The sequence below is a fragment of the Thalia democratica genome, chromosome 8 (genome assembly GCF_965202585.1).
Source record: "Thalia democratica chromosome 8, ktThaDemo2.hap1.1, whole genome shotgun sequence".
In the NCBI taxonomy this organism is placed as follows: Eukaryota; Metazoa; Chordata; class Thaliacea; order Salpida; family Salpidae; genus Thalia; species Thalia democratica.
In genome coordinates this window covers 10,798,614-10,870,702 of record NC_139172.1, presented here as the reverse complement: position 1 = coordinate 10,870,702, position 72,089 = coordinate 10,798,614, and the positions used below count along the sequence as shown (strand labels likewise).

At 25.6% G+C, this 72,089-nt stretch overlaps 3 protein-coding genes across 6 annotated transcripts in view; 2 read left to right on the top strand and 1 right to left on the bottom strand.

Moving 5' to 3' along the window:
• Positions 1-4,986: 4,986 nt before the first annotated feature.
• Positions 4,987-20,962, top strand: LOC145842407 (uncharacterized). 2 transcript variants are annotated; one of them, XM_082949842.1, is made up of 20 exons: positions 4,987-5,095; positions 6,683-6,857; positions 7,162-7,368; positions 9,165-9,338; positions 10,277-10,485; positions 11,926-12,042; positions 12,648-12,807; positions 13,106-13,306; positions 13,691-13,771; positions 14,215-14,321; positions 15,014-15,172; positions 15,277-15,393; positions 15,756-15,942; positions 16,023-16,189; positions 16,853-16,981; positions 17,915-18,063; positions 18,525-18,682; positions 18,764-18,855; positions 19,979-20,123; positions 20,703-20,962. In XM_082949842.1, exons 1-20 carry the CDS (start codon positions 5,006-5,008, stop codon positions 20,849-20,851), a joined length of 2,973 nt encoding a protein of 990 aa, XP_082805968.1. In that variant the 5' UTR covers positions 4,987-5,005; the 3' UTR covers positions 20,852-20,962. The 2 variants fall into 2 exon arrangements, with proteins under 2 accessions (XP_082805968.1, XP_082805967.1); XM_082949841.1 differs by having other exon boundaries at positions 6,683-6,863.
• Positions 20,963-25,649: 4,687 nt separating this feature from the next.
• Positions 25,650-55,844, top strand: LOC145842010 (C2 domain-containing protein 3-like). Of its 2 annotated transcripts, none has more exons than XM_082949355.1 (30): positions 25,650-25,707; positions 26,046-26,223; positions 27,487-27,646; positions 28,709-28,875; positions 29,386-29,454; positions 29,827-29,945; positions 30,104-30,211; positions 32,352-32,398; positions 32,550-32,606; positions 32,743-32,924; positions 33,205-33,349; positions 34,024-34,083; positions 35,612-35,745; positions 36,475-36,542; positions 37,376-37,503; positions 37,890-38,024; positions 38,879-39,042; positions 40,496-40,632; positions 40,797-40,924; positions 41,629-41,801; positions 43,135-43,258; positions 45,959-46,126; positions 46,357-46,417; positions 48,154-48,725; positions 49,431-49,600; positions 49,749-49,846; positions 50,055-52,328; positions 53,886-54,053; positions 55,002-55,159; positions 55,586-55,844. In XM_082949355.1, exons 1-30 carry the CDS (start codon positions 25,692-25,694, stop codon positions 55,763-55,765), a joined length of 6,348 nt encoding a protein of 2,115 aa, XP_082805481.1. In that variant the 5' UTR covers positions 25,650-25,691; the 3' UTR covers positions 55,766-55,844. The 2 variants fall into 2 exon arrangements, with proteins under 2 accessions (XP_082805481.1, XP_082805480.1); XM_082949354.1 differs by having other exon boundaries at positions 36,472-36,542.
• A 7,438-nt stretch (positions 55,845-63,282) lies between these two features.
• Positions 63,283-72,089, bottom strand: part of LOC145842001 (uncharacterized) — a 9,136-nt gene continuing 329 nt past the window's right edge. Inside the window, exons 2-13 of one of the 2 annotated variants that reach the window (XM_082949340.1) lie at positions 72,041-72,089; positions 71,479-71,603; positions 69,339-69,602; positions 68,815-69,060; positions 68,490-68,575; positions 67,354-67,496; positions 67,231-67,280; positions 66,140-66,275; positions 64,601-64,771; positions 64,065-64,325; positions 63,723-63,980; positions 63,283-63,513 (exon numbers count right to left, since the gene is read on the bottom strand). The exon at positions 72,041-72,089 is cut by the window's right edge and continues 84 nt beyond it. In XM_082949340.1, coding sequence (XP_082805466.1) covers positions 63,370-63,513; positions 63,723-63,980; positions 64,065-64,325; positions 64,601-64,771; positions 66,140-66,275; positions 67,231-67,280; positions 67,354-67,496; positions 68,490-68,575; positions 68,815-69,060; positions 69,339-69,602; positions 71,479-71,603; positions 72,041-72,089 — 1,933 coding nt within the window. In that variant the 3' untranslated portion in view covers positions 63,283-63,369. The remainder of the gene's footprint in view (positions 63,514-63,722; positions 63,981-64,064; positions 64,326-64,600; positions 64,772-66,139; positions 66,276-67,230; positions 67,281-67,353; positions 67,497-68,489; positions 68,576-68,814; positions 69,061-69,338; positions 69,603-71,478; positions 71,604-72,040) is intronic. The other variant, XM_082949341.1, reaches the window with a different exon arrangement.

Genomic DNA, 72,089 nt, shown 5'->3' with positions numbered 1-72,089 from the left:
AGTTTTTAAACAGTGCATGGTGGATTTTTAAATTGAAGCCTGAAAATACCTAGCAAAACCTACAATTTGAAAGTTTGATTAAAAGTAACCTGGAAAATCCTGTAAATTGATATACACAGAGTTGCCACTTTACCTGGAATCCTTAAAAAAACCTGGAATTTGACAATTTAGGCAAAAAAAAGCTTGGAATTTTGGAAATTTTGAAAAAAAAACCTGGAAACCCTGGAATTTTAAACAATAATCACTTAAAAAACCTGGGATTTTAACAATTTTCACATGTTCAGTTGTAAAATTTCAATTTGACTCAAAAATTCTATCATATAAATAATATTTTTTTATCATCATTAAATTTTTGTTTTATTAAAAAACATATTTAATGTAATTTTACAGTACCTTTTCAATGTTTTTATACTACTTAACACAGTTTCTTACCTTGAACTTAGCTTAAAACTAAAATTAGACCCAAAAATGTGTACTTTTAAAAACCTGAAAGAAATTTGGAAAGACTGCAAAAAATTTTGAAAAAACAAGTCCATACAGTTCATACGTTTGAATAGGAAACTTTTTATAAAAACTACAATATCTAAAAAGTTGAATAAGGTTTTTTAATTCTATAAAAACTGGCTTGTAGTTTGTACTTCAAGCTTTCATATAGAATCTAATGTTAGTTTCAGCAAAAAAAGTGTCAAACCCCTCCTCCTATACCCTTTAAGTATATTTTCAGTAACTTTATATTGTTAATTTTTTTTTACCCTATTTAACTTTTTTCTAGAAATAAAAAAAAAATTTTAGAAAAAATTAACATTGGCTCTTATTTAAAAGAGAGTGTATATTATAAAATACTTTTAATAGAACAAAATAAATTCAATTAACCATTTAAGATATAACATGTTTTGTAAAAAAAACTGCAATACATCCTTATAGAATCAAAATTTTTCAAAGTAAATTTTTTTGAAATTTAAAAAAATTGACTGAAAATCTATCTTCTTTTTCATTTTTAAAGCATTTTAATTCAATTTTATAGGAAATGTACTTATTAATATTACAAACACCTTGTAAAAGCGGGTTTGTAATAAAAACCATTAAAAAAAAAGTTATGACAAAAATATAAAAATCTGTTTCCTACAATATGCAGGGTTGCCACACACTCAGGGAACTCAGGGAACTCAGGGAATCTCAGGGAATTTTCAAACTGTAGAAAATCTCAGGGAAACTCAGGGAATCTCAGGGAAAATCAGGGAATTTTGGCATTTTTCTTTTAACTCAGGGAAACTCAGGGAAGTTTTGATTTTTTCTCTAAATTTCAGGGAAGTTTTTCCAAATCTCAGGGAAATTTTTTTCTAGATCTAGAATGAGGTTTAGTTAATCCAGTTTCAATATTTTGTTCAAAAGTAGTAATTTTTATTATTTAAGTGATTATTTAGAATTTTTTTAGCCTTGCGACTAGTTCTTCAATATTCTTTGTAGTAACATTGTAGTTTTTTTAAGTTTTAAATTTATATTTACTTAAGTAAAATCAAACAGTTTAGAGAAATGAAAGTTGTTGTTAACTTTTTTACAATAATGTTAAGCTTTTAAGTTTTATTTACTGCATTCAGAACAATTGCTAGGAAAGACATACAAGTCATAATGAAGTTATTATGTATGCATTTAAGTGAGTTCTTCATGTGAAATTATTATTATTATAGTATAATTAAATTTTGTCAATTAAAATGTCAAACAAATTAAACTTTATTCTTTTATGTAGAAAGTTAAGGGCATTGGGAGGCAAACACCCTTTTTTGGTTTTTGATCTTATTTTATATAGTTTTTGCTAAGCTAAAAAATGCTTTTTACAGATTTAAAAATTTCAAAATAGTTTTTGAGATATAGCTGGTCAAAGTCGGAGCCAACAATAGGTTCCTTATGGAAGGCAGAAACTAAAACGGCAAAATTAGACTATTTCACTAAAAATCTATCTTCTCCTACGTTTTTTGAGATAAATACCTCAAATTTTCAGTAAATGTTCCTAAATAAATTTAGAAAATTCTGTCGGAACAGAATTTAAAAAAAACAAAAATTATATAAAAAATAAACAAAAAAAACAGTTTTTTTTTGTTTTTTTTGTTATAAAATTTTTATTTTTTTAAAATTCTGTTCCGACAGAAATTTCTAAATATATTCAGGAACATTTCCTAAAATTTGAGGTAGTTATCTCAAAAAACCTAGGAGAAGATAGATTTTTAGTAATTTCTAGTTATTTGCCGTTTTAGTTTGCGCCTCCTATAAGGAACCTTTTGTTGCCTCCGACTTTGACCGGCTATATCTCAAAAATTATTTTGAATATTTTAAATTGGTAAAAACCATCTTGTAGCTTAGTAAAAGCAATATAAAATAAGATCAAAAACCAAAAAAGAGTGTTTACCCCCTTATGCCCATAACTAACAAGTTTACACAAAGTTGTGCAAAAATTTAATTTTTAATTGGTTTAAACCTTTTAAGATTGAGTTTTTGAAAACAGTTTTTTTCATAAATTTAAATGCAGAAGCATACACATACAACCTTCCTTTTATTATTAAAGAAGAAAAATGAGAATGAGGTATTAATAATTTGTGTTAGAAGAGAATTTTTTTTTTTTAAGATTTGAAAAATACTCAGGGAAACTCAGGGAAATTTAAGGTTACTCAGGGAAATTTTTGGTCACTCAGGGAAGATTTTTTAGCTCAAAGAGTGGCAACCCTGAATATGTTTTAAATTTATTAAAGATTACTCTGAAAAAGTTTTAAAACAATTGCTCAAAAACTGAAAGAGGAAAGAAATTATTTTAAATGTTTATTGCCCTTTTAGTTTGTGCCTGCTATAAAGAACCTATTGAAGGCTGTAACTTTGATGGATTATATCTAAAAAGTTACTTTGAATTTTAACAAGCTGTAAAAAAAAACAAGTTGCTTATCTTATTATGTAAAAAATTTTGAAAAAGTGCCAACCCCCCTATGCCCTCAGAAAATGACATTAAAATGACGCTTAAAAAAAAAGCACATTTTTTCACAATTTTTTTTGGCAAATACAGTTAAATTCAATAATCAAAATACTATCTGTAAAAGCTAGATATGTAATTGTAAATATTTTAATAAAACTTGGTTTTAGTAGATTAAATTTATAAAAGTCCATATTTAGAGGATTATGCGTTAAGTATTTAGTTATTTTTAATTGATTAAAGGCATGGAGATAAATCACTTTTTTCACAATTTGATCTTATTTTGTAGAAATTTTACTAAGCTAAAAGTTGCCTTTTACAGATTTTAGGATGGAAAGTAATTTTGAGATAAAGTTATTTAAAGTTAGATAGTACAATAGGTTCCTTATAATAGGAGAAAAAACTAAAACAGCAAATAATAGAAATCACTAAAAATCTATCTCCTACATTTTTTGACATAAACACCTCAAATTTATAGGAAGTATACCTTACAATATTTGAAAAATATGTTGTAACAAAATTGTAAAAAAAAAAATTAATAGAACTTTATGACAAAAAAGAAACGAAAAAATATTTCAATTTTTCATGTTATACCATTTTTTAGCTTTAGTAGCCATTAAACCTTGAAAATTATGGTATAAACTCTGAAACAACTTTTTAATTCTTAAGATATATTAAAATTACATAATAAAGTAAATTAAGGTATGTTTATTAAGTTTTTTTGTTGTTTAAACCTATGTCTAGTTTAGCCCACTGTGAACCTATTAGATTCTGGCCCACTGTGAACCTATCAGGGTTGCCAAAAATCTGGAATCCTGGAAAAACTTGGATTTTGATATTTAGGTAAAAAAACCTGAAATTTGAAAAATTAAAAAAACCCTACAACTTCAAACAATGATCACTCTAAAACCTGGAATTTTAAACAATTTTTACATGTTAAGTAAAGAAATTTAGATTTGACACAAAAAATTTCCATATAGATATTTTCTTTTGTTATACATTTAAAGTATCTTTTCAATGTTGTTATCTATTTAAAACAGTTTATTACCTTGAACTATTTAGAATATTAGAATATTTTTTACTAAAATAGACCAAACACTTGTACTTTTGAAAACCCGAAAGAAATTTAGACATATGGGGAGTAATCTCTCAAAAACCTTTGGTAATCCTGTTTTATTAAATTGATATCTTCATGTTCTTGTATATCTTAATGTGAACATTGTTTTGTAAATTGACTTGGGAAAATTATTTTCTAAAACCAGGTACTTTGAAATTAGTGGATGTTAAACTTAGTGTTGAAAAAGACTTTAAATATTTCTTAAAATATAACTGGAAATATGAAAAGCAGCTATTAGCTTAAAAATACTTGACAATGTGTTGTATAGCATATTTGCTATATATGTTTTGAGCATATAGTCACAAATTTACTCAGTCATAGTATTTTAAGTTAATACAAACAAAAATTTATGTACTATGTTATGATGGTTATACATATGAGAACTCTTAAATTATATTAACCCTGGTGACTGTAAAATACATAGTACACCAGCTCACTGTTATATTAAATGGGTAACACACATTTTTAACAAGTTGATCTTATTTTGAATATTTTAATTTAGCTAGCAGTTGCTTTTTACAATTTTTTTGAACTAATTTTTTTTTGAGATACATGGATGAAATGTTTAAGGACCCTAAAAATTAAGCATACAAAGGACTAATTCATCAAAGTTATATGTTTTGAAGGTTGAAGAAATTATTAAAATTTTAGAAGCCTAATCTAATAATAGTAAACAATTTTATGCTATGAATTAAAAAAAAGACTAAAATATTTTTTTTAATCGATTATTATTTTTTTGATAGTTTTTCATTTTTATATTCAAATTTTACTTTATAATACAAAGAATATTTTCCTAATCTTCAAGTTTTATTAATTATGAAATAAAAGAGAGGTTAGATTATTTAAAAGTTAAAAACTATAATTTTATATGTATGTTTAATCTTAACATATTTATAAGTTATGCTTTTATTAGATTTTTAAGATAATATCAAATGGATAATATACAACCTATAGAAGATCAACTCATAGAAACTAGTGAGGTTGTAGAATCATCAGCTATGATGCAAGATGAAATTATTCAAGTTAGTATTTAGATTTTAAAGTTAACTGTTGTAATTAGCATAAGTTGTTAATTAAAAATTGTTAATTTGATTTTTGAACTTAGTATGCAGCGTTGCCACTCGGTCAGGAAAAGTCAGGAAATCACAAAAAGTCAGGAAAAATTTAAAAAAATGACAAAAGCCAGGAAAAGTTGGGAAAAAATAGGGGGTTTTGAAAAAAAGTCAGGAAATTTAATTAAATTAAAAAAAAAGTCAGATTTTGTCAGTTTAAATTTACAATATTCCTTGTTTTCCAGAGCCTTCAAATGGTAAAAATTAATTAAAAGTCCTTTAAAGTCAAAAAAAATTCCAAAATTTTCCTATAAATTTACAAAAATATTTAATTTTATTTTCAATGCCTTCACCTGGTATAAATTAGTAAAATATCCTTTATAAAACTGCAAAAAAATTCTATTAACATATTGAACAAATACCCTACTTGAACAAGCAGATTTTTTAAGCTTTTAGTATTGATGATCTGTAGCAAAGACACTTCCATAGTGAAACTGTGATATATACACAAAAGTTTATCTAGCATAATTTTAGAATCAAAGTGATTTTTGTTTAAATAATTGAGTTCTTTATAACTAAGCAGTTAGTTTAGTATTTTATGTAACAAGTTAATGTGTATACTTTACTTCTTTATAATCTTTTCAAAGTTGTTTAAATTTGTAAAATAAGTTATAAGAGAGATACATGCCATGATTAAGTTTACTTATTATTTGTATTTTTTGTAGACTAGAGTAACTTTAGTCTTTAAAATATAAGGGAGATTTATTTGTCACAAATTTTATACTAAATGATAAGAGGAAATATTTTATACAACAGATATATAGTTTACATTTTTATGTTTTTTTTTACAGTTACTTAAGTATATTCTTTTTTAATTGATTTTTAATTTAAGGATTTTATATTGAATACATAGTTTAAGTAGTATTTTTTTAAACTAAGTGAACAATTTATATAAGTAAAACTGATTTAGAAAAGTCAGGAAAATTTTGGTAAAAAGTCAGGAAAAAGTCAGGAAAAGTCAGGAAATTTTTTTCAGCTTGATCAGTGGAAACCATGAGTATGAGACATAAAAATAAGCATTATATACCTGAGTTCTCACAACACTTGAAAATTGTACCTACACAAAAAAAACATGAAAACTTTTTATAAAGTATAAAAATTAAAAATACTGAATTTTACTTTATTTGCTTTGAGTTAAACTGTTTTTCAATGATATGTGCTTTGTATTAGATGTTTTATAGCTAAAAAACAACTTAAACATGACAAAAAATATTATTTTTAAATTTAAAATGACTACAGTTTTGCACTTTTTTGCTTGTGGGTATACTGTGCTGCTTATTTTATGTATCTTGTATACAAATTTACTCTAACAGTAGTATTTTTTATTTTGTTATAAAGTTTTCAATAGTAATATGACCTATAATTTTTTTTTTTAATATTGCTTGCAAAGAAAAAGTATTTTGAGTGTCATTTATTTTATATCTTCTATTAGTACATATGAATTTAAATTTATTTGATATGCGATATGATTGTAATTAATTTTAATAAAAATTTCAGCAGACAGAACTGACTGCTGAAGAACAACAGATTGTGACTGCTTCAACAATAGAAACAGAAACTGAAGAAGTCAATTATGAGCAAGATGAGCAAATTTATGCAAATCAAGGCACAGAACTCCATCATGAAGAGGGACAGTTGATTATACAAGATGAGGACAACAACGATGTCAAAAGTATAGGTTTCGCATGCTTTACTAACATATTTGGTTAAAAAAAAATTCTTTGTATAATTTATTAAAATATTCTAATTATTTTTAAATGATTAAGAATTGAAAAAGTTAAGAAACTTTAATTCAACATCTATTTTCAATTTCCAAAAAAAGTATCTACTTATGTATATAAAATTATTAATAATACCTTTTTAAAGCTAGTTTATAGTATTTCGTTACCAAGTTCATTAAAATATACTTAATTGCAACTATTAAAAAACAAAAAATACAATAAAACTTTTTTTTCATATAAATGTCTTTATTGTAGTCAACCAAGTTGTATTGGACGATCAGCAAGAAGGAGAATTGATAAGACTACCGAGTGTTACGTCACAAGAGCAACTGATACAGCCAAGAACTGCATCAGAGGCCTTATTAGGCTCTCAGATGTTACGTGCACAGATGGGCCATCATCAACAGCAAACCATGCACACAGTTGAAGTTCATACACCAAGTCTTAACCTGTCTGAGCATGGTTTGAGTTTTATAGTTTGCACATAAATAAGTACATTTATAAATAAGTTGGAGCTATTATAGAAAAAAGTATGTAAAACATAAGTTTAATTTGTTGTTACTAACAAAACTACAGTTATAATACTTAGTTATTGAATTATTCAGGGTTGCCAAAAACCTTAAAACCTAGAAAAACCTGGAATTTGAAATTAAAAAAAAAATCCCTGGAAAAACTTGGAATTTTTAACAATTTTAACATGTCCAGTAGTAAAATTTCCATTTGACTTAAAAATTCTATCATATAGATAAAAAATTTTTTGTCATCATCAAAAGTTTTTTTATTAAAAAACACATTTAAAGTAGCTTTTGAGTATATTTTCAATGTTTTTATACTATTTAATACAGTTTTTACCTTAAACTTAACTCTAAATTAAATAGACCCAAAAATGTGTCTTTTAAAAACCTGGAAAAAAATTTGAAAACCTGGAGAAACTTTTCCAAAAGAATTTGGCAACCCTAATTAGTCATTACCAGTGGTTTTAGTTTAAACCTATAATAAATTTGCTTTACTTAATTCATGATTTAATTGAAAAATTATAATATGTATATGTATTAGTAATACAAAAAACAACTCATGTTTGTATTGTTTATTAAAATTTCTACGCGTTTCATCACAACAGTATAAATCACAACAGTATTTTAATAAAATATGTTTGTAGGAGTCTTATAAAAACTTAAATTAAACTTGTAAAAGCAAACCTTTATATAAAGTGAAAAACTTTGCATATTCCAGGGTTGCCACTTTACCTGGAATCCTGGAAAAACCTGGAATTTTAACAATTTTTACATGTTCAGTAGTAAAATTTCATTTTGACAGAAAAATCTTTCATACAAATAAAAAAAATTTTTGTCATCATCAAATTTTTTTTAATAAAAAACATATTTAAAAAGCTTTACAGTATCTTTACAATTTATATATACTATTTAACACAATTTCTTACCTTAAACTTACCTCTAAACTAAAAATAGACCCAAAAATGTATACTTTTAAAAACCTGATATAAATTTGGAAAGTCTGCAAAATTTTTGGAAAAACTAGTGGCAACCCTGGTATTCTTTTATAGTTTTTAAAATTAAAATAACTGATAAAAAATACTTGAGGGTCTCTGATAAAAAATTCAGCAATTCAGTGTGAAAGTGTCTCCGTTTAAAAGTATCGTCATGCAATTTTGTCTGCACGTACAATTTTGTCCGCTTATTAATGTCTGCTTTGTTTGACATCTTCCCGGTTTTTGGAATTTATTTTTGAAAACTGTTTTAATTTGTAAACATTATCTACAAATAAAGTTTAATTTGAACAAATATAAGCTAAAACCAGTACTTTATATGAAAATATTAAAATTTCTCACAAATTATGCTGTGCACTGAATAAAGTTCAAGCAAGTCACTGTTAATATTTTGAAGAACACTGATTTGACTGTGAAATTTATATAATACATAATTATTTTTTATCAATTTTATAATAGAAGTAATTTAATATATAAGTATTTTTAAAATCATCATCATTAAAAATTATTTTGAATTTTTAATATTATTATGCAATTTTAAATACTCTTTTTTGTGTTTTAGAAATAATAGTAACAATTTTGAATTTTCTATTATGAGTACTACAAACAGTATTATTTGTTATTTGAATAAATAGTTTCACAGTTTATTCTGAATATTATGAATTTATTGCTTGGTATTACTATTTAATAAAGTACTTTTCAAGGTTAATTTAAGATAATTTTCTAAATTTACTAAGAATTTTTTTTAAAGGTTTTGCAGCAGACATGCTAGACCCGCAACATCACATATACAATCAAAAGCCTATAGTTGGTCAAACTGATGAACATATGTTACAGCAGCAAAATATAAATATAGTTGATTGTAACGAGTCCACTGACTATTTTACTAACATTTATCAGACGAAGTTAAACTCCGGACAATCAGGTTTTAGTAGTTATGATCTTGATTAACTAATATTATAATTTAACCTTTTATCAGTTCTTTTTATTTTCTATTCAAGTATTTCGTTGTCAAGTAATAAATAGAAAAATATTACATTCATTATAATTTTTCTAATTTCTATGTAAATTTATAAGTAAAACATGTTTACTTTAATGATTAATAAATAATGTTTATTACTTTTTTTTTTTTCAATGTATTTTTGTTGTTCTCGATAGTTAAATATTTTGTTGAGATAAGTTTTTAATACTTTCTATGTTTTAAATATTAAAGTTCGAAAAAAGTTTCAAACTAAGCTTCTATTACTTTTTACTGATAAATTTTTTTTTTTGCATGATTTTTTAATAGAAAGACTTAATGAGAGTGGCTACTTGTTTTTTATAAATTTCTTCAAGGTTTTGTGATTTTTTTCTTAGATATGAAAATACAAGCTTTCTTGTTTCTTTTGAGTAGAAACTATGTGGTACTAGATGATAATATACCAAATATAATCAACAGTTTTTTTCTGATCAGTTATCTTAATTTATTTATGCTTTTATTTTTAATTAATGTTTGTTAAAGTATTATAATTTTAGTATAAACTAAAAAAAAATTTAATCAGTGGTTATTAATTTTTTAAAAGTCTTTTTTAAGTACTATGTTTATGTTTTTATAATTAAATGTCAGAGTATATAACTAGCTAATGTTCATAACTATATAGTATAAAGCTAGTTAGTCAAAAATAAGCATAGTAAATGCGAGTAAATAAATGCCGTATAGTGTAAAATAATACCAGAAAAATATTAGTGCTTTCTGTTTGATCTAAAGTGCACTATAAGCATTAATCTTCTAAATAGTACCATTTAAGTAAAGCAGAATTAAGTTAATGCTTAACTATTTATACACTAATAAAATGCACTAAATATAAAAAAAAAATTATCAAGGTGAACAGCAGTACCATATGCAACATCACAGTCAAAATAAGGAAAAAAAAGGTCAGTTTCGTAAACCTCCGCCGGAAAAGTTCATACACGAAGGTTGCATGTACAACTTTATTTCTTTTAGTAAGAACAAGAGATACAAGTTTTGGAGATGTGATAAGCGCTCTCAAGGGTGCAAAGTCAGGATTCATACGGATGTGCACACTAACAGGGTTTCTTTTTTTTAAATTTTATAATTAGCATATTACCAACTTAGTTTATTAGTATTAACAATAGTAAAGAAAATATTAAATGCTTTGATTAACAAATGAGTACAATAGTTTAAATTGTAATTTATCTGAAATAAAACAAAACCATTAAGTTATACATTTGTATAAAAGTATACGTAGCTTAACAAAATAAAATACGGTCATTTATATTCATATATGAAGCAAACTAATTTTTATGGTGTAATTTATAATTCTAAAATTTATCTAGATTGAAGGTCTGGGAAAAATCTAAACCGTTGCATAAATATAGAACACTTAAAATTAATTTTTACAAAATATGTTTATGCTTTAATCACCAACTTAATACATATACATAGCAAAAAATATTTTTTTAAATTTATTTAGTAGATAATAGCTAACTAAGAAAAGTTTTAATACATTGGAATTCTTAGACTAATTTAAGATTTTTTCAAGAGATTATTTTTGTTTTTACATATTTTATCCTAGTTTCTAACACTAATTAAAATGAAACATAGTTATTGTTTAAAAAAGATTCTTATTAACTTTTGTTCTTGAAAATATTAACTTTAATAATGTTATTAAACGTTCTCATATAAGTTCAACATTTATTCTTAACTCCGAGTTGTATATAGGTAAGAATTTTTTTTTTAAATTAAGGAACTCCTCTATATATTTCTTATATTGATTATCCATCAAAGGATTTTTTTAGATAAATTTTACAATTTTTTTTGCATGTTAAAGTTTATAGTACTTTGAGGTGTTACTTTCATATTCAATAAACTTGAAGTAAAAACCAAGTAAATTTTCAAAACTAATTTTGCAATTAGACTAAAATAAGGGAAACATTTTTGACGTTGTTATTCAAATTTTGCATATATAAGTAGAAAATGTTAGTAAAGCATAATGTTTATTTCGTAATTTAACTGTAAACTTAAATTAAATAAAAATAAAACCTTTTCCAAAATAAACTTTAAAACCAAAACTGTCTTGTTGAAAACTATTTGATATAAGTTATTGGTATTATATAAATACAATTATCGATGAAATAAAGATAAGTTTTTTTCTTTGATAATAATACTATTTTTAAGATCAATAATTTGCATCAAGTATATCTTTACTAAGATGGTTATTGTTTCAATGTTTGCTACGTAAAAGTTTTTCTTTCATTAATAAATGAACAAAGCATTAATTTTAGGTTTTTATTTTTTGAACTTTTTATCTTAAAAGTTTCAAACAATTTAATTTTCTATTAATTAATCAATTAAGATATATTCTCATAAAAGAATTAAAACTGAATTTCTTCTTTTGTTTGTTTGATTTTTAATTTAGTAATACTATAAATTTCTATAAAAAATAGTTGTACGTCTCTTAAGCTACCAAAAATAAAGTGATTTAGTTTGTGATTGAATTTTTTTTACACAGATTGTTAAAATGAGAAATATTCATAACCATGACAATGATCCTAAAGATGTTGAATTAAAAAGACTTAAAGCTATTGTCAAAGTTAGAGCTTTACAATGCAACGATAATCCAGCTCAGGTTTTAAATTGTTAAGTTTAAGTTGTTAATTAAAATAATTATTTACTTTAATTTTTATTTAAAATTAAGTATTTTCGTAAATATAAATACATAAAATCAAGTTTAATATTTTTTCAATTACAATATACTTAAAACGTAATGGTATTTTGGAAAAATTATTTTTGAAGTTATTGTTGTATTGTAATAAAAATGTTTTAGACCATTGTCGGCAAAACCAAGATGTTTTCCGACATTTAACTGATACTTCAGTGCGAAAGAAGTTAAGTTAGAAAGTAGTTAGTTTGCTTACAACAACGGTTAATCGTGACTATGTCTGCCTAATAAGTCCCAATAAGGGCTAAACAAGGTTGCAAAATGTCACGTGGATTGTTGTTGATGGTCAAACAATTATAATATTTATATAATATAATATTTTAATATTTAAAAATTATAGGAAATTAAATTTCACAAAAAGATTTGTTAGTATTTTAGTTATTTTACATTACGTTTTACTTACTGTTTTAAAATTTATACTTTTAAACTTAAAAAATAACATAAACTAAAATGAAAATTAATGTGCACTTGATAATGTTTTTTTTTGATATTTCTAAGTTTTATTTATACAGGTTATCAAGTCAAGTTTATTGGAGCTTCCTAACTTAAACTTTGAACTAAACGCAATCCAAAAACGCAATTTGGCCAAAGTTATTAACAGGGAAAGATCATTAGTTGATACAACAGTTCCAATTCTTACACCATCTATTGTAGAAGAGGGGAATATAAGTGGTTGGTTTCCATAATATTAGTTTTTGTTAGAAAATTTAAAGTAACACAAATGACAGTTGAATTATTATTTAAATCAATTTAATATAGACTTAAACTACAACATTCTGGCTTGGTTTAAACATAATTGCTAATGATTTTCTATTACTTGAAACAGTATATTACAGAAACGTAGAAATGTGTTAGTTTTTTGTAATGTAAAAATACTATTATAAATTAATATTGTGCATGGCTAGTAAGAAGTATATAATTTACAAATAACTTTTTACACAAGTTAATATATGACAATGTATTACAAAAGGAGACGAAATAGAAGAAATGGAGCAGGAGTCTCATCATTTTTCATCTTACCGACAATCTTCAGTTTACCAGCATCACGATGATGATTTCAAATTCACCAGCTCTCGTCATTCGAGTAACGATCACCATTGCAGTTATGATGGGCTGCAACCGACAGTGGACAACCCTCACGTCGTGCAGCAAGTACTCGTAGAGTTTACAGGCTAGTTGATGTTTTTAATGGTTACAAAAGTATATATATAGAACTAATGCAATGAATGAAAAGTTTTGTAAGTGTTAAATGAAAAAGAGTATAGTTTTGTTATCAGATTTTTGAGTTGTAATAAAATCATGGTTACTCTTTAGTTAGGAATGTTTTCTTGACTACTTTGCATAAAATAAAAACTTTTCTGATTTTTTTCCCACATATGTAGTAAAAAATATGTATGTCGTATTATTGCTACTTAGTCAGAAAAAAAGTTGTGCAAAATGGTCAGAAAAACATTGTGACTAATTGGCAACCATGTAAAGATACATAAATAAATGACAACAAAATGTAAGTCCAAGTACAGTACATAATTTATATTTTAAATTATTTTTTTTGTAGGAGATTTGTCAGATGAAGACATGCTATCGCTTGAACAAAGTTCAGATACGTTGGCCGACTATGAGCCACTTCACAGTAGCGGTTTGTAAAGTTGTTATTGCTTACATTTTAGTATTAAAAATTAAATCATAACTAGCTATATTTTTAAAGCTTTATTTAAAAAAAGACTTGAAAATTAACACCTATCTTATTCATATTGTGATCTTTTAAGAATTTTATTAAAATTTAATCTTATTTTACTAAAATTGCACTTGTATTGTAAGTTTTTATTTATAACTTCTATTCAAGTAAAAAAAAATATGGTTATGTTTTAGTCATACATGGTTTACAGTTTAGCAAATATAAAAGTTAATTATTTTTTTGATAATTACCTTTAGTTATAGAGATAATATTGAGCAATTTAACACCCAGTTTAAAATTCTCGAAATCAATGTTCTGTTAGAATTTAAAATCAAGTTCTACATACTTAAACTGTGTCGTATAATTTTTATTGTCCTAGAAATGAAAAAAAAAAATAATTTCAGATGGTTTAATCAACATAAACATAGTTCAAGACGATCCACTCATGATGCCAGCCAAAAATGAACCTGAAGATTATTATTTTCAAGAGTCGCTGTTTGTACCTCCCAGGGTATGAGTTTTGTTTTATTTTTTCCTATTTTAACCTTGATAATCATTCTACAAAATGGGGTGGGTGTCACTTTTGCACGAGCGTCACTTTAGCACAAGAGGGCACTTTTGCACGGAAAGTCACTTTTGCACGAAGACACTTGTGCATAAGTTTAAAAAATTTAAATTATTTTTTTATAAACTTAAATTTTTTTTTATGCTGTCACTATTACCGCTAACCCTTACCGTCGGTCGGTAAATTTTTTATTTTTGTTTTTACAATTTATTTTTCCCATTATTTTTTTTGATTAATAATTTTTATTTGGTATTTATTTTTTATCACTGTTATCCCTATCCCTTACCTTCGATTAGTAACTTTTTTAAAAATTAGTTTGCAGGTTTGCCACAATGTCAGGAAAAGTCGGAAAAAAAAAGACAACAGTCAGGAAATTTGACAAAACTTGAAGAATGTCAGATTTTGTCTGTAGAAATTTACAAAATTCCTTATTTTTCAAAGCCTTCAAATAGTAAAAAATTAACAAAAAATCCTTTAAAGTCATACTAAAATTGCAAAATTTTTCTAGAAATTAACAAAATTGCTTATGTTCCAATGCCTTCACCTGGTAAAAATCAGAGAAATATATTTTATAAAACTGCACATTTTTTCTAATAATGTATTGACCAAATACATGAACAAATTACAATCTCTTGCAGACTCAAGTGGAGAAAAAGCCAAAAGAAAAATTAATAGAAGGCGGTTGCATGTATGCATTCGACAGGCACTCAACAGACGGAAGAGTGAAGTTCTGGAGGTGCGACCATCGAGCTCACGGATGCCAAGTCAGACTTCACACGGATGCCACGACCAATGAGGTTTTAAAATACTAAAGTAGTAAAGTATTTTTGAGATAATATATTCATTTTCTGTTAAGAACTCGAGTGAAGACTATATAAAGATCACTGTTTTTTTTTGTCAGATTGTGAAACAAGTCAATATGCATAATCACGAAATTGATTCAAGAGATGTAGAAATAAAGAAATTAAAACAAATATTAAAAAGACAAGCTTTAGAAACTGACGATGACCCTAGAACTGTAAGTAATTCCGTTTTTGTAACTAGATTTTTAAATAGTTTTTAAAATAAAAATTTTCTTTATAAAAAAAAATCTTTTTTTTTATTCATTTTTACAAAAGTAATATAAATTCTGTTTGGAATTAGTTCTTTAGGCTTTGTAAAAAGACAAAAATTTAAGAAATTCTAAAATAACACAGTACACATAAAACAAAATTTAAGATAAAAAAAGCTTGCTCTATGTAAAATATTTTTAAATGCTGTTAAAATGTAAATGACATAATATATTCCGTTAAAGTTAATTTTTCTTAATGTCAAAGCTTATATACATTTTTAGTTCCATGCAAAATTAGTCATTTATTATATTTTTATTTTTAATTTTAGATGATAAGGGAAGGAGTAAAAATTTTGTCCGATCCGGCTAGAGCTCTCGTTGATGAAAACCACCTTGAGATTTTTATAAACAGACACCGAAGGACTTCAATAGCAAGAGATCCAAGTAGAATTGAAAACATGGCAATCAGCAACAGATACACAGTGTACACTTCTGAGCCTAAAAGCAATATAACCGGTTAGTTTTCTTTTCTCACTTATTCATTCTTTATTAGAAGTTTGCATAGCTAGTAATAAAATTTAAAAAATAATTTTTAGAGAATTTTCTGTTACACGATTGTGGTCAAGAGGCAGGTAGAAACCGAATTTTGGTATTCGGAAGGGAGTCCAATGTAAGAGATGCGGGAAGCGAAGAGAATAATATTAAGCATGTTATTTTCGATGGCACATTTTCATTGACTCCTAAAGTGTACCATGACGGAAAAGTTAGTTCGAAGTATTTTTATTTTTACAGTTTTTCTACCGAATAAATAGTTTTTTTTAATCGTAAACTATTTAAATAACTAAGGCTTAAATAACATAACTGTTTTAATCAACTAAGGTGTTCAATATATTTACTGAAAAATTTTCATAAAGAAGAATAGATTTATGTAGCTTAAACATTGTGCCTTTAAATACGCAGTACTAAGGTAATTCTGTTGTATTTTCAAATCTAGTACATTTCAAAAAGTATATTATTGTTTACACATTATTTGTGGCAACTCATTTTCTGCAGTCTAATTAATAAATTCAAATAAAATTTATGATATACATAAACTGAAAAGTTTTTGATGACATTTGATTAGTTGGAAACTAAGTATAGTCTTCTAAATTTTTGTTTAAGTTGCTTTAGATTCATAATCTCAATACTTGTGTTATAGGGTAATTAAATAAATGTTTACTTCTTAAGGAGCAAATTTATTATAAAAATACACTGCTTAAGGTAGTTTCCTGTAAAAAAGCTATCTCTTTAAGGTAGTCATACGTCGAACAATGTAGATTCTAATATTTTTTAAAGATTATATTAAATTTTACTAGTTGTAATTTTATTTTGTGGTATAATGCTTTATTAGTTGTATTTTAGAGTTTTAAATTAATTTTTTTTATAGCTCTATATAGTGATGATTCGCCAAGATGAGTGGATTTTTCCTTTTCTATATGTTCTTTTACCCTGCAAAACTCCTCAAATATACTTGAAGTTTTTCGACATATTAAAGCAATTACTTCCACATCTTAAGGTGATAAAATAAAGTATTTTTTGTTAAATCTTATAACACAGCTTCTAAGCTTAAAATTTTTTAACTTTAGATATAACTAAATAAACATAGTTTCAAGTTGGATATATATATTTTGGTATTATGCTAGTAAAAGTGATATTCTTGGTTATGCTTTTTTTGGTAAGATTCCGGAATTAGCTAGATCTTTATTTAAAACAATACTAGATGTGGTTTTAGCCAGATCTCGATCCAGTTAGTTGTCATTCGTTTGATTTTTAGAAACAAAATTACTGTTATTAAAAAAACTATCATTCTAAATTACTAACAAACGTCCCCTTAAAAGGCACTCCAAGCAAACTATCCAGCACAAACAAATTTACAATAATAAATAATTTTACAAATATTTATTGCATATATTGTTAAAATTTACAAACATGTATAAATACTTATTGTTCTATAGAAGTTTCAAAAATGTTTAATGAAAAATTCAAAAATACAATTCAAATTTAGTCTTTTGGCATATTTTTTTCCTTAATTTGATCAATAAAATATTTATTTATTGTCATTTTCTTTCTTCTTTTTATTGCACAACAATACTTTTTGTTGTACTTTTTTATATTTTGATATATTTTTATTACTCCAAAGTAAACCAGTAGTTATTCATTTAGTTTCATTTAATTATAGCTAGAACATAATAATAGGTAATAAACAAAAAAAGTTTTATTTGAAGTTTAATTTATCATTAATATTCTAAAAAATTGTAAGTTATCCCGATCCTGCCAAATTATAACTTGTGCATCCAGTAGATCACAATTTTCAATAAGCAGTTTACTGAAGAAAATGATTGTTTATTAATAGGAATTTTTGATTTTATGACCTTATTTTCACAGATGTATCACTTTAAAAGTTGATTAAAATCTGCTTGTTGAATATCAAAAAAATATTTACTTTCAGCCTACCACAGTTTCAATTGACTTCGAGCCAGATGCGTACGTAGCTCTTAAAAGGGCATTCCCAACCGCGTCATGCTCTGGCCACTTTTTCCACTTCGCCCAAGCAGTCAAACGACAGTGGATTACAATGAGTCCCGAACAACACAGAAGGTTAGTTATTTTATTAGTGAGGTTAACTTTTTTACCACTTGAAAGTTTATATGCTCTAACCAAGGGTTCACCACACATTTTTTCTATTTTCATTTTTAAATCCAAGAGTTGTTTTTTCTTGAAAATATATTAATTTAACTTGTATTATACAATTAAGTATTTTTTTAACCTAGGTTAATAATATTCTAGGAAAATAATAAAGTTGAATGTTTTATATTTTAAAATTTGAAAACTTGTTTAAAAGAACAAACAAATAAATCGTTGTTCAATATTTTAAGTAAAACAAAAAACTGTTTAAAAAACCATAAAATTCTTTAATTAGATTTAAATCAATTAAATATTTTCTCCTGTTTGTTTATGTTTTAGTTTACTCTGTAAATTAACAGTAAAACTTGCGTTACAAAGCTCCTTGAAAAAGTCCATAAACTGTGAAACTAAATCACACTAAATTGATTTTTAAGGTATTGTGAAGATGCAGAGTTTGCTGTTTTGTGCAAAGCAGTCAGCTCTATTGCCCTCGTTCCGCCCCAAAGAATTCAACGGGCGCTGTGTGACTTGAGACACAACCTACCTAAAGAGCTTAGCTTTCTAGTGCATTGGCTAGAAGACTACTTCACAGGTTTGATGCTGGTTAAAAAATTTAAGTGACACTAATCAAAATGCTACGGTTTTAGTCATTGTATCTTAATTTATGTTTTAGGTAAACCGGTAGGAGATCACACTCAAAATCCAGTGTTTCCAGTGAGTATGTGGAATGCCTATCCAAGATTTTTAAATGATTCTGATTCTACCGTTAGTATTTTAAATATTTACAGTACTTTTATTTATTCTAAATTAAAGTTTTATAAGTTACTGGGATGTAGTTTGAAACAATATTTTACGATCTTATAAAAATTAAACTCACAACCAAATTATTTAAAAATTGTACAAGGTTTCTACGCGTCAGACTAAAGCAGTTTTTTTAGAAATACTGACAAAGTGTCAATTTTTGTCGGTTCAAATTCTTTAAAACTTCTGAATTTCTAAAAATATTTTAAACACCTTTTTCACAACTTGATCTTAAATTATATAGTTTTTACTAAGTTACAAGATGCTTTTTACAGATTTTAAAAGTTCAAAATAGTTTTTTGAGATATAGCCAGTCAATGTCAGAGGCAACAATAGGTTCCTTATGGGAGGCGCAAACTAAAACGGCAAAAGTATACTATTTCACTAAAAATATATCTTTTCCTACGTTTTATGAGATAACTAACTAGAACTTATAAGAAATGTTCCTTGCAGTATTTAGAAAATTCTGTTGCAAGGAATTTAAGAAAAATAATTTTCCAACATAATTTTTGTAAGTATTGCGAGGAACATTTTCTAAAAATTTGAGGTTGTTATTTCAAAAAATGTAGTGGAAGATAGATTTTTAGTGATTTCTAGTTATTCGCCGTTTTAGTTTTCACCTCCTAAAAGGAACCTATTGTTGTCTCCGACTTTGACCGGCTAAATCTCAAAAAAATTTAAGAGTTTTTAATATCTGTAAAAAGCATCTTGTAACTTAGTAACAATTATATAAATTAAGATCAAGTTGTGAAAAAACTGTTTTACATGTTTTTAGAAATTCAGAAGTTTTTAAGTGTCTTAATACCCCTCATGCCCTTAAAAATTATTTTTTTTAGATGGAAATGCTTTAATAAACTAAAATTTACATTGAAACACAAATTATGAAACTAAAAGAAAATATTATTTATATTTTATAAATTAATTGATAAATACAAAATAATTTTTAAGAAGTTCTAAAAAATCAATATATTGATGGTACTGCAGATAAAATTAAAATAACTGCTTTGTATACTTTTTATCTTTTAACCTTTATTACAAATATTTGGCTATTGTAAGTTAAAATTTAAGTTTGTTTTTAAATAATTAGGAACTTGCGGATACGAACGCCGAAGCTGCTCATCGTCGCATTCAAACAGAACTAGGAATGAATCATTCAACTGTGTGGAAACTCATTGACTGTTTTAGAAAAGTTCAACGCACTCACGATGCTGAATTTGATCAAATGATAAGTGGTGAGTTGTGTTTTAAATCCAGTTTTGATCATACAATGATTCATATTAGTCTTAATGTTGATAATATCCTTGATATATTTTTATATAATATAAACTTCAAAAACTAGTTCGAAGCATTCTTCTAAGGTCATTACTAAAAAAAATTTTAGTGTACAGAGGAGTTTTAGTATTTTGTTTTGTTTATAAATTGATCTACTTTAAAAAATACTATTAAAACAAAATAACGGACAAGTTATGTGTAGTTAGGTGTCTATCATGCACTAGTTTTTTAAATAGAAGATGTAAACGTTTTAATGAAGTATGAATATTTATTCAAAAGTTGAATTAAGTTAAAATTGCAATTTTATGTTATTTTAAATTGAAGAATACTAAAAATTTATCATGAGAGGTGTTTAATTAAATAAAGCTAATGTTAAGTCGAAGTCAATTTTTATGAAAAAAATTAAGGTCTGAGCTTACAGTTGCTTACTTATTGTTATAATTACCTAAAAAACTATATTCTAGTACTTAAAATAGTACTTTTATGATAATCTTTCGTATCAAAATAGACTTATTGTATTTTTATTAATAATATTTTAGGTAATCGACCTCCAACTCAGCCGAAGAAATTTCGATCATCATACGCTCAAATGCACAAGATAGTGAGGGCTGAGACAGATGTAGACACGGATGCCGATGTCTGGCCGTACATGAGAGATTTGTCAAGAATTTTCGAAGTTCTTCCTTAAATATTTCCAATATTGAAAAATTTATTTAAAAATTTTGAAGTTAGCCCAGATTTTTAAATGTCTTAAGTTTTTAAAGATTTATAATAAAATATACATTGTGAGTGTAACTATCAAAAAATAAGTTTTTTATAATACACACAAAATTATGATTTTGATTTTTTACTCTGAATGATTAGTTTTAATAAAAATACAGTTTTTTAAAGTTAGATAATAAATATTTTTTATGTTTAAATCTAATTAGTGTTTAGTTTTTTTTTGAAATGGTTTAGGTTTTGATGTGTACCTTTTGTTTTATTATTAAACTTAGAAATAGAAATTTGTGTGTATAATAAATGTGATTTATTTAGAATACAAAGAGAATTTAGGATTCAAATTGTATACTTTACAAGTTTATTTGCTAATTTACACATATCAATTTCCGAAGTTCTCTTTTTAGTAATATCCGAAATAAATTTTCTACTGAATTTAATTAGCCAATTTATATTCTAGATTATTATTTATAAAATCTAACTCAGTTTTTTATGTTGTTATTATATTTTGATATATAAACTTTCTTAGTTTTGTATTGTTTTTAAATAAATTCATAGTTTTTAACTCCAACAATGTTCTGTCTTTGGCTTTTCAAAAGCTTTAAGTACTGCATTCATTTTTTTAGCAGTTTTAACCTTCAATACTAAAAATATATTCTTGTTGATGATAAGGAAGCAAAGCAATTAAATTTTTTAGTATATTCTGAATAAATGTTTAAACTTTTGTCCTTACTACATTATAGAAACAGACAAAAAGTCTACCGGCCTAACAACAACAACAACAACAACAGTAATAATTTAATATATCAAAGTTGTTTAGTACTGTAAAAACTTATGCAACCCTTGCTATTTAAAAAACTCTGTGCACACTTGACTAAAAGTATAAATTTGTTGATTGATTTTGTTAAGTTGAAACTGACATTTTTAGAACTGTCGATTTGTGTTATAACTAGCTTTTTATAAAAAAAGACACACCAAATGTAAAAAAGAAAAAAATATTTCATTTACTAAACATTTTTAATCAAGTTAATAATATTCCATGCACATCGAGAAGACCACTGCATAATTTAAATGCATAATATTTAAAATCCTTACCTTGATGAATTTTATGTTAACATTACAAAAATAAGTGAAAAAAAACGTTAATGTTTTTAAGTGCAAAGTACGAAAGTTTTAACTATTATAAATACAAAGAGATAATATTTAATTTTCTATTTAAGAGTTTACTTTAATACCAAGCTTTACCGAAAAGGTACTTAAACTATATAACCTTATATTTATTTATAAGTATTCAATTAATGTTATACCAAACTTTAAGCTATCTTTCTTTAAAATGTTATCAGACGTGCAAACAAAATATTTGATTTCAAAAAAATAAATTTACAACATTTTAATAAAAGATTGACAAACGATTTTGTAAAAAGCTATATTGCATTAAACCAAATAATAAAAGAACAAATTTCCCTGTATCTGCTGTTAAAATAAGCGAATGCGTGACGAAATAACATGCTTTTGTAAAAGGCAGGTAAATTGAATAGTTATAACAATGTCAAAACACTAAAATAACGAATAAATAATGAAAATTAAATAAAATGGTAGCTTTTACATTTTAAATGTAGATTTACTTATCATAAATATAAGTAAGCTTTTATACTAAATGTAAAAATTAAATTTTATTAAAGCTTTTTTTAGCGATTGCTTGTGTGCTTAACAGCGTATTTTTTTCTATGGTTAGCAACTCTTACAAAAACTTTATGCGTTGTCTCTCCTGTGTAGAAGATGATGTAGTCTATAGATCATGTATAGTTGTATTTGAATTAATTACTTCTAAAGCTTGATTTACATATTAAAGCATTAAGACACTTTTTTTTGTAGAAATCTAATATAGTTAGTATTAAAATGATCTTTTAAAAACCAAATCAATGATTGCTTTTGCGAAAATAAAACTACTTCATTTAAAATATACTGTTGAAATTACAACATTTACTTGATTAAATAAAAGTTTTTATAATTAATTTTAACTTTTAACAGCCAGGGTTGTTACGGACCTTTATGAGTTTATAAAGTCAATTGGCTAAACAAATATTGAAACAAAAAAGCATCTAAAACTTATATTTGTTACTTACCTGATTTAGTTTAGTCATTATATTTTTTTTTTTAAACATATTTAAAACAAGAACTTTTAATTTCTTTAGACACAAAAAAAAACATAGTCATTTAAATCATTTTAAAATTATTAAAATACAGGTAGCATGTGATTTTTTCTTAATTAATACTGAAAATTTTTAAGCTAGAAAGTACTGTCCTTTAGTAAAATTTTTTCGACGTATTTATAGCCTGAAAAAAATTGTGCAAAGAAAAAAAATTAAACTTCTAAACGATAATGTTTAAAAATGGTCTTTTGTTTTCATATAAAGTGTACAGTGATATTAGTACTTAATAAATAACCAGTTCATTACATTTTTAGTTTCAAAGTAAATATTGAAAACGAAAATTAAACGCTTAAAAAAGTGTTCGTTCTACTTTAAAGATCTATAAAGAGTAACTTTTCAATAATATTAATAAAAAGTCCAGCCCGAAAAAGATATTTATTAGTAAACCTTAATAACCCACTACAATGGTTGCCGAATGCTAGTTTAAAACATTAATGCAATAATTTTAATGTAAACAAAATGAACTAACTGTTAATTTAGTGAGTTTTAAATACTTATAAGCACCGTAAATCAATTATAAAGAGGAAAAAAGGCGTACTAATGTTTTTATGTGTAGTTAAAAAAATTAGGATGTCAACAAATTAATTTACCACTATAAAAAGTACCTAAGAGAATACTACACTTGAACGTTATAGGTGGCGCCAAAGATATTCAAAAATAAAACAAACTGTAATAATTAACTGAAGTTACCTCTGTTTTGAAAAATTCTAAGTCAAAGCATTAAAAAAACCTACATATATAATGCTGAATGAAGCTTAGCTATTAGTTAAAGGGTCGAAAAACTACTGTCCTCAAAGCCAAAGTATTCAACCTGCAAAATACTTTTAAACTTAAAACATACCCTTTTAAAAACACTAATAAGAAAAGTTTTTGTGTTAAAAGCTTACAAATAGACTCTTAGTAATTGTTTTAGGCATTGCTGGTTTTTTACTGTTGCTTATTTTATTACATTTTTAATTAAAGATAATTTTTTTTTTGTGATTACAATAATTAAAAACAGAAAACTGTAGTCTGGGAATACTTTATTTATTCAGAGTGGCCACAAGCAAGTTTTTCTAGATAAATTGGCCTGTGACCCACAAAAGGCTACCGACCCCTGTATTAGTGCATTAGCAATTTGTATGTGTTTAAAAAGTGTTTATTTGATTTTTTTTGATGTCTATTATTTAGTAGAGTTATAGAATTGTTTGAGGTGTCTTGAACATAAAAATGTGAGTTAAAGTACTTAACAAAAGAAATAAAAAAATCATTGATTCTGTATCTAAAACAGAGAGTTTAATATAAATTTAAAAAGTAGGTTTTTTATTTGATTCTCATTAACATTTTTTATTCACTATTAAAAACGCTTTAAAATTTCAATTGATACTTGTCCAATAAGGTATTACCACCTTAAACAATAAAAAAACAAATTTTGATCTCTATTTAGTAATCAATAAATATTTTTCAAACCATTTAAAAAATGATTTATATTAAATTTTCTTTAATTCCTTAAATTTTGTTTTTAATTCATTGTTTAAGGAAACTTTTTTTGAAAAACTTGTAAACTTTTAACTAGAGTTAAGCTTTAATTTAATTTTCATTAATAAAACAGTTTTTAAAGACTTATAAATTTTTCTTTGTTTTTTCTTTGCCCTGAATAAATGTTCATTTAACTGATATAAACAATAAACTTTAATTTTTTTTGTTTATTTTTGTTGCTTAATAACGGTATATAAACAAGTTAAGGATTTAATGCTACTTTAAGAAATAAACTTTATAGTTTTTTTTCGAAAAAATAAAAAAATAAACTTATTTTTTTATTTGAAAATTTCTCTTTATTTGAATAAAAATATTTTGTTACGTTTATTAAAAATTTAAAACTTATTCCAAAGATTAAAACGTGTTTTGCAAGTGAGAAAAGTCTTTTAAGGTCATTATAAAAGAAATATAAAATAAAATAGTTTATTAAGGTCTACAAATTGTGTAATAAGTTAATTAAACTTCATCTTTATTGCTTACTGTGTTGACGAACATAGATCTTTAAACAGTCTATCATTTGCTGCCACCACAAATCTAGTTGTTTTTAATTTAATTATATATTATAATTGTTTTTGGATATTTACATTTATTGTTTTAAGTTTTTGTTTATTAACATTTCTAAAATCTATAGATTTATTTTCTTTATTTTTAGATAGTTTTACTACACAATGTTTATACAAAAGTTTAGGTCAAGAAATTAAAATTTTTATGATCAATAATTACCATTTTGACAATAAAAGATTAATTAAGAAAAAAAAAATTAACAAAACAATGTTATACATGCTTGAACTAAATCAAACGAGATCATCAGTTGAATAAAATCTGTAAAAATTCAAAGTTATTTAAAGAAGTTCCCCATCTTTAAATAAAAGAAACAAATTAATATATTCATGTGTACTTTTTAATAAGTTTTATTTTAAAACTTCAGAACATTTAATAAATACATCCCTATTTCAAATTGTACAAGTTTTATATCGTCATTATTTTAAGTAACTAATAATTATTTGTTTTAATTATTATAACTTTTAGGTATTATGATATAGGTGTGATCAATTGAGTATTTATTGTGGAATAGTTACAATGAAAAAACATATAGGTTTTTGCTTATTTTACGTTTTAACTAAAGTATTTTGCTTAAAATACTAACTTTCTTGTTAAAAGCTTATACTTACAAATTTTTCTTTGTAAAACATGTTGATGTGTCAGTTTGTTTTTGTAAATTAAAACTTTATTGAATACTAAAAGCAATATTTTTATAGTAATAAAATTACATTATCTACTAATACTTTGTTATTTTAATTAGTTTCTTTTATAAAAAATTCTTTCAAGTTACTTAATTTTGAGTTAGAATATTTAATCTCTTTTAAGTTTACCAGTAAATAAATGTTGTAATCTATATAATTTCATGTTTATGATTTATGCCTTTTTTTGCAGTTAAGACTGAGGATGTTGTGCCATCAACTGATTTACCTCCTCTTGTGCAAGGGGAACTTCAATGTTTTTTGCATGTGGTAGTTGCGCCTATCAATTGGTTATTAAACAAACAATTAAGCCCTTCTATTATTCGGCTTTGTTGGTGGGGAGAAGATTCTTCTAATGGAACTTTGTTTAGGTATTCAAGAATTGTTTCTTTTGGATAAGGGTATGTACATACAAAAAGTCTAATTCACGTAGAGAGATATTTTAAGTTTTTTATTTACTAATTATAGTTATGTTGCTACATGGTCCATATTCCGCCTACCAATCAAAAATACCTTATTGTGAATAATGTAAGCTTTTCTGTAATATATACTTACTTAAACATTTAACTCAGTTTTAAGTAAATATTAGTGATTATTTACCGACTATTTCATTAAAAGTTCACTTTTAAAGATAGTTTATTATAATTTTTTGATTTTAATTTCAAAACTTTTTGTCCCACAAAGGACATTTTAGAGTAACTTTGTAAATTACTAGTAGAATGATACCAACCCATATCTAAAGTATTTGAAAAATATTGTTAAAAAGTTTTAAGTTTTAAACTTATAAACAAAGTTTTATTTGGTTAGAATCTCATTTCTGTTGAATACAACTGTTCATATAAGGAAAATTGACATACCAAAAACTAAAATATGACAAACTGAGTTTTTACTACTTAGTTGTTGTAACCTTTGTTTGCGAGTTTATTTAAAAAAACTAAAATAGCAGACTTGGACTTACAACAGTATATACAAGTTTAATTGTAAAATTATTTAAACCAACACTAAATTGAACTGCACAACCATCATAACAATCTACAAGATATTCTGCGACTTGGTTCTGTCCAATTTGTTTGTTATAACATTAACTAGTTTTTTGCTATAAAATTTCTAATCCATTACCACCCACCCTTAGTCTATTGTTTTCAATCTAATATCAATAACAAATAAGTTTTTGTCTTAACCCTACACACTTAATAATACCATAAACTTTGTCATTTAAATGTAATTTATTAAGACACCATCTGCAAAAGAGTCATAAGTGAAAAATAGTTATTCAAGTTAATATAGATTTCATTAAATTTTTAAAGTTAATCAGGAAAAATTATGAATAGTTTGACTAGTTTAAAGTTACTTAATAATTTTTACACTGTATAGTATTTATACATCACTTTTTTATGTTACATATCAAATACATATCAAAATACATACATGATTTTTTGATAATTAGTATTTAAACTTATACTAATAATTTTCATTATAAAATTTTTAAAATTAGACTAGTTTTTTTACATACATTATATTTTTGTTTTAAGTTTAGATGTAAGAAAACATATGTTAGTGTTTCTGATTTACTTTGCAGTAAAAATATTTATGTTTAGCATTTTGTTTCTTAACTGTTTTAAAATATATTTTAGACCAGAATTATGTTCGGAAAAAAATGTTTCAATTCAATCTCGAGCAAAGTTTTCAATACGTTCAGGTTTTCAACAAACATCTTCATATTTCAATGATGTTGAAAATATAAATTTTGAAGTATTGAATGGTCATAATTCTTCTCATGTGGCTTTTGTAAATGTTAGTTCATTTAAGAAAAGTATAAGTCTTTAAGCGTTAAAAAAGGATATTATTTATTTCTTTATGTAAATACGTTTTTATATAAATAAATTGATAAAATTAGTAGTATACTAAATATTTTACCCAATTCATATAGTTTGTAAATACTGAAATTCGAAACTATAAAAAACCATTTTCATTTAAAATCACTATATTTTTATTTTAAAGAATTTATGTAATACTTAGAGTTTCTCAACTTAAACTCAATTCTTTGTATAACTAAAATATTTTTTATAGTGTTGGGGTGGTTGGTATAGCAGATTTTTTGTTCATGTTGTCAACTTTGCATGTGTGTGTTCAGGGTTTTGGCTCTATTTTAAAGTATCTCAAAAAAAATCACAACATGTACCCAAAAATACTGACTTGACTCCACAAATATTACTTACATTTTCTATAAAAAAATCTTATGTACCTTAATGTTTTACCAGTAAACTTTATCGTTTTCACATCAAATTATGGCTAATATCTACTTATTTTTAGAAAAACACATTCTGCTCTAGTTTATTTTAGAGTTAAAACTTAAAAAAAAAATTAAATTATGTTTATTTGCATTAACTATATTAAGATCAAGTTTTTTTTTCCATTTATATTCTTTTATTCGATAAAATTTCATGAATATTTTTTATTAAAGTATAAATTTCAATTCAAGTTTCAATAAAACTGTATAAGAAATAAATTGTGTCTAGGACATGAATAGTGTTTTACTACTATCATAGTCAAAAAAGGAAAGTATGAAGTTTTTTGTGATCAAATCTTTTATTTTTGGGTGTTGAAATCGAAATTTAACCTTTTTTTCTGATTCTTATTAGTAAAGCCAAAACACATTGGATTCCAACACATACAGCAAGTATGACCAAAGTATTGCTTACCCATATGTTTATGATATAAGAAATATTTAAAAATTGCGTGTCATCTTAACATTTTTAATAAAATACTTTCTTTAGTTTGCAAAGTTTGGACTTGATTAATTTTTATTTAATTCTTAATAAGTCTGATAAGTATAATAGTTTATTGTAATTTCAGGTTCCTAATATTCGAAATCTAACTTTAGAAAATCCTGTTTATGGAAATTACGATGTTTGTACCCAAACAGGGAAAATTCTAGGAAATGTTTATATTTCGTTCAAATATGTAAGTATTAAGGAAATTTGTAGTCAAAAAACTAAAGAGAAAACAAAGGTAGAAAAAAAGTAGGTTTCAGCATTGTTACTTATTGTTCTCAAAGTTAATTTGGAAGTTTGTGTTTCTTAAAAAAAACTAAATTTTAAATTTTGTTTAAATTATTAGTAATAAATGTTATAACTTTTTGTTTTTTAAAGTATACATTTAGTATTTAAAAAAACTTATTTGCAACTGAATTTTTCTGGAAGTGTATTCCTAGTTCCTAACCCGAATATGTACTGTTTATGTTTGAAAACCATAAAAAGTCTTATCATTTAATCACTTAAAAGAGATTTTTCGTTTATTTAAAACATTTAATATCAAGCTGAAAAATATTTGTAGAGAGATTTATCATGTACTTATCTAAATCAATCATTTTTATAAACGTATACTACTATTATACTTGTAGCAAGCTTTTTTATAACATATGAAATGTGTATAAAATCAAAGTTAATAGTATAGAATAGTAAGTGAAATATATAAATTGCACATAGAAATTTATTTGATTAGTTTTAATTTATTTTAAATTATTTATCAAGGAAAAAACAACCAAGTTCTTTAAAGAGTACCAGAAAAACATCCAGATCCAGAAGCTCAAGCAAAAATAGGTTAGTTGTCTAGACTTTCCGGCCGAATTTTTGAATTCAAGTAAAACTTGGTGTGTTGTTAGTTTTATATGATTTTAATTTAAAGTTTATATTAGTTCAAGACATTTCAACTTTTTTACAACAGCTTATAGTAACCTTATTAGGGTAGTTTTTGAAAAAGTAAATTATGTTTTTTAAATGGAAACTAACTTAGAAACTACATTAATTTTTTATAAAAACTTAATTTTCTTTTTAACTAAAATAAAAACATTTTTGAAAAATAAATAATTTAACTACACTTTCTTGCAAAAGTTTAAAAACTGTTCATCTTTCTAAATTCTTAAAAACTTTTTATCTTTTTCATACTTTTAAAATACGAAAGCAAAACTTTAGAGGTAAGCAGAGAACTTCGAGTACAACAAGTTCAGTCGAAAACAGAAAGAATAAGTCCTTAAGAAAAAGAAGTCGGTCGAATGATTCTAAGTTTTCTTTGCAAAGCTCATTTCAAAAAAGTAAGCTATTAAAAGGGTCGCGTGTCTAAGCTTTCAAAAACAATTTTTGTTGTTTTGTGTCTAGAATAAAGTTTAGGAAACTTAAGATACTATCGAAATTTTTGTTTAGTGCCTACTTCAATAAGTTCTACAGTAAATCTTCGATATATTATTTTAAGGTACTTCATCGAAAAGAGCAGATGATAAACACATTTCAACCCCTAGAGGGGTTGACAAGCAATTGGAGCTTGAGGGTCATGACTTATATAACATAGAACATAATTTCGGTTAGTTAGCTCTATAGCAATTTTATATGGTATTTAAATTACACTGGATTGTGGCGAATGACTACTAACAACAGCCCCTACAACAAACTACGACCCTGATTTCGTTTATACAAGTACTCACGAAATAGGTAAATAACAAAGAACACTTTATATTATCAAACCAAACGATTTAGCCTTGATGAATCTGTTTGTTTGTACAATCAGCAACAAAGAAACGCAACTTAACGAACACAAACCAATAAAATAGTAATCATAAATTTCAGTCGAATGTATAGCTGTTATTATTTTCCCGACCATGCAATTAGCATCAGACTCTATAGCCATTCATAGCCATTCTAGTTACGTATGAATGTGTCTTAAGTTTGTAGATTAGATCTTTTGAAAGTTATTGTCCTAGATCGTTTTTAAACCTAACTTAAAAATCAAACAATTTTAGTTATATTTAAAGTTAGTTCGTTCATCTTTTTAGCGGTTCACATCTTTTATCATTTGCGATAATTTTATACTCGATCATATTACACTTGATCCTTTTTTATATTTTGCTTTATATGCAACAAATCACTTACTATGTAAATTCAAGATATAGTTTTCTAACTGTATAAAAAAATAATTATGTTTACTACAATTTTTTACAACTGAGAGATGTACATAAGCTTCATAAAATGATGGATTATTATTTGTTTAAAATTTTTGTATTTTGTAATCTCCTAATAATCAATGTAAAACTTCGAATAAAAAAAAGCAGAATAAGTCGAATTGTTATATAGTTTTGTCATAAATAAAATTATTAAGTCAGCAAAATAAATATACTATACCAGTGTAGTATCATAAGACTACAAATTATTTTGTAAATTGAAATAAATAAAATACAAAAGAATGTATAAATAAAATATTTATCTAAATTTAAACTAGTATTTTATATTCGAAAGTATGTTTACGTGTCTTAACTCAAAAAATATTTTTATACAACTTTTATGGACAACTAATATTATATTTAACAAGTGTAATGCATTACCAACTGATTATTTTTGTGCTTTAAATTTTTACAACGTTAACATTTTTCAAATTTTAATACTGTTGTTAGTTATATACTATAATTTATTATATATTATTTATTATTGTGACTATGGTTTATAGATCAGTGTTTTAATCAATGTGCAATTCTTAGGTACTAGTTGTTAAACATTCTAACCTAAATACGTACACAAGTAGTTTTGATACATAACTAAGTAAGTTAATTTATGTTCTATTGTTCTTCAACATATGATAGTTTACAAGTAATTTATAGATTTTACGAACTTTTTAAAATTCTCATTTATAAGCAGTCTTTCGTTGATGATGTTTATTGTAATCATAAGTTAGCTTTTACTTCTCATGAATATCGACAACTAACTTCTCCAAGTTGCGCTTGATAACATGCAGAAATAGCATAAAAAGTGCTTGATTCTTAACAATGCAAAAGTCATTAATGCGTAGGAAAAAATTAAACAAAATACACTTAATAATTTACTAATATTTATAATTTATCATGGTATATCTATTTTGTGTTATATGTATTTTTGATGGCACGCTAGTCATGACAGGTTTAGGATAATAGCGGTTTCTTATTAGTATCATTTATGTGTGTAAAGTTTTTACATTTGAATTAAAGGCAATCATAGTAACATTATCGCTGACCTAAGTATCACAAATAAGCTATAATGTTTAAATTTCTAGCTTTGCGTAAGTTAACTTTGAATATATTTATTACTTTTTTGGTTCATTTATAGTAACTTTATAAAAATAGTTCTTAAAAAGGCCATATGGATTTTTGTTTAATGATGTATGCTAAGCCCTCAAGAACAATTTAACAGTAAGGATGTTGCAATGTCTTTAATTATCCTAGTCATGCTAAACTTTTAGTTTTGTATTTTTTACCTGTATCTGGCACTAGGATAATGTAAAGATTATTTCATAAACATCCGCCTAATAAGAAACTAAGTAAATACACTTATATAATACACAAAAAAGTTGTTTTACTATTTTTCCTACTAGGTTGTTTAGGAAATTCTTAATGTAATTTTTTTGTAATCTGGTATAAATTTTAATTACCAATAATCAGTTCAGTAAAGTTCAACTAAAGTTAGTATGTAATTTTCAGGTGATACTGAAGATAAAGAAAAAATCAAATCATCCCCACCCATCGAGGTAAGTAAAATTGTTTGTTGTAGCAATTCAAAACTCTTTATTTTACTCAATATATTGTGCCAAAATTTTTTAAAATTAAAACTTTTTAAATTCAAATGTTACTATTTTAAAACGCATAAAATGGCTTATACATTTTTGTTTCTTTTAATAGAAATCACCACCAAGTTCAAAATCGAAACTTGAAGAAGAGTCACATATGGTAAGAGAGGTAAGTAAAGTTTTTTGTCATATCAATTCAAAATTATTAATTTTTTTAAAACTACAATTTTTTGCAATAAAATTTCTTTAACTTAGATGTTACTATTTTAAACGCATACAATAGCTTACACTGATTGTTTTACTAGAAATCTCCACTAAGTTTCGAAAAAAAAATTGAAAAAGATTCACAAATGAAACAGCAGAGAGAAAATTGCCAACTGAAACATCATATTCCTATGCAAGCTCCATTAATTTCTCCCCATCATTTAAACATACAAAATCTTAAATCGTTTCAGGACACCAGAAAGATTTCAAAACCACAAGCAAAGTTAGTGTTTTAAATTTGTATTGTTGTATGTCTTTTAGTTGCCTTGTTATATGTACTACTTTAAATATAATATTTTTCTTATGATTTTTAAAACATAATTGTTAGCTAGACTTAATTTTAAGTAGTATTTGATTTATTTTTCCTTATATAAATTTTTCTAATTACTTACTAACAAAAAAAAACTATTAGTTCTTTAATATATGTATGATTTAATCAATGTTAAATATCCTATTATAACACTATAGCCGTAAAAATTTTTGGTAATTTTTTCATTTCACAGTTTAACAAATGATCTGCACATAGTAGACCTAATGTTTGGCGATACACAAGTAATTGAATCGCCTCTCTGTACTTTTCTTTCTTCTGAATTTGATGACCCACTACATGATCCTGATCTTATTGAAGAAGTATTTTACAATCAAACAGTCAGTTGTAGTTTGTGTAATTGTTGAAAAGTTGTATTCAAAATAAATGAATAGCTTTTTATCTAGTTGAATTTTTAAAAGATATTACAGAAGTTAATTTGTTATATTTTTGTGATTTAAAAAAAAAGTACATTTAACGTTATCTTTTTGATTACGAAGATAAAGATATTTAAAAGTTGTATATAAAAAACTGTACTAAACAAAAATTTGATAAATTTTATAAACCATGAAAGCAGTGTAAGGGCGAAAGATAAAAAATGTCCTAAACTAGTTTATAAACATTTATTCAATGCTAACGATAGTTACAAATAGTTTTTTATAAACGACATTCATATATGAAAAACATAGTTTTTATTTAAGGCGTTAGATCTGATAATATATTCAAAAATTTTTTATATCTAGTTACATAAATTTATAAAATTCAAAAACAAACATGTTTTTTAAATGTAAACTAATTAAATCTATTTTGATTTTTACAAACTTACTAAATAATAAAGATATGAGGTATAAAAAAGTAAACTTGTAGAAAGAATTTAAACTGTAGACTTCGTCCTTTTACTCTAGCATTTAAAGTTATTTGTGAACAATAGTAGTTAGTGTGCTGATTCAAATTTTTGTGCTTTTAAAACTTTAAATTTTCTAATAAAATTTATAAAACTAAAATTAATTATCAGAACTTCTACCATGATGAAGTAGTGAAAATTTCTGAAAATCTTCCAGTTTTCGATGATGAGGTGACTCTAAAATTATTTTCATCAAATATTTTTGTAATTGCTAAGGCAACGAGAAAACAGGAATAAGTAGTTGTAAACCTACAATATACATCAATTACAATTCGTAAAAATACTTATACTGTGACCTTTTTATGCTCGATAGTTAAAGGCCATGGGGGGGGGGTCCGACATTTTTTTTACAAAAATTAACTATGGCTTTTATATGAAAGCTTTAAATACAAACTACAAGCCTGTTTTTATAGAATTCAAAAATATAATTTAACTTTTGAGATATTTTATTTTTTGTAAAAAGTTTCCAATACAAACATATGGACCACAAATTTTTCGGGGTCAATTTTCTTGGAAATTAAAAAATTCACTAAAAATCTATCTCATCCTTCATTTTCCAAGCAATCTTCTTCAAATTTTCAGGAAATGTTTCTTATATTAAAAGGAAAAAACGTTACTTTAGAATTTAAATAACGTAAAAAAAAAAAAAATTATCACAAAAATTTAAAAAAAAAATGTTTATTTTTCTAAAAAAAATGTTTACTATTTATTTTTTAATTCCAAAGTAACGTTTTTTTGTTATTGTATAAAGATTAGACTGTGAAAATTTGAAGAAGATTGCTTGAAAAATGTAGGAGGAGATAGATTTTAAATAAAATAGTCTTTTTTCGCTGTTTTAGTTTTTCCCTTTCCATAGGGAACCTATTATGCGGCCCGACTTTGACTAGTTATATTTCAAAAATTAATTTGAATTTTTAAAAACAATAAAAAGCATCTACAACCTTAGAAAAAACTCTTTAAAATAAGATCAACTTGTAAAAAACATGACCAACCCTCCTATGGCCTTAACTGTGTCTTTGTAGGGAACCTTTTGTTATAAATTTATTATTATTGTTATTTTCAATAAAGAAATTTTACTAACAAAAATTGCTGTTTCTCGTTAAAAATAGTTTGATACAGATCCATCGGATTAGGTAGATCAATACTAAAATTACTAATTAAATATGCATATTGATATTGTTATTAGCATGTACAAAGCTATTTTGATTAAGATCTGATATCACTTGTTTTTTAATATTTTATGTTCAGAAATATTCGTATTTTTCAAAATAACAAGATTAAAGTTTGCTTTATTTAAAAATAATTAGTAATTTTTTTTTATGTATAACTGTTTTTTATGTAATTAGTTTTAGAGAAAAAGATACAGTAAAACTATTTTTTGCGATAAATGTATAATTATAAGTTAGAAAGCACCAGCCGTGTCTTCCAAATGACAGCTTTTTGATTGCTACTGTAAATTAGTTTTAAAATCAGAGTTTGTATATACAATATCTTTTTAAATAAAATAGTTCTACAACTTGTATTTTTTGTTTTTGAATACCATTTCCGGTTTTATGACGATCTGTAAAAATATTTTATATGAATATGAGTAAAAAACTTTATTAATGTCAGCTATGACACCAATCTGGTTAAATAAAGCATAAAAGACTTTTAAAATTGATAATATGTATTATTAAATATGAATTTCTACAACTTGCAGAACGAAAAAGAAGACACTAGCACAGCATTTTACAAGAAGTTAAAAAATGTTAAATCTGTTCGAGTTGCTGTAAACTGTTTAAAAATTAACGAAACACGTAAACGGGGTTTGAAAAACAAAATGAAAACTTCAAGGTTATTCAAAGTTGTTCCTACTTTTGTCCTTTAATATACTAAACTATAACTTCGATGAAAATACATTGCATAAACTTGAAATTATTGTAAATTATTTTTAACCCAAGCTTACCGGTAAAATAATTGAGTAGTTAAAATAAAAATTAAGTATATTCTAAACAAAGTATTTTAAAGTTACTAACTTACTGACACGTTCGTGGTTGTAAATTAAGTGATGGCCAATGGCAGATGAGTAATTTTTGCTAGATTTCAAAAAAAAAAAGGTTTTTAATTTGCACAAAAATATCTCTGTTAAAATCAAATATAATACATAATACATAGTTTAATAATGACTTGGATAATATGCTGTCTTGTTAAATTTGATTTTAAGTGCTAGAAACTTTATAAACAACGCAGAGCAAAATATGTTTAATAAAAAAAAATTATATAGCGGTACATTTTTTTAGAAGAACAACATAGTTATATCATTATTATACAACAAGTTTAGTTTATCTAATAATAGCTTTGATGTAAAGTAGATACATAAGCTTAAAATCGTAAAAAGTTTATGCAATTTTTTTATTTGGTCTAGTGTACTTATTTTCAAGGTTTTAAAGTTATTTAGTAAATAGTTTACAATAGCTTTATAGTTATTGTAAATAACTTTATTTGAAACATTATACTTTTAGTAAGTTAAGCTACTTAAAAAGTTGTTTTTATTTTATTCTATTTAGAATTCTTTTCCAGCAGTACTTATTATGTTGATTACAAACTGCCAGGATTTGATTTTGTTAGATGTCACTCTAAAGAGTCAAAAGGTTACTTTATTTTAAATTAAACTAATAACAATATTGATTATAAAATTGAAACTATAATTGCAATTTTAAATAATAAAGTTAACTAAAATAAAAAAAAAAATATATGTAAACTATATAATACTATTTGTTCAAAACTAATTTTAATAGTTTGCTAGTAAGGATTCTAACGAAACAAAATAGTTAGAATGTACAATGATATGAACAAATGAACAAATTGCACAGTACTTGTTTTTTCTAAATGACAAACGTTTCTCTGTGTTAAACAATTAACACAGTTCCGCGGAGTTGTATTACTTGATTCTAATTTAATTTTTGATGTCATAAAGACTGTTTTATGTTCTTCTTAACTTAAATAACATTAAATATCATAAGTGGTTGTTTTTAGGTTAAGTCAACACCATGCAATCTTTCATAGCACTATAGTTTGGATTCATTTGTTAATGCTTATTAAGTAGTGTTAGTAGATCAAAAATGTAATTTATTAATATATATTTGTATATGCATTACTATTAGTTATTAACCTACTAAAGCTATGGAATATACTTAGTTAACACACATGTTCATCTTCTTTGTCTTCTGTTCTTTTTCGTAGTCCTTTTTTCTTATAACTCCGTAAAACTATGTTAGTTTTTAAACACGTGCATCAGTTAAATAAAGCGAGTACTGTGCAAATTGTTATTAAATTGAATTTTCTAAAAAAATTTAATACTTTTTATATAATATTTATTTAACATATTTTTTTGGTATTTTTAACTCTTTAGTTTACTTTTTTAGAAATATAGACTAGAATTGTACTTATAAAGAACTGTAAATTTAATTTAATTAATTTACAGACAATACAAATATAGAATTTGAAGCAGAGACAATTTTTCCTGTGGAGTTTCATGAAGATTTAATTAAAACTTGGTGTACAACCAGTGTTGCTTTCGTAATTTTTAAAGGACAAACTTCTGTTGGTAGGGTATGAAGTTTTTATTTAATTGTGCAGTCTAATTAAATATTTTATGTCTTTTATATGTTTTTAATACTTTCAAGAAGTTTTACTTTTTTAAACATGTAAACATTATATGTATTCAAAACTTAAAAAAAGACTAAACTTTAATTGATAGATTATTTTTGTATACTTAACATTTTTATTAATTTCTAGTTTCTATATTGGTAAGAAGAAATTAAGCGAAGTCTTAAGTGGTGTACAACTCGATAACCGAAAGGTTCCTTTGTACAACAGGTCCTTAGACCAAACTTTTTGAGCGCTTTTTCATCGTTTTATAAACAATAAATTATAATAAAATTCTATATTTACAAAAAATTAGAGTCAGAACATAAAGATTATGACTTTGCAAACAGAAGTCTGCTTACGAAATAGGTATGGTTAAAGTCAGCTTGTATGATGTGATAAAATCATCTAGCAATTGTTTAAGGAGTTGTTTGAAGTTATACAACGTGGAAAATCAAAAATTTATTGATTCAAGCTCTCTGGAAGTGAGTTAACGAAATGTTTTAATTTTTTAGATCATATTATATTATAGCCATAATCTCCAAATTGTAGTTTTAAGTTTTTAATTAAGTTATTTCTAGACATCTTTTGTTACTATACAGATTGATATTATTCACAATCAAATGTGTTGTTTTATTGTCTCTTAAAACTTTGATTACAGAGTTTAATAAGATTAAATATTGATGAAAAACAGTATAAAGCTTTTTGTTATTAAGAAAAATCTTAATATTAAATATTATGTCTGTTTTTATTGTGTTTAATTGAGACCCGATTTAAATTTTAGTTTTTTTGAAAATGATATATGTTTTAAAATTAATTTGTAACAGATTATTATTAACCTACTATCAGTTTTTTAAAGTATAAATTCATTTTAAAGTCAATGACCTAACTACTGATTTTTGTAAAGAATAAAGAAGTTATAAACAAAAAATGAAAGAGTTTCAAAAGCTTGACTAATTGAAGTAACCATTCTGGACTAAATACAATTAACTTTGTATTGAAAACAATGTATTGAAAACATTTCATGTATTTTAAGTTAAAGTATATATTTCCTTTCAAAAGCATTAATAAAGTAAAGTTTAAATGTCTCAAGTAAACATAATTTGCCCAAGTTAGAAATTTTAGTATTTTTTGAACACTTTATTTATGTTTTAAGTTGAACATAGTTCTGTAAAGTTTAATTAGAAAAATATTAGAACTAACTTAATTTTTATTACGTTTAAAAGTAAAAAAAAAAAAACTAAAACTTAGCATTTAAAGTTAAAACGAATTAATTGACATTAGTAGTAAGTTAGAAATATTTCTTGATTTTTAAACAAAGTGCAATTTATTATCACAGTTATCAATAGAATTAGTCATTGGAGAATATTCAAATATACTGAGTGATAAATTGGAAGCTATAGACAAAACAGTGAGCTTTCCTGAATATTCCAAAAACAATAAGAATAAAGCTGAAAATTCTAAAATTTTTAACATGAATGTTAAAGAAAATGGGTTGGACATGTAAGTCGTGTTGACACTTAAATTATGCAGGGTTGCCACTCGGTCAGGAAGTCAGGAAAAGTCAGGAAACATTTAAAAAAATGACAAAAGTCAGGAAAAGTCAGGAAATTTGATAAAATTTAAAAAAAAGTCAGATTTTGTCAGTTAAAATTTACAAAATTCCTTGTTTTCCAAAGCCTTTAAATGGTAAAAATTAATTAAAAGTCCTTTAGAGTAAGAAAAAAATTCCAAAATTTTCCTAGAAATTTACAAAAGTATTTAATTTTATTTCGCATGCCTTCATCTGGTATAAATTAACACTATACCAGAGTACCCAGCCTATTGTTGCCTTTATGCATGAGGACATTTCGTGCTTGGTAATTAAATTGCTGTGTATCTTTATGAAAGACAAGGTAGTTTCGAACTTCAGCCTTCCCAAGTTATTCAAGATTGAATTGAATGATCAAGCTTCCCTGAAACTTGCCCTTGATCTTGGTTGTGCAGCAACCAATTTGCTTTCAAATTTGAGGAAAAAAGACCTAGTTGAGGAACAAAAGATCTTAAAGCGGAATGCAGACCAGATGAAAGAAACCATATTTTCATTAGATGAAGAGGTATAAGTGCTAATAAAAAAACGGAGAAAATAAATTTTAGTACATACATTAAAAAAACAGTATTTGATTAAGTTCTTTATTGTTTTAACTGTAAAAGTTCGTGATTGTTTTAAGGTTTGAGTTGTGAAAGTTCCTTATTGGTTTAAGTTTTAATTGTAAAAGTCCCTTATATGTCGTTTCGTTCATTTAGATACATTTATGCTAGGAAATTCTAAAAAATTGTATTCTTTATTGTTTTAAAAGGTTTCAACTGTAAAAATTTGTTATTGTTTTAAGATTTTAGTTGTATAAGTTTGTTATTAGTTTAAGGTTTTTATTGTAAAAGTTCCTTATATGTCGTTTGTTTATCTAGATATATTTATGCTAGGAAATGCTAAAAAATTGTGTCTTTTTTAGACAAGCTGTGTTTATAAGGTAATAATACAAGTATTTGTTGATAGAGCTGTTTATTACAAAAATCAATCATACACAGATGGTTTAAGTGATGTACTGGAAGTTTGATGATAGAATTCAGCAAAAAACTTGTTTTTAACCTGTATTAAAATTAGATTGAAAGCTTTATATAGTTTAAAGTGTTTGATTATGTATTTTAGAATAAGTTTAATTTAAGAGTTTGATTTAGAAAAGTCAGGAAAATTTTGGTAAAAAGTCAGGAAAAGTCAGGAAATTTTTCTCAGCTTGATCAGTGGCAACCATTATTATGTGTAATATGTGAATTATTAAAATGTATTTTTAAATAACGAAATGTACAGGTGTATTACAATTTTTCTAAACCGCAGTAAAGTTAAACATTTGAATACAATAAAAACTTATTAAAAACACAAAAACCTTTCTAAAAAATTAAGCAGTACATCTTAAAGGTTTAGTAACAAGCCTAAGGAAATAAAGCTGCAGTCATTCGATACACAACAGAAGAAAGTAGATACATACCAATCCAACCCAACTTGTAACATTATGTACTTCTATTTAAACATTAAAAACGCTAAAGACATACCAGGTTAATATTTTTAAAGTTGTTCTTTGAAAAAAATAAAACTTTAAATTGTCTAATTAAAAAAAAAAACTTCAAACTTGAACATTAAAAACACTTTTTGTATAAAAGTTGCAAAAGTTTGTAGCTGTTAATTAGTTACTATTTAATCTATAGGCTAATTTTAACAGGAATACAATCAGAAAAACAGTTAGACCATCCAAACTCATTTATAATAACTAAGTTTTTTGCTTCTAATCAAAGTGAAAACTCCTCAGTAATCTGGAGTACATCGAATCCTGTTTACAACTTTCATCAGGTTTATATTTATACTAGAAATTAAAGTGTTTTTTTTTAGTTTAAAGAAATATATTGTTATAAGTAAAACTTTATACACATATATAAATATTTAGTAATCAAAGTTACTACTTATTTAGTTTTGAAACCCTTTATATAGTAAAAAAATTAATTTGGTCAAAAAACATACTTCTTCAATTCCAAAAAAGATAAGTACGTAATACTATAATTAATAAGGCCATCATTTTCAACTTACACTAGATATTAAGGAGTTGGTAAGGAAAAAAAATATTAGGTAGTTTATTGAGAAATCTTAATCTTATTTCCTCAAAGGGGATCTTATAAAAAAGCTTTGGAATCTTGTATAAACGTTTTTTTTTGTATAAATTTATGAAGAAAATCAGACAAAACTTTGATAACTAAAAACTAAAACTAACTACAAATAGTGCACATTTTTAGAGTTGATTCCTGGACGAGATTGTTTTTAAACTTTAGTTTTATTTCCTTATACTGTTTATACTAAATAATTTTTTTTAAATAGTTGTAAAAAGCCATTTTATATTACAGTAATTTTAGATAATTTTTATGTAAATGAACTTTTAAAGCTACACGTCAAGTACTCAGATTAGTAAATCTTTTGCAACGTTTTATCTTAAAACTATGGTTTTTGCCTTTAAAACATGGTGTTACATACAATAATTTTAATGCTTTGAATTCATTCTTTAGTACGTGCCAGTTCAAATAGACGCTGCGTTGTTTAGAAGAATGGTAAATAATTACGTTATAATTGAAGTTTGGACGAAATTTGTTACTGACTCAACCCAAGAAAAGTTAATTGGAATTGTCAAAGTTCCTCTTAACTTCTTCTATGCGTCGTTAAACAATCAAGATGTAGCAAGGTAGTAAAATGTAAACCAATATCTGTTCACTTATATACTGAATACAATACTGTTTTTTTTTCTTGTATGTAATCAGTAATATATTTAACGATATATGACCTTTTTTGTAAAATCGTGTTCAAAAACTATGGCTGTAGTTCTAATTATAGTATGGGTACGGCTGTTTTATTTTAACTTAAATTAACTTTTGATTATGTTTGAAAGTCTTTCATGTGATTTAAGTCAACTTATTAGTATTGATATACCAGTGGAAAATATTTTTTAAATGTTTAGATATAAGCTTAAACAAGATTATTTTTAATAGTAAATTCGAAGTTAAAACGTTTTTGCAAATCTATATTTTCTTCCATTGTTTAACTCTATTCTAAACTTTTAAAAAACTTGCATAGTTCAATTAAAAAAATTTACTATTTCAATTAAAAAAAAATTGTATAAAAAATAAAAATGAATAAACATGTATTCTTCATTCGAACTAATTTCCACGTTCTATTTTGGTTTATTTTAAATAGAGATTGTTAAATAGGTTGTTAAAATGGATATGACTAAAAACATTGAATACAACTCAAAAACAGTACTACGCTTGTCTTGAAATTTATGATCAGCTGTTCTGCAAAATACCCGAAAATATATCCAAGCAATTTTACACTATAATACTTATAATTATCTACTACGCTTATCATTATAGTATAGTAGTGTTCAAAAGTATTTGACGCAAACGTTATCAACAAGTATACCTGATCTGTAGACTAGGGCATTGAGACATAGAAGAGACATCTCCTTAAGTATTTAGAAAGAATAACTGATCATAAAGAACAAGCGTAGTACTATTTTCGATCAATTGTATTGCTTACTGTGTCAGAACTCAAACATTGAAAATAACTTATAAGTTCCAAAGAGTAGTGCTTGAGAAAAGTTTTTTAGCTTAGAGTTGAGACTAACCGAATAATAAACGATATAAACACACAATATCATAAAATGGGAAGGCATCGTTACTGACAATTTGTTAACTAAATTTTTCAAATAACCTGTTCATTAGAACTTCATAAAACTACGCTATAAGTAATTAAATAAAACTAATTTCACTTGAAATCACTCTAAACTACAGTTTAACTTTAGATTAAACTTTTGAAAAGAGTTTAAGAGAAGTTGAAAACATAATGTTTTAAATAAATTTTATAAAAATGCAAGTTTTTATAATTTTAAGTTCCAAATTATTTTTAAATTATACAAAACTCCACATAGCTGTAGAAATATAGTCATTTGTTAGTGATTTTTATGAAGAAGAAGTTGGAAAGAGTTTAAAACTGACACTAACAACATTGAATTTTTTTAGGTCTTCTTTGTCACAAGAACTTCCACTGGTTTCGTGTGATGGATACGAAAATATCATAGACCTGTTTACTGGTATATGCAGAGGAAAATTAAACGTTTTACTTGCCTTCGGAACTAAATATCAGGTTAAGTTAAAAAAAAAACACTTTAAAGCTTACCAAAAAAGTAATTAAGTTAATCTTGTCATTGTTGGAAAAATATAAATGTAAAAAAAACTTTTAGCTAAGTATGTTTTTAAATAAATAATTGTGAGATAGTAATTTTTTTAAAATTGTATTTTTATTATATTTGCGCTTATTCAATTATTGCTGTAATTATTGCTGGATCATAGTTACAGAGAACGATGTGAGTCAGAAACAGTCTAAAAAACTTTGAGCTTTTTTTTAGTTTTGTCTTTTTTCGTTCTTCCATTATGGCAGTTTGTCAGTAGCAGTCTTATCTAGTATGATCCTAATTAGTACTTAAATGATGGTACTCTTCGCCAAATGGTCTCTTTGACTTCATGCTAAATTGGATTTGCCCTTTAGACCAAAACCTAAAAACTTTCATTTAGTAGACCGCCGAGCTGTAATTTGTGTTGTTTAGTTAGTATTTTATATTATGTAAAACTTTGAAGTCATCCCACTTTATAGTCGCCCGTCTCTCTGCAGCAATATAAATAATTGTCTTCGTATTCCACTCACAAAAGCAGAAAAATCGAAGTTTTTCCGTTGCTTTTTTTCTTAAGCGTTATGCCGAGTTTCCCTATATTCATGATAACCCAGGCTAATTTAATTTTTTTTTTAAACTCCGGCTACTATCCAAAACTCAAGCTAGTTTAAATATTATTCTTATATCTCAGGCTAGTTTTTTTTTTAACTGGAAGTCTTTTTTTATTAAGCTTTTTAAGTCCTTTTTTATAGTTTTAGTATTTATAGGTATTTAAACTTGAATTACAGTATTTTTATCAGTTTTTGTCATATACAAATTATATTTGAAACTTTCTCATAAACTCAGGAAAGTTTTTATTTATTCAGGCTAGATATTTTGCCTTAAAGACTGCAACCGTGATAACGGCCGTGTCAATTATGTTTGCCAAGTTATTTTCAAATACTTTCCGCTTTAGACCTTGATATCTCTGCTTAAGTTACGAGCTAAATTTTGTTTATACAATATTTTTATCTTTGCAAGATTAAAAAGGCGACCATCGTTTCTTGTTAAACTCCACAATCGACGAATTAAAAGCGCACTTTAATATCAAAGAAAAAAGTTCTAAAAAAATTTAAATCAAGCACGCAGCTTTACTATGCATTTGATTTCAAATGGATTAGAAACGCTAACATCATATTGGATAAATGTCCTTTAGTTTGCGTGAAAGAACTTAACAATATTGAATAGACTTAGAAGACATTCAATTTTCAGAAATGTTGCAAACTGTCCTTCCCTTCTTACTAGATAGAAAACTTCGATTGGTTAATAAAAGTGATATCAGTGGTACGTTTTGATAATTGCAATTCTCTTGTAGCTATAATATTGAGAGTATTATAACAGTAGAATATTCAAAATTTTCATAATTAAATCCACTGTTGATATACTTTTTTAGCCAGCTTCTGCAGGCGAGGAAGAACTACATGTGCAAAAAAGCTTTACCACCAATTTCAAGATAGCAAATTCCATTGTAGTTGTTGCAATACGACTAAGAACTTTTTTATTTATATAAAGTTATGATCTTAGTATCATACATGCCTTGTGGTAAAGTGATAAGACCTAGTTAAAAGATTATCATTTATATGATGAAGTATTGCTAGAATAACGCCTATCCGGTGTCATTTTTTTAAGACACTCCAAGCTGCGATTTGAAAAATGATTTTGTGACACAGAGATTTTACGCATCACAAAACTTGAAAAGATATTGGTTATTTAAATTCATTAACCAAAGCTTAATTTTTCTAGACAGGTAGTCAAAACGTCATGATCAGATTCTACCCCTGCATTGAAGTCACTCAAAATTACAAACTGGTCATGTTTAGGTATACTCACTATAAGACATAAATTTACATAAAAAGTGTTGTACTTTTGTATCGGAATATAGCGTATGCGCAAAGTTGTTGTTTCTTTGTTTTGTTTCTTATAAATGAAGAGCGTTAATACTTTCCTTACCATAAAATCAGACTTCTACAGAATGTAAATGTATATTCTTGAAAAAATACTACACCATGTTCCCTATGTTTTAGAATTACCATGCCAAAAACATATAACTCTTTTCTCAAATTGTTAAGCGTTGTCTAGCAAGGCGTTTTTCCTAAAAATCTGCAATACACAACAAGCTTCACACAACAATTTTCCTACAGCGAAGAAGTTCGTTGTTTATAATAGCAGTTTTTTGTGTTACTAGTGTTTTAAGTGTCAATACCAGTGAAACATATACTTACCAAGACTAATCACATTAGTTGGTCTATTTTAGGCTAGTTACTTTTCAAAATTGGCCTACGACAGTCTAATTTTATTAAATAAAACTCAGACTATTTTTTTAATAACATTAGTAAATCTTCTCTTTAAACACATTAGCATTCTTTATATAATCTATGTTTTATAGAATTAATTCTATTAGCTTTAACTTTTATCTCTAAGTACCAGTAATACAATAATCAGTTTTATATTTTTTAATTATTTTGGTCAAAGTTAGGTAAATTAAAACGTTTCAAAAAACACTATGTAAAAATAAGCTTTCTGTAAAAAACAAAAGTAGTTTTTAAACTTTAAATCAATCTTTTAATAACTTTACTTGACCAAAAAATTAAATATAGCTAAAAAACAACTATAAAAGTTAATGCTAACCACTACAGATAGAAAAACTTCGAAAATCGAAGCTATCAAATAACCTTCTTGATGGTGAAAATGATACAAAACAAGCTACTGATTTCACTATAAATGCTTGTAAAGGTTCATTAGAAGATCATTGCATTGAAATCCGCGTGAAAAATTTGACTAGTTTTCAGCCACATGACAAGCAGGTTTGTGAAAGTTTGATTGATATTTAGTTTAAAAAAAAAGCTTCTAATAATGTTTTGTTGTTTTGTAGTAACTTTTTCGTAAAAAAACATTTAATGATTTTTAAGTTATATTTCTTTTTTAGTGGTTTATTTATAACTTTTTAGGTGCTAAGAAACTGATTTTTTGTTCTAAAGCTTTCTTAAATGTAGTTAAAGTATTTAGTTTTTATTGATAACATTTAAATTATTAGATTTATGGAGAAGCTGAATGTTTTATTCAGTACAAGTTTCCTGTTCAAAAGAACAATTGTAGTAAGTTTCATTTATTATTAATATTATTAGCAGTTGTTACGAAATTAAAATTAAAACTAGTGAATTCACATAAAATATATTTTTAGTTTTTTCTAATAATTTTTTCCTTATAGTAAAATTTATTGTACCTATTCAAGAATTTTTTATTTCATTTACTAAACTTTTTTTGCATAGTTTTTTTGATTGAAATTAAATTTTAGTTCAGCTTTTTTTTGTTTCAAAATATACTAAGTGTTAACACTGTTGTGTACTGTGGTAAAAAAAAATTTGAACAAAGTAAGTTGAAAAACTTAACAAGTTATAACTTTAATGATAAACCGCACGATTATCAAGGACAATCCACGCGATATCCTGTAACCAGGTTTCGTCCTCATTAGGCAGAAATAGTCACTATAAATTGACGTATCAGTCTTAACCATGGTTTTTAAAACAAATTTTCATTGTACCTCCTTGGCATGCATTTGAAAAAGTAATTGCCTCCTTATATAAAATATCGCCCTGTACTGTTTGATTACCCATATTTTTTTGATTAGTCAATAATCATTGCATTCTGATAGCCAAGATATATTCCCTAAAGGAGCGATATTACTCACTATCAAAAACCCTTGTCCACACAAACGTGTACTAGTATATTAGTACTGAAGCGCGCGTTTGTAGCTATAGTCTACGAAATAGACGTAACTAAATAGTTCAAAACTCAACGATTTAGTTGCGTCTATATCCTAGACTGTACATAAAGAAATATATAGTAGTTTAATAAAGAAAAGTACTATGAAAACTATTATATAATGTTAAAAATATGTAACTAGGAATAAAAATTATAAAATAGAATGAATGTAGAACTTAATGTTACATTTTAAAGTTTTGCTAAAAATACATTTTTCCCAACGGGCAATTTTTATTTTTTAACACAAAATGTGGGCGTTTTTTTCGGTGAGTTTGAAAAAAACAGGTTAGACTGATACAACGATTGATTTCACTATGTCTGCATAGTGAGTCATAACGAGGAAATACAGATTGCAGAATATCGCGTAGATAGCTGTTGATTGTCGTGCCTGAGCAGTGTAGTGCTTATTGTATGATGGTAAAAATTTCTCAGCATTGCTGAAGATATCCGAAATAGTGAAAGTGTTTTACACTTGAAATATATTTGTATTATAATCTTATTAAATAAAAGTTTATTGTTTGACCAAGTTACTAAATAAACATTTTTGCTCATATAAAATGTTCAACAGTGAAATTTCAACTAAAAAAGGATGACATTTAAATAGTTTATAAATAAATGTATAATTTTGTCTTACACTATCTTTAACTTGATTACTGTTTTTACTATTGCCCGTAAATTAGGAACGATATTTTTTAAGGTAAATTCTAAGTGATATACATAATCATTGAAATTAATTTTCAAAATTACTTTTTTGTTTATAATTTTGTTAAAACAATATGAAAAAAAACTTTAAAGTCAATGTTTTTCTTTTTTTGATTGAATTATATTAATAAAGTTGATCTAATAAACTCGAAAAATTGTAAAGTAATGAAATAAATAAGTTATGAAATTAAAACAGTTGAGATATTATTATTTAAAAAAGTACTTTTAAAGTTTTTTTTTGGTATTAAAAACATATATATGTCTTGATAGCAAAAACAGACCAAAAAAATGTTAAAGTTTTGTAGTTTGTCTAATTTTTTTCTTACAGAACAAAAAGGTTTTACTAACTCTTATTTTTTTGTTTCAGACAGTAAAACTGAGTCAGTTGTAATGGAAAATTTTTCCACTGAATCTGTGTTATGCGCCCCTTCACCCACTTTTACATTCAAGCAAACGCACCACTTTGTTACGACCAGTGTTAATCAGTTGTTGAGAAAAATGTGCAGCCAAGGAAGTAGATTTGAAGTAGGTTCTGTCACCTTCCAGCTGTGGTGCAGGTTTTACTACCCCAACATCAGGGACCAGCTGGTCTGCCAGGGCGAGCTACCGATAACAAAAATTTTCGCACTCACTGCAGTAGACGTGGACAGTTTGACGCAGTTGCAAGTTTTGATGGAGCCAGCCGCTCCACAGCAAAATAAAGCGTGTAAGCTTAATCTAGAAGTAAACTACTGCAATGGTGAAAGTGCAAGAAAACTTGTTGCTAGTCGTGATCCGCTGCAAGATGAGTTTGTCACTATTAACATGCGCATTGACGGCTGTTGTGGACTTAAAGCTGCTTTGAGTGATTTCGCAGGTAAACATGGAAGCTTTTATGTAACCGTTTCACCTCCAAAGTACTTCAGTGAAATATCGGGAGACGCCAGAAATCACAGTGTAGTTAGTTTGTACTTTATGAAATATTTTATTTATTCTTATAGCTATATTTGACATCATACGGGTTTGTAACTCGCAAATTAATAATTAAGTAAATTTATTTTAGCCTCTTTTTTGTCTGTATAATTACTTTTCAACTGCTGTATCGTAATGAAGATTTGTTTTGCTAGTGTTTTATTAATCTATTTTTTAAAAATTTGTACTTCAATGAAAATTTTATAGTACTTAAAAAAGATGATAGAATAGATTTTTAACGCATATAACTACCAAAACAAACTATAAAGAATTATATAGAAACAATAATTAAATAACCGTGTCACAGCAACTAGTATACGCTATGATTTTTTATGAATATATATTAAATTTTATGTAATTGTGTAAGATTGTTTACTTCAAAGAAAAATACATTAAAAGTAAAGTTAGAACCATAAAAGTTATTAGTAACTCTTTGAGGGTGAATTGAAAACAAAGCAATATTTTAGTTTTATAATTTAATGTCTTTTTATCAATTATTACTTGTTAAATTTCGAACAGATTACATCATTAAATAATAGATTTATTTTAGTTCTAAAGTATTGTTGTTTTATTAATTGCAACTACATAATGTTTACAACTACATTATATACTTTATAATGTGCTTTTTTACGCATACTTTATACATAAATAACTGTATAGTTTAAATTATTTAAACGATTTTTTGATTTGTAGGCAAAATTTCTCACTACCCCGTGTGTAAGCTCATCAGCTTTTTGTCCTTGCTTCATAAATCATGTAATTAAGTTTGAGTGTCCACTTATTCGTAAAGACGGAGATGGCGCCATGGTGAGCCTTTACGAGCAACTTTTGAAAGAAGTTATTGAAATAAAAGTTTGGAATAAGTTAGTTCGAGTTTATAAAACTGCCATACTTCTAAAAACTATTTCTAACTTAGAAAATTTTTTCTAGTAAGTCAAACTAATACATCTTAGTAAAAACTAGTACTTTTGTGCAGTTTTTTTTTAATGTTATAAATAAGTAATATTTAAGACCTACTGAAAACGAGTCAAGAAGCTGTTATGAAGATTGCGATATAAATCTTGGAACTGTCAAAGTGCCTTTGTTTCATTTACTGTATAAAAAAAATGGTATGTAATAAATTTAATTTAACTTGTTTAATATATTTGAATTAGTTTTTAGAAAAATGGTTTTCCTTTTAAAGTAAAATATGGATTGTTTTATCAGTATTTACCAGTTAAAATAATATACTAGTCTGTGTTTGATCAATCAATTATATTCTTGTTATGTTTCGTATCCTATACTATATAGTACTTATAATGAGATATTATATGATAGGAATTGAAGGCTGGCATGCTGTTGAGTCACCTCGCTACAACAACTCGTTCGATGACGTTTTAGTCAATCAAGTTGTTGGAGGATTGAAATTTAGCTTAAAATTTAAAAGTGATGATGAAGTTGCTACAATTAGTAAGATTTGGTTAGGGTGTGCAAAAATTCCTGCAAAGCTAGAACACTTGTTGATGACGACTTCAAGCAACAAAGTAGTTCCTTTCGAGCTCAGGTCAAATGCAAAAGTTGGCTTTATAACGTTTTGCGTTTGCGTGACGTCAATTCGAGTTAGGTTATTGTCACGTGACAAGTTATACGTCAAGTACAAGCTTTTTGACAGCGACTCGGTTTGCTCTAATATAATAACTTCATCTAGTACCAAATTCCGAAAGTTATTCGTTTGTGAAATAACTGACCGTTTAGTAGCGGGATTGCGAGATGAACCTCTCAAAGTCGAGCTGTGGAGAAAGGAAGTGATCGAAAATGATGTGAAAATAGGCAGCTTCAGTGTTGACATGAGCTCGTTGCTTCAGTCACGCTTTCAAAAGCACGAGCGTTGCGGAGGGAAAGTTTTAAATTTTTACGGGCGAAAAATTGAAGATGTACGTGATACTTCTGCTCGTTGCTATGTGTCGTGCACTCCCGGTGAACACGATATTTATTTTGACGAAGTTGTAGATATTAAATCAAACTTAAAATGCCACCATGACACCTTTACGGTTTCAGTAATGGTGGAAAATATGATGCACTTTCCTGCAGTCGAAGTAGATTGTTTTTACTTTGTAAGTTACTGCGATGCTGCTGGAAATAAGTTGAAAACTAAAAATGTAGGTGTTAAGCCGTCTACTAAACAAGAGTCAGTGGTTTGGAACGAAGCAAAAGAGATAAGACTGCCCGTAACTCTTCTATCTTCGCGTTGCAATGAAAAGTTTAAACTCTGCGTGATGACGTCAGCGTGCGAAAGCAACGAAGACGGTGATGACTGCACTGTCATCGGCGAAGCAGAAGTAGACGTTTCGCTGCTAATGTCATCGAGCTTCGAGCTGGTATGCGGGTGGTACAACGTAGTTTGTCGCAAGACTGGCTGTTGCAACGGGCAATTGAAAGTTTCTGTTGCTCCAACGTGCAACATGAGCTCAATTAATGTGCAAGAAAATTTTAACTCTGAATTTGAAATTGAAAAGTCTTTAGCTCCCTTGCCCATAGTTGAAACTCCCTCTCGCGCAAACTGCTACGTCACCGGAGTTGACGCTCCTCCAAAAAGTGAGTTAGATGGTTGTGGAGGAGAAGATAGCTTGTGTCCAGATGTCAGCAAAGTTCTGCAGAAAAAAATAAAGGAGCTAGAAGAAGTTAGAAAAATGTTTACCATTAAAATTAACAACTTAAACGTAGATGTTGACAACACCGATATTGAAAAAAAGGTATCTTTAGATCCAACAGTAGACTTTAGTCCTTTGCAAACTCAAGTAGACTTTAATCCTATTGATGAGAAGTTAGAAAAAGAAAACAAAGTTGGTAGCGATGCTGACGAAGATGCGTTATTACCTCAAATGTTTAATATTGTGACGTCATCTCCTAACTCGTCTCAGCTAGTAGATAAAAATCTTATGGAAGAAACGAGTATGTGGTCTGCAGGAGAAAATTGCTGTGTAATAGACAGTTCTGATAGACAACAGAGCGCTTCACATAGTGAAACTAAATATTCAAGTTGTGGAGACGAAACTGTTGACGAGAACACCAACTGCGATACAAAAGAAAAAGTAGCTTTTGATGACGATAATGATCAAACGATAAGTACAATATCTCAAAACAAATCAGACTGTAATATTAGTTTTAAAAGCTTCAACACCGCTTTAAATGATAATTTAGAAAACAAAAGTAATTTAGAGGGTGTAAACGAAAATGATTTTCTTACAATTTCTCAAAACAAATCAGACTGTAATACTAGTTGTAAAAGCTTAAACACCGCTTTGGATGATAATTTAGAAAATACAGGTACTTTAGAAGGTGTAAACCAAACTAATTTAGAATACAATACTGCTGAAAAAGAAGGTTTTTCTGAACATAATGTAGAACCTAAAAGTAACGATGAAAGTTATAAACATAAAATTGTAAAAGAAAAAGTTGAAGAAGAACATTTTAATGAAAGTAGTTCGGAAACTACACAGAGAAATGAAAATAGTCAAAAAAATTTAAAAAGCAGTGAAAGCTTGGAAAATATAACTGTTTCTGAAAGTTCTTTTGATGGTGTTGAACAAACAACTAGCAATAATGTAAAAGGTTTAGTTAAGTTTATATTTTTTAAGTTAATGCTAACTAAACAGTTTTAACTACATATATAAGTAAGTAGAAATATAACAAGTTTTCACAGTACTCTTTCTTTATTGAACTAGTATATGTTTCTGTGTGTTAACAAGTTAGCACACTTTAACGAAGCTCTGTAAAAAATAAATACTGGAAGATTAGAATACAAGCTAAAGTAGGTGTATAAGTTTCTTTACCTAAAGATAAGCAAAATTACTAAACTTGTTACTTAATAACAGATAGAATATATGATGTTAAATCCGACTGTTATAAAACGATATAATATAATGAAATGATTAAATTTAACTTATAGTAGAAGTAAAGTTAGATGTTTTAGCTTCTGTTTTTTCTTACAGTTCTATTTTTTTACAAAGCTCCGTTGAAGTGTGTTAATTATACATAATAATTAGAAATTATACATATATAATAATTAGAAAGAGTACTGTAAAAGTTTGTTATCATATTAAACATTCCAGTGAACTTTTTTCGGTAAGATCTCTACTAGCAAACGATTAACTTTAATTTTTAGAAATAAGACACAAGTTTAATATTAAAAGCTGAAAAACTTATTTTTTAAGTAATTAAATTTTTATTTACAGTAATCTCTCGCGAATATACGCACTCGTTTGGTTACGGACTCTCGTTTATTTACGCATTTTAGAATTCTTAAAGAAAAAAAAATAGTTTGAAAAGTTTTGAATATTTTAAGTTTGTTGTGTGTATTGAGTTAATATATATTTAATTTTATATATATAATTTGTATGCTAACTCAACTTTATAATTGTTTAGACTTAGTAAAGTTATTTTCCCTGACTGAACTCTATAACATTGCATTAAATATTTTACGTGTCTTAGCCCTCCTTTATACCTTAAATTCAAAGAGAGTTTAATGTTCGATTTATTGGATAAAGTTTTATTTCAATTCATTATCATTGAATCTCATATTTTAACTATTTTTTTCCTTGCCCACCTTAGATTTAACTTGTCTTGCATGTTGTAAGATAAAAATACTTTTCTAATACAACAAAGAACAAATTTAATTTTAAGTGGGCAAGGAACAAAGTAGAAAAAAGTATTTTGTATACACATAAATAGTGTTTTTTAAAATTTTTTGACATACATGTATAACTTGAATGAAAACTACCAAAAGAAAAAAGTAAAGTTTTTTTACTGTATTTAGTCGAATACATTATAAGAAAACGACGAAAATAGTAAGTGTATTTGCTACCTCTCGTTTAGTTACGCATTTTGCAGAGGACACAAAGTGCATAGATTCGCGAGAGGTGACTGTAAATTTAATAAATATAACTTATGAAAAACTACAAGATTTTTAGATTAAAAAATATTTTGTATTTATAAATATTCTGTGTGTAACGCCTTAAAAATTGATACTATTCTATTTTGCACTAAATGAAAAAAAAAATTTAAAATAAAAATTATTACGTTGTATAATTATTTATTATACATACCTAGTTTTTAAGTTTGGAATAGTTTTAAATGTTTTTAAATAAAATTTCAAAAATTTCAATCCAGAACTTTCACAAATTGACGAACAAACACAATACAGTCAAAATATTTTAGAAACTTCACAAAATGAAGAAACAGCTCAAAATTTTAATAAAGTAGATATAATTGTAGAAAATATAACTAATTTTAAAAGTTCTTCTGGTGATGTCGAAAAAACTAGAAATAACACTCAAGGTTTAGTTAACGGTTTTTTGTTTAAGCATGTTTAAAACAAATTAAGCAATTCTTTAAACTCGTTAATTTTTGATTTTAATGATAAAAAAAAGTAGAAAAGAATGATTTGAACTCACAGAAAATAACGTATCAAGGGTATATTTAGTGATACAAAAAATTATATAGATTTTTATATAAAAAGTTTAAAAAAATAGTTTACTTTTGAGACATAGTTATTTTTGTAATACATTTCGGACACAAAAGTAAAGGCACCAGTTTTTTTTATAATCAATTTTCTAGCAAGTAAACATTTTCACTACAAATGTATGTTCTCCTTTGTTATTCTAAGCAATGGACCTCACATTTTTAGATGTTTTAAATATTTTTAATAAAGTAAATTATTGTAACATTGAAAAAGAAAACATAAATTTAAACAAAAGAAAAAAACTTAAATTTTTCCTTAAATTTAAAAAAATATTTCTGTAAAATTGTTTACTATTTAGTTAAGGTTAGACTAAAAAATTTTGAGAACGATTGCTTAAGACAAGATATAATATAACATGGTCTTTTTTTTCTTTTTAACTTTTGTTAGTTTGCTTTTTAAAGTTTAAATTAAAGTTTTTATTTTTCGAGTAATTAAAAATTCAACTTTTGAATGTTTTTATTTTTATTAAAGATTAATAAAAATATTGTTACCTCTAGTTCAAAAAGTAGAAGTAGATACTCTTTTAGTAATTTTTATAATTTCCGACAAAATTGTCTATTAGTTAAAATTAAGTCGAAATTTTTAACTATAAAAAGTTACTTTAAGCATATAGGTAACAGCCAATACTACTAAAAAAAGTAGATGTTAACATTTTGTTTTTGTTTTAAAATGACATAGATAAAATTCAATTAGGGTTTTCATTTGTAAAAGTATTTCTTTGCAAGTTTTTATGTATTAATTTTAAAATGAAACTTTAACTTCAGATTTAATTTTTTGTGGCAAAAAAGAAAGTATAGAAAAAATAAGTGAAACCATACCAGTAAATACTAGTTGTCGATCAAAAATTCCGTCGTTTTTTCCACCTTCAGAAAACTTAGTTACAAGAATGAAAAAGTTAAGGGAAACAGTAAATCAACAAAAGGTTTGAAATGTTTTATTATTTAAAAACACACTATAACATTTTACCTAAAAAATTGCTTAATCTATAATTACGCTAATTGTCTATAAATAAAAAATTAACATAGTATGTACCACAAATGTATAAAAAGTTAAAAAATCTTCAACTAATTGTTACAATTTTCATAGATATTTAACGATCAAACATGTTTTTAAGATATATTTAATGTAATTTTCGACAACGTTTATTCGATCAAAGTTGAAATGTGTTTGTGTAATAGCTATTGACAACTTTATTGATCAAAGTACAAAACTAAAAAATACTTAAAATTATAATGTCAAATGACTATAATAAGGTTAAACTGTTACTACAAGTAAAAAAAATCAGTAAGTATAAACTTAAATAAATAATTTTAAACTCCAAAAATAGTTTTTCGTTAAATTTTTACAGATGAACTTTAACTTTAACAAGTCTGATAGAAGCAATGAGGAACAATTTTCTCATTCAAAAAGTTTAAACAAATTTTCAAATGAACGTATTTCATTTAAAAAGAGGGTAAACACTAAAGGCGAAACAAAACGGCTAAAACAATTAGAAAATATATTTAACAAAAAATTCAATGATGGATGATAAAGAAGATACAAACTAGCAATCTGTTGATAAATTTTTGATATTAAATTTAAACTAGTTCGATATAAAGTGCAATAACATGCTGATTTAAAAGTTTATTAAAATAGTTTTCAACTATACTTAATAGTTTTAGTGTTTATATAATTTTTTTTTCATATGTAAAAAGTGTAACGTCATTGTGTTTATATGATAGAATAAAACGTTAATAAAGTCTTAAATTGAATATCATGCTAAAGTCTTGTTGAGGAATTGAAATTTATTAGTTGTTTAAAAACATTTTATGTATAAAATTGTATACTAATGTTTTAATTTATTCAAGAAGTATGTATTTATATATCATCAGCAGTTTATTTTTAAAAGCTACACTCTGGGTACACAATAAACGTTTTGTAAACTGACAAGCTTTTTTTCTTAAGGAACTAAAACATTAGTTCACTTTAAGTATTCTTTTTAAGTCCTAACAAACTATTTTTAAACTTTAAGTAACATGTTTTTATGAAACCATATGATTTCAACATCATTGTTTCTTGAACTCAACTGAAGTTTCTAAATAAAGCACATTTAAAACACGATATACTATCGTCAATACAGTTAAAAGTAGTTATAACACCATAAATCCTGGGTAACAAACATAATTAGTTTTTGAATAAATATCTTATTTATCACTTGTTTGTTACTGTTATCTACAAAATAGATTTTTCAGAATACCAACTAACTGTTTTTTTTCAGAATTGCCATTTATTGAAAAACTAGCTAAGTGTAGTTTAAATCTTTATTAATACCAAGTTTTTTTTTTATAAATCAATATTTTTGGTTACAATAGTTTTTAAAGTCCATTATCTAGTTATTATGAGTTATTGATGTCAGAAAAAAACGAAGTAAAACTATTGTTTTTTTTTTCATTTACCTATAATTTAATGCAAACTTTTACTCGGGAATACTCAAGATATTCTATATATTACTATGTCTATTCAATATCACAGATAAGATATTATATGTTCGTATTTTCTGAGTAAAAAAAACAGCTGTGACTTACCATGTCTAATTGATATCACAAATATTCTTAGCACTAAATCTTTTATTAGTTTTGTTTTTAATGTGATGTGTCTACAAAATAAGTATTTAATAAAAAACGAACAAATTTTTAAATAATCGTAAGATTGCTTATAAAAATTAATACCATCAATGATAATTTAAGGTAATTATAAGTAGTAGTTATAAGTCTCTTTGACATATATAAGTAAGCTTATTGTAATAAGTTATTACAATTTTAGTTTTTTTTCTTAAATTCTATTTAAAAATTAATTTAGATAGTCTAAGTATTTTAACAGTTATATTTTATTGAAAGACAAAGAAAAACGCGTAAAATATTTGGTCCTCGGACTTGGCGCACGAAAATATTGATACATTTTATAATAATACTTTATATACGAACAGCATATATAAAATTGCCTTTTCTGTGCTATCTAAGTTAAAGATATGAGATCTATAAGGGTATATTTTAAATAAATGTTTAAGTTAATACAAAACAAAACTTTTAAGTTTCACATAAAAATGAAAAAACGGTGTTACCTTTATGAAAATTTTATTTAAAAAAGAGCTTGCTAGTTACAAAAACCTCAGAAAAGTAAATATACAAATGCTTATTAAAAGTTAAAAAATTTTGTATAAATCTTATAACACTAAAGTATAAAAGCTAACAGGATGTAGAAATTAAATTTATAAAGCCAAAAATAAACTTATGTTATAAAATAAAGAAAAAATCTTGAACGGAATATACATTATAGTATCTTTTTAAGTTTTTAAATAATTATCTTAAAAATAAAAACCATATAAGCTTTAAAAATTTATTATACTTCGTAGTTTCAATTAAGTAAATAAAATAATAAATGATTTATAATAGTTTCAATAAAAATACAACAGTAAAAAAGTTTTTTCCGGTAACTATCAAATTTTAGCGTTAAATATCATTTAACAAAAACATATAAATATATATATATTTACATAAAAAATATGAGTTTTATCGATTTTTAAATGAAGTTGTTTTATAAGAAAAACTATTATATATATTTCGTTTATTAAGTTTACTTTCTATTTCATTATTAATTCAAAACGTTAATTTTTTATTTAATGCATTAAGTTTTACATATTCTTAATAAAACCATTATAGTAACTCTTTTATCTTTGGTTTCAGATAACTTTTTTTTTTAAATTGTATAGGTAACTTAAATCACTTTAAAACCATACAAAAATATAATAAACTTGTCTTTTTAATTAAACTAAAATGATTTTTCAATGAGTTTGAAATGATAATAAAGTATCATACAAGTTTAAAATGGCAACAAAATCAAATCAATAGTAGTAGAATTAAATGCGTAGTACAGTAACCTCTCGCATCTTTACGTACTCGTGACGTTACGCACTCTCGTTTAGTTACGCATTTTACAATCATAAAAACTTAAAAAAAATTTTTTTTAAGCTCACAAGATATGTTTATTGTATATTTTTAGTTAAAAGAATGTTTTTAAAAGCTAGCTCACCTCTCTATATATCTAGACTTTGTAAACTTATGTTCCTTGACTATTTGAAAAATATTTAGTTACTAGTATGTCAGCAATTTTGTTAACAATAAGAGATTAAGTTAAAATTCTAAAAGAAATATGACTGTGTTAAATAATGAAAGTATAATGAAGTAATAAAATTTTAAAACACAAATAATACAGCACTCTTGCCCTATGAATGAATAAACATCTAAAAAATAAATCTAATAAAACTTCCTTGCAAAAAGTAGCAGTGATACTTAATAAATATAGAGTTTACACTTAACACAAACCTCAATTGTTTTTTTTTAATAAAAATATCACTAATTTACATTTGAATAAAGAAAAAGATAAAATCTACTTATTATTAAAATTATTAAAATTTTTCTACAAGTTTTATTATTTTATATAAATTTAAATTCGTTTTTTTTAATACATGTATAGTTTTATCTTTTGTTTTTATATATATAAACAAAAAAAATTCTTCTAAGTGGAAAAGTCCCAAGTATGCTATTAACTAGAAGCATAATCAAAAAACAGCCATTATGGTAAGCATATTTGGTACCTCTCGTATCTTTACGATCTCTAAAACCCTTACGCACTTTTTCTGTGGACACAATGTGCGTAAATAAGCGAGAGGTTACTGTCCACAAAAAATTTAAGTTATATGACTAAAAATACACAAAACTTAAGATATAACATTTGTAAATAATTTCAAGTCAACATCTATCCCAAGATCAATAGCTCACAATCAATTCACTAAGAAAAGTATTTAAATAAGATATGTATTTTGTAGAATTTTTATTCTCATAGTCTCGCAGTTTGTGTATTACCATTTAAAAATGATAATATATTTTTATTGAAATAATTTAATATTCTATTTTAACTTTTCATAACATAAATATAACTCAAATTAGAGTAAATTTAATATTTTTCTTGTTACCTTGCAAGAAGCTCGTTCAAGCGTGATAATAATGATAACACAATAATATTATAAAAATGATTAGCTCATATATTGATTGCTCATCAAAGATCTTAATATTTCACAATCGCCTACACACCAACTCTAGCAGCTTCAATTAAGGAAAACGATGATTCGATGACAGTCTTTCTGCTACTATTGAAGCCGTATCAAAATATAAACATATTTTTCTACTTATTGACTTCAAAAATAGAGTGGGTAATGATAACCTATGATAAAAATATGGAGTAGGAAAAAGAATAAACATAGTCTAATGCTAAGCACACTGTCTTTTCTTGAGAGCGTTCGGCCGGTACATTTAAGGGTAAAGTATTGTGTTTTTAGTTTGTTGAGACGTTTTTTTAATGTCTCAGAAATAAATAAGTTATTGAGTGTTGGAGTTAAATAGTAAACAAAGTCTATTAATTCAATACAGACTTAGTAGATAGCGAAAGTAGTAGTAGCATATTGGTTCGGTTTTTGAAGACTTTTAAGAAAGATAAGTATAGTATATTTCTTTATCGTTATTGCTCTTAAAAACAACTATCATGTTTCGTAAACTTTCATTGAATAAGGTTTGCTAGACTGTTCTTAATTTGATTGAAACAAACTTCTATTTTAACTCATAACGTCAATATAAAGTTTGCTAGCGCAACTTAAACTCAAAAAAGTGGCATCAGCTTGATTAAATTGTAACTAGGCGTTTTTCATTCAAAAAACATAAAAACACACTCTTACAACTTAACTATCTGAGACATAGATCAATTACCAGTTTAAATAAGTCAAGCTACAACCTACAAAGTTTCAACGTAGTAAGAAGTCTGGTAAACTATGGATTATCAAGACATAATTTCTAAATCAAAACATGTTCAATAGCTTAAAACACACGGGTAAAAAATCTTTAGAGTGTCCTCACTAAATGCTGTGCATCACAATAATCAGATTTCTAAAGATGCCTGTATTGAAATAAATTGCTCAGCACACCGTCAGTAAAATCTGCCAGCCTCAAAAGACTTTTTAGCACTTAGAGATGCAAAATAGAAACTTAATCTAATAGCCAGAAGATGTGCAGACTCTGGTTTGAACTCAGTCAAAATATTCAAAACTATTTTATGTCGTCTACTAATATGACACTTACGAAAAATAACAAGCAATGAATAAAAAGCTACTTAAGTATATGCTTTCGTCAGAGCACTGTGTTTCAGGAAGCTTTTAAGTCTTTTGTGTACGTTCAAACTATTGATGGAGAAAAGATTTCGTTCTAACCATTGAGGAATTTAGTAGTTACGTTAATATCAAAGCACCAGGGGCTAAAAACATAAAACCTGATTCAGTCAAGTGATATAAATCAGCCCTGCTACCCTTAAATTTTCTAACAGTGCTTAATAGAAAAAGAATTCCCAAGGAACATATGTAATGCCAAAATAATCTATTTTTATAAAAACAAAAGAAACGTGGTTCTATAATTCAAAAGTTTATCAAGTTCTAGATTAACTTTAAATTAGAAAATATATATATATATATATATAACTATATAAACCTCTATGCAGTGCTTTGTTTAACTACCAGGTTTCGGTGAGCGTGAGCTGATCTTGTCAAATAACAACAAAACAGTAAAAAACATTCAGACAATAGCAGTAAAGAGAATTTAAATTCATTGATGCGTAAAAACATAAACAAAAGAATTTTGGTATTAAGTTTTCAAATTTAATAAAAAATACATAGTTGGGTAAACTTGATATTGGTAATTAATTAATAAAATTGAAAAAAAAAACAATATGAACGGAAAAACAACAAGCTCTTAACAAAATTCTAAAAAAGCTAACAAATAGTTCAAATGTTATTAATATTTATATTCCTGGGATTTGTTTCAATAGAATTGATTAGTAAAACTTTATTTCTATGTCTGCATGAAGTCATTACTTCTGAAATTTATTTATGCAACTTTTATCCGCTTGAAGAATCAGTAGTGCTTCCTTCGTGCACAATCTGCACGTTTCTGTTCTGGGTCTTGATTTATACTCTATTTCTAGTATTTTCCAAATTAATTCGTAGTTTTAATTTTAATTTTTCAGTTTGTGAATGTATTTTGACAATTCAGTTGCCTGTTTGTATTGGAAATATTTGCGACCTTCTGGTTTGCTGTTTATTGCTGTGTATTGTTTGCTGTTTGGGTGGCTACTCTTTTTTCATTTAATTGGGACTTAGACCAACATATGATTTAGTTTCATTGTCAGTTTTTATTGTAGTTTGCTATATGATAATTTCTGCTCTATAGTTTCCACCTTTCAAATGACATTTCTCCTTGGTTCTGCAGTTACATGTTTCATCTTCACTATTCTTGTTGCTATTTGTGAGCTTCTTGTTATGATTCTTTATGATGGTCTCAATGTTTGGCGAACAGCTACAATTTAGCTTGCTCTTATTCAAGTATTTTTTGAGTTTACTGTAAACTCCAAAGTATTTGTTTATTATTTTGAGAATTTTTTTGCCAATATTTTTTCTTACGCTTTTGCAGTATAGTGGGTTAAACAATATTATTTTTTCTTTTTCTAGACCGTTTCTTCTCTTCACTTTTAAATTTTATTTTGTATTTGTAGCCACTTACTTTATTGCACCATTGTTGTCCTTTCTTATTTGATTGAATAGGTTTTCATTGCTAGAGTTTTTGGAAAGCCTTTCTTCTATCATTTTGGGAATTCGCCTAAATATTGCTGGAGGGTGGTTGGATTTTGAATTAATATATATGATTTTGCTGTTCTCTATTCTGTACGGATGGAATGCATGGTTGTATAGATTGAAGCTTAGGTCTAGAGAGCCAATTTTACCTAAGGATTTTCAATATCTAATTTTATTCGCATTTCTTTTGATATGCTGTGCATAGATTTTTTTTATTTCTCTATACCAACATTACTTTTATTTTTCTCTATGACAATTAAACTGTCGTCGCGGTACAGCCCTAATAACCTAATAAATCTATTTAAAAACTTATTTATAAAACATATTTATACAACTTTATAGAAACATTAAACAAATTATATTAGAACCTTAATAGCAAGAATAGTCAATTGATAAAGTTTACACAAAAAATTAACACTAAAAGTTTACTAGCTATTTTCTAATTTCTAACATGAGTTTAACATTATTTAAATTTAATAAAAATAGGCTGATATAAAAAAAAAAGTTCACTGAGTTTTATATTAAAAATAAAAAAACCAAAGTATTCTGGTAATAGCACTTTAAATGTTTTAAATAACAATATATTAGTAGTTCTAAAACACTAAACTTTGTATATAAAAAGTTCAATGAGTTTTATATTAAAAATCAAAAAATCAAAGTATTCTGGTAATAGCACTTTAAATGTTTTAAATAACAAAATAATAGAAGCTCTAAAACACTAAAATTTGTATATTATAAGATATAGATAGATAAGTTTTACTCGCTTTAAAAGCTATGTCTCATACAAGTAAAAAATAAATTTTTACTGTTTTAACACTTAAAGTTTACAATAAGCTAGAACGCTTTTTGTTATCCTTTGGGATAAAAATTAAGGCTAACTTTAAAAAATACTTTATTAGAAAAAATACTTCAGGCAATATATAAATATTTTTTATTTAACTAAAACTTCAAATCAAAAAGTATTTATATGTATAATTTTTGTTTTAAGAAAAAAACTTACTGAAGAAGTATATAACTTTTTAAAGTCAATAAAATAATTGTATCATATAAAAGGCAGTGTTTTTGTAAAACAATATTTAAAGCTGCTTTTAAAATTTATTTTAGTATATACTTTATTTATTTTTTACAAGAATAAAACCCCATAAAGTAAGTACATCAATGCATAAGGTAACGAATGAAAATTGTATAATCTTTCTTTAAAAGAGTATATGAAATAATAATAATTGTATTATATCTATATGATTGAAAGTTCTTCTTATTACAAGCACAAAACATTAAAAATTTCAAAACAACAAAATATTTAAAATGTTTATTTATATTTAAGTAGTTTAAAAAAGTTATTAAAGTAAGCAAAGCTTAATTTTCTAAGGAAAGGAAAAATGAAGTTAGAGTTACAAAGTATTTTTACATTATAAAACGTAAAGCTATTCAAAGTTTTTAGGATTTATTCTTTCTGATTTGTCTGCAATTTTAAGAAAGTCATGTTTTAAAAGTTCTTTTGCAGTTTTTCGTTTTTCTGGCCTATAGCGCATCATTTGCGAAAGAAAGTCTTCTAAACTTCTTGAAACCTACAAAATTAATTAAACTTCTAATTTTTATACTGAAGAGTTATTACCACACACAAATAAACTTGGTAATTATTCAACAATAAAATGTTTTTTTTCTTTAATTGTATGTATACACATTTTACACTTTAAGCTTTTACTTAAACTTATAAAAGTAGTTTACCCCAAAATAATCTAGAACTATTTTAGAAATTTCTGTATCTGTAACAAACTTTGTTTTTAAATGTTGGGCACTTTGGTGACGACTTTATTAGCTTCATTGCATCGCGTGGAGTTTTGTCGAAAAAAGGAGGTTCTGTATCGACCATTTCTATAATCATAACGCCGAGTGACCATATATCTACCTGTTGATCGTAAGGTTTTCTAGAAATTACTTCGGGAGCCATCCAGTACGGAGTACCAACAAGCGAATTGCGCTTGGTCACATCAGAATTTATTTGTGCGCAAAAACCGAAATCAGTAAGTTTTATCTGTGCAAATATAAATGTTAAGCTTTTGCATGCAAAGAACAAAGTTTTTTGAAGACTTTTTACAATTTAAATTAGACTTAATACCTTGTAATCACTTGTGAGAAGCACGGAATCACTTTTTATGTCTCTGTGGACTACACCTTCGCCGTGAAGATACGCTAGGGCTTTTAATACCGATTTACACACAGTTGCTATATCTTTTTCTTCCATACGTTTCCTAGTAACATACTGGGTCAGTGCACCACCTGGCAACCACTCCATGACTACCCACAACTCATTATCAACAAGGAAAGACGAGTACATATCTACTATGTTTGGATGATGGTAGTCGCGCATTATCACCACCTTAAAGGAAAATTACTATTTTTTAATTTTGAAATAATGTTTATGTTTTTTAGATAAAGTTTTAAATAAACTCTTTTAAATCCTTTTTTTTATAGTTATACTTAAAAATAAGTTTTTGATATAGTTTTTTTAAGAACAACTATTTTCGTTTAAAATATTTCTATTAAACGCTTTTTCAAATGCTTTTCAACACAAGCTTTTTTTAAATATTTATTTATTAGCTTAAGTACACATATACAACTAAACAGTGTAAAATATTATTATATGTCTATAACCTCGTTAAAGAGTAACTCTCTTCTTTGCTGCTTATGTAAATGCATCTTTTTTACTGCGACTTTCAAACCTGTCTTTAAATCAGTTGCTAAGCACACTACTGATGTTGACCCTGAACCTATTTCTATAAAGTTTTCTAATGTTTCTCGAGGATCCCCTTGACAAACTACCATCTAAATAAAAAGCATTTTGAAAGCGTTTATGTTGAAACAGTATTGTTTTAATATACTTTCTACTTGTCGTTACAATTAATAACTACTAATTTCAATACAGATTATTTGAGCAAAAAAGGTTAGATTTAGAGTATGACATCATCAGACCAAAGCTTTTGGTGGACTAATAGCCGGGGCTTAATTGTTATTTAAACTCATCAGTTAGTTGTAGTAGATAAAATTTTATCTTCAATCTACAAAAAATTATTATGTTTAACCATGAATCTTGTTTGCTACTAAAAGAAAAGTAACTTTTGATCTTATCACAGACTAGACGGCCAGCTGTCTTTAAGATGATTTCAATGCATTTTAAGGTTTGACGGCAGTTAAATAAACTGACGTCACTAACTATATCAGAAAACAGTAGCTTTGTGGTTAAAAAATATGTATGCTTGTAGATTAAAAATTATAGTTTTTTTCAGTTACAACTAGTTCACGAGTTTCAATGAGAATTGAACCCGGGTCTTAGTCTACTGAGAGCTATGGACTGATGATCGAACTATTATGACAAAATTTAGTTTTTAACAAGTTTTAAGATTGTCTTACAACAAGTAAAAGTCAAGAATTTGGCGCTGATAAATTTTTCCAGTGTTTTTTTAGACTGTAATTTTGTATTTTTATTTGAGAATCAAGAATGACTCACGACTATCAAGAACCCTTATATATATATATTTTTAAACAATTTAGTTGTTGAACTTAAGTCTATTTCGACCGGCGTTACCTTTACGTTTTTTTTACAAACGACCAATTAACCGTACAGTAAAGCCTATAAATTGGAATTAACTCTGTAAATATTGGCTGTACATGGAAGTTACTTTTATTTAATAACCTTCTGTTGCAACCTAATTTTTAGGAAACACGGAGCCGTTGTAGGTGGAATTACCTTTTTATTTCTTTAAAATTTGACGAGGCCTACCTTTTGCTGCCTTACAGCTGAGTAATGCACAAAAAAATATATGTTTTACTTAATTGAGTTTTATTTATTTTTAAACGATTAACATTATGTATTAGTGTTATACTGTTAAAGAAGTTTTTAAAACAAAGAGCTTTATTTAATGCATATAAATCATAAAAACATTTATAAATTTATGACTGAAATTTTTTTTTTAACTTTTAGTTTAATATTTCTATTCGAACTTAAAATCTTATTGTGTAGTTACTGGTTACAAATACAGATTTAAACTTTTAAGCATTTTCTTATACTCCAGTAAAGAAATATATAGAATAATTTTAATTAGTTTATGCTTACCCTAGTAAAGTATCAGCATACAGAATTGAGTTATTTGTTACAAATATAAAGAAAATTCACACAAAACTGGTTTTTAATACCTGCAGTGCAGATCTAAATTGATCATCAGACACTAAATGAGAATCTGATTTTTGTCCTAGTGCTTTTTGTGCTGCTAAAGGTGCAAATATTGTTGGCATTGGAGATGGTATTGGATGTTCCGATTTTTTACTTCTACTGAACGATTAAAAAACTTATCCAATATATTAAAATATCAGCAATTTTATCACTTTCAGACTACAAATTATATATATATATATATATATATATATATATATATATATATATATACGTCATTAGTTTATTCTAAGTTTAGTAATAAATAAAAAAAATAACAGTATGCAATTTGGTTCTATTCTAAATCTATCAATGCGTATATCAAAATTAAAGGAAGACTAAAATTACAAAAGAACTATAAAACTATCATTTACTAAAAACTTCAGTAATTTTATTTCAAAATAATTTAATGTTCATGAGACTTTTTGAAAATGTTGGTTAAGATAAAATTGATCTGTTGTAACTTTTAATATTTAGCTAGTGGTTATATTGTAACCAATATTAAAAAAAAAAGCACTTCTGTTGCAGGTTACATGACAATTTAAATTACGACAATTCAAGTTCATGTAAAAATAACCCATATCCCACAATATATAAATGAAATTTAAAAAATATTTAAGTGCAACTGAAGATTTAATTAATAAGAATATGACAGTAAAAAAAAGTTTTAAAATTTAAAATGATAAAAACTTTATAATTATTAAAATTTATCTCATTTTTGTAAGTTTTTTAGTTCCTTTAAGCCATATATATATATAATAATATGAGTTAAAAAAAGGACCTGAAGGTGTAAGTATAAAATTATGATAAAAAGTTAGTTTTTTTTAAATAAAAATTATCAAAAGAGACAATTTGACACAACTTCTATTAGTTTTGAAGTCTGTAAACTATAACCGTCAGAACTTAAATCGTCGTGCACCTTAAACTTTCAGCATATACAAATTTTATAAAATTCATTTATCTTATAAGCCTGTGCTACACCTACAATATTTTTAATAATTAAACTAATATTTTAATTTTCATCAAAAAACGACCAAGTGTAATTTTAGTTTGTAAAATAAGTAGATAAACAAACCTTTCGTAGCGACTTTTACTTTTGTTATCTTCATAGCTATCCGGTTGGTTCTTTAAAATAAATATTATGTTTATTTAAATAGTTTTGAATAACTTTATTTACGTTAGTAGAATATAAAATCACTTTTAATTGTTGTCTGCTATTTGAATCGTTACTCGTTTTCCGATTTGCTAAAACTTTCACAGGATTTCCATTAACTTTTGGAACTTCTACTTTTGATTGTCGCCAAACAATTTTTGATGAAGTTTTTACTTTAGGTAAGTTAGCTGATGAAGTTAAATATATTAGACACACAAAAATTTTTAAATATTAATTTTTAAGATTTTTTTTTAAATTGTTAAGTAAATAGGTTTGTTAAATCAAGTTAAATTCGAGTGATATATTTGTTGCTTAATAAATAAAGTATTTTTTTGGTCTAAATTTTATTTACAAATTATGTAAAATTGCGATACAAAGACTAGCTTTATAATATAATAAGTTTAAGAAGTTTGCACTGCTACAACTTTTTTAAAGATTTATCTTTTGTGGTTTACGTGACAATTCAAATTCTTATTTATTTGTTAAGAAACCATATCTCAGAAACTAATATTTATTTAAAAAAAATTAAAAATGCATATGTAGGTCTTGTTAGAATCTATAAGCTTTTTTCATTTTTGCAAAAGTTTAAGTTTATTTTAAGTTAATTAGTTATAACTTATTTTATAAAGTTACTAAAAATTACTATAATTTAAAGCTTGTTTAACAATATCTCATAAAATTTACAAAATTTTGTAAAAAACAAAAATGGCTTGTAGACATTAATAAGATCTAGAAATGTATGTTTTGTTTTAAAAAAATAAGCATTCATTTTTTAATTGTGGCTATTTAGATATCTTTAAGAATTTAAATTGTCGGAATTTGAATTATTAAAATTTGAATAACCGTGCACCTCTTTTGTGTTAGATAAAAAATAACACATTTAAATATTCTAACAGTAAAATTAGTATAAAAAATAGTTGTATTATTAAGAGAATTTTGTAAATCTATATAGGTTTACGGAAGTTACATACAACAACATTTTTTTTAAATTATAAACAAAGTTATATTTGCTTCTACTAATAAGTATTTTCAATATCGTTTAAACTGCTAAAAATACAATAAAATAGTCAATTTAAAAACGAAGTTGAATATATTTGAAAGAATCATCTTAAAAGTCTGAAATATATTTAATACATTTTTAGAATGTATACTTTTAAAGTTAAAGTTTTATTTAAACATACTTTTGGAAGTTTCAGTTGTGCTGTTTTGTGAACTTTTTGAAGAACTTTCGTAGTTGTGTTTTTTCGAGCTACTATTAGTTTCATCCCTTATAAAAGTAAAACTAGTTATATAATATTCGAAAATAGTTACGTATTATGTAAAAACGAGCGGTTTAAAAACGCAACTTTACTTTTGATAACTTATTGATGTATGCTATAAGAACAACACCGCTTCATGTAATTTAAATTTTTTCAATTAACTATTTATAATTAAAAAATAGTTTGTTGTTTCGGTTCAAAAAAATCATTTCCTGTATTAACATAAAATTAGTTTACTTTCAGCCACCTGGTAACAACTAGATTATATGATTTGTTTTCAAGATGTCTCTTATGCGACCTTCGTTTACTTGTTCTGTAATGATCGTTTTCGCGTTTTTCATACTTGTACTGGCTGCTTGAAACTGACTTTGATGAACTGCCAGAGTCGCGTACTTCATGGGATTTAGTTTTTCTATCTTTTTCATTTGAGTTAGTGTTTTTTTCTTTTTCGCGACCGTAAGAAGACCTTTCGTTGTCAAAAGGCCGAGTTGGTCTGTTTTATTTTTTTACATATTTGAAACAGCCATAAAAATTTAAAGTTTGTTTAAACTTATAAAATTTAAAAACTTAAAAAAAAATAATTAACTGTAAATTTTCTGCAATAAGTTTTGTTTTTAGATATAACATAACCATAAGGAATAAAAAGTAAAGTTGACCAACAACAGAAATTAAATATAACCGTATATAGATTGTGATTTATTAATAGTTTTATTAACAAAATTAGTCTTACAAAACTTATAGTTGTATTTTTAAGTTATAAATTTAACTCACCTAAGTTCTTTTTTACTATTTTTTTTATCGTGTGTCAAGTGATCTTTACGTAGAATATCTGTTCTATGATCATTGTTTTCTTTCCGGCCTTCGTCGTTTCTCCAGTTTACTTGATTTGTTTTTCTTTCGTCTCTTCTTCTGGCTGTGTCATTTCGCCTACTAGAGTATCTTTTTCTGTCTGTTTCTTCTCTTTTCACGGAATTTTCTTTTATTCTTTGGGTCTTACTTAAACTTGTAGAATTTTCTTCAACAGTCTCTGGTATTCTATATAAAATAAACAGTTATATTTTTTTTATTGGTGTTTTATGTTTGTAGATCAGCACTAGACTAAACTACTAGACCATCTATTACCCGGTTTGTCATCATTACGATTTTTAAGGCATACATAGTCGTTAATAGTTAGTCAGTGAACTAATCGAACCTGAGTATCTTAGCACTCTGTTTATATCAAGGCATCCGTTAGCGGGTATAGTAGAAAAATATAACTTACTGTTTATAAAAAAAAAACATTAATTTAAGCATTAATAGTCAAACAGTCGTAAACATTAAATTAATTTAGCTGAATTAAACTTACTTCGTCTAATTAGTATAAAGTAGATAACTTTCGAAAATATTATACAAAAAAATGTTTACGACTGTTTAAATCTACAGATTTAATAACAACAAGGCAAACTTTTAATCATTATGTTACATCAGTTCATATTATAAAATAATACAATTAGAATATCCGTTAATATTAGGCTTGTTTCAAATCTTTCCTTAGATACTGTTATTATGATAATTAATTTTTTAAATAGTTTAGTTTTATTCTTTTTTAATATTTTTTTGAAGACATGTTAAAGTAATAACAGCATTTTACTCGTTATTATCCTTACTGAGATAGATTTGTATCATTTTATTTTGTTATCTAAATATTATACACCTTATAAAATTATTGATGAATTTGAATAACAATATTCTACATTTAATTACCATATTTATTAGTAAAATTTGAATTTATCAGATAAAAACTACTTTTTTAACTAGCTTTTAACTATTTAAATTAAGTTAAAACTGATAAGTCTAAAAAAAATCAATAATAAAAGTACTCTAAATGTTACAATTAGAAACAAAAATTTTTTGTTAAAGTTTTTGTTAACGAAAAACCAGTTTTTATCGCACTTATTTTTTAATTGAAACATTAGTTAAAGAGAAAACTATGACCAAATTAAATCTTCGTTACCAAAACCACGTTCAAACTTATTTATAAAATCGTAAATTTAAAGTTCAAAAAATAAAAAGTATAAGCATAATACTTTAAGTAATAATATCAGTGATATAAACAAAAAAAGTTTAAATTACAGTTATTTTATTTTCATACTTTAAATATTCAATTTGGAGTTGTCGAATTTCGTTTGTTTAAATTTGAACGGGCGTAGTTTGCAAAGTCTTAGTTTTAATTGTCGTATATAAATAGTTTCAGTTATAACTGTCGAAAAACTTTCGCAGTTTTAGTAGTTCAGGTGTAGGAAAATTTAATTCTGTACTACAGGCCAGTGGCGACGCGTGGTATTTTTTGTTAGAGGGTGCAGAAAATTTACAGACATTTCAAAAACCCTTAATTTTATATATTCTAAAACTAATTTAGTAAGATAAAAATACTACAATTAAAATAACTCGTTTAGAAAAAGAAAAAATATTTTAAAGATAACAGGTTTAACAGTTAATAATAATAACAAATTTTCTATTTTTTCCAAATGCAGTATCTGCTCCATTGCTCCACCCGACACGACGCCCATGCTAAATACTTTGTTTTGTTTTCGTTATTTTAAACTTTTGGATTTAAAAAGATTAGACTTAAATGTAAAATTAAGACTCGGTTAGTTTAATATATATGAACTTATATTTATAAACTTATATTTATATTTTGTTCTATCTTAAGAAAAATGGTATTACTTATAAACTTTATCTCAGGTGTTTATTATTTTTTTAGTGACAGTGACAGGTATTTTTAGTGACAGCACAGGTTCTCTATTTTTAGAGTACAGAGAATAGTTACTTATTTTTTCTAACCAAACTAAAATGTTTACAATAATATTCAATTTGGTTATTTAACTAAAGTAAACTTTTAGACTATGTAAGATTTAAAAAGTAAATAAACCTTGACTTTTCGTTTAAGTGAAGCTTAGAAACATCTGGAGTAATTTCTTTTCTTAATGAATTCGATCTTGAAACTGACAAATTTTTTAGAACATTTCTATGGGAGTTTTTTCCGACTATTATTTGCTAAAAAAATAAGTTTTACTTAAAATTTCTAAACAAAATACTAAATTTTACTATATTAGAAACAATCTTTAAAGTTTTAGATATTTTTATAAATATATATGTTTCTATAAAACATAACTACATGCTTAATAAAAAGATAAAATTCATCGCCATAAACAATTAAACATTTTGTACATTTCAAAAAAAAACAGTTGCATAGTTTTTTTTTTGAATTATTCTGTTACTTTGTGTTACTTTTCACGAAGGTTTTTTATAAAAAAGGTAATAAAAATATTAAATTACTCTTTTAAAAATTTTATAGTTAACAAAAAATAACAAAACAACAATTAATTTATTCTAATATACTTTTTAAGTTTAGCATAAAATAAGACATACTGAAATTTTTAACACTTGGTATTAAGTTTTAATATTAATTTGATTATTGTTAATATGCAAACCGGTTCGGGAACAGAAGTAATCAGTGAAGCATCTACAAGTGGTTGCCGT

Coding starts and splice junctions, on each gene's coding strand:
- LOC145842407 (XM_082949841.1), top strand. CDS start 5,006: ATGGATAATATACAACCTATAGAAGATCAACTCATAGAAACTAGTGAG. Junction 16,982..17,914: donor AATTACTTCCACATCTTAAG/GTGATAAAATAA, acceptor ATTTACTTTCAG/CCTACCACAGTTTCAATTGA. Junction 18,064..18,524: donor AGTCCCGAACAACACAGAAG/GTTAGTTATTTT, acceptor TTGATTTTTAAG/GTATTGTGAAGATGCAGAGT.
- LOC145842010 (XM_082949354.1), top strand. Junction 30,212..32,351: donor TAACATAGAACATAATTTCG/GTTAGTTAGCTC, acceptor TGTAATTTTCAG/GTGATACTGAAGATAAAGAA. Junction 37,504..37,889: donor GACAAACTTCTGTTGGTAGG/GTATGAAGTTTT, acceptor CTTTGCAAACAG/AAGTCTGCTTACGAAATAGG.